Source organism: Bufo gargarizans, chromosome 3 (assembly GCF_014858855.1).
Source record: "Bufo gargarizans isolate SCDJY-AF-19 chromosome 3, ASM1485885v1, whole genome shotgun sequence".
Classification (NCBI taxonomy): Eukaryota; Metazoa; Chordata; class Amphibia; order Anura; family Bufonidae; genus Bufo; species Bufo gargarizans.
Genome location: NC_058082.1, coordinates 543,947,153 through 544,019,241, shown reverse-complemented (window position 1 = coordinate 544,019,241; position 72,089 = coordinate 543,947,153). Strand labels below are relative to the sequence as shown.

The 72,089-nt window shown below is 43.9% G+C and overlaps 1 pseudogene; it reads left to right on the top strand.

Annotated features, from left to right (window-relative positions):
• The first annotated feature begins 31,550 nt into the window (after positions 1–31,550).
• On the top strand, positions 31,551–58,267 carry LOC122931754 (annotated as a pseudogene).
• The last annotated feature ends 13,822 nt before the right edge of the window (positions 58,268–72,089 follow it).

The window sequence follows — 72,089 nt, the reverse complement described above, 5'->3', positions numbered from 1 at the left end:
GGCATGGCCAACCTGCGACTCTCCAGCTGTTGGGAAACTACAACTCCCACCATGCCCTGCTGTAGGCTGATAGCTGTAGACTGTCCGGGCATGATGGGAGTTGTAGTTTTGCAACATCTGGAGAGCCTCAGGTTGGCCATCCCTGCTCTTGAGCATCCACAGTCACAAGAAGATGACTGTGGGGAACAGCAAGTAGTGTTTAATGAGGTGGATGATGATGAGCTGCAGAGCAGCCAATCAACAAGCGTTTAACTCGTGTGCCCTTAGAAGCCATCACAGCCGTGCCTACTAATGGCATGGCTGTGATTGGCCAGTGCAGCATGTGACCCAGCCTCTATATAAGCTGGAGTCACGTAGTGCTGCACGTCACTCTGCTGTTACTAGTGTAGGGAGAGGATGCTGCTGCTGTAAGGGAGAGAATAGGAAAGAATATTTAATCTGAAGTGATTGTTAACTCAGCGATCTACATAGATTTTGTTTTGTGGGTACAGTGCACAATCTTTTTACCCTGCCCTAAACCCAGTGACACAGAAAAATTACTAAAATTTTATCCGTCTGTTAGTTAGGTGGGCATCGGCGGCCATTTTATGCAAATTCAGTGCACCAGAACAGCATTGAAATACTGCAATTATATTCTAGGTTAAAAATAAAATCACCCATTTTTGGCAATATCCTACATCTGGTGGCTTTGCAGCATTTGTCAGTGTGAAATACAAGCTTGAAATACTGCGATAATATTCTGGGTTTAAAAAAACACACATTTTTGGCAAAATACTAAATTTGGGGCCTATGCTGCATTTGTTAGTGTGAAATACAAGCTTGAAATACTTCAATAATATTTAAAAATAAAGTAAAAAAAAACACCCATTTTTAGCAATACCCTACATCTAGGGCCAATGCAGCATTTGTCAGTGTGAAATACAAGCTTGAAATACTGCAATAACTTTCTGGGTTTAAAAAAAACACACATTTTTGGCAAAATACTAAATTTGGGGCCTATGCTGCATTTGTTAGTGTGAAATACAAGATTGAAATACTTCAATAATATTCTTGGTTAAAAAAAACACCCATTTTGGCAAAATCCTACATGTCAGTCTATGCAATATTCTTCAACTGGCGCTTAAACACATTAAATACCGCTGCAGTGTAAGAGCAGTCCCGTTTCCTGCTATAAAAGACTTTATACAGACCAGCCGTATAAAACAATATAAATATAAAACAATGTAACACTGCGCGCTTACTCTGTATTATATCAGTAGCCAGCTAATCACCACCTTCCTATCTATCACACAGATATACAAGTAAGCGCTGCTATCTATATATGTCTCAGTCCTACCTTGACATAGGCGTCCGTGCTATATGTATGTATCGTGCGGTGGTTCTTGCTTCTCTGCTATATGTGATGTGCACAGGGAAAAGCAGGTCACAGGGAAGATGGCTCCAGCGTAGACTATTAAGTGATTTAAAGTTTGGGAGAACGCCCCGGCCGGTGGCGATATGCTCCCGTTACCTTTTGCTTGCGTTCACGTTCACGTCTGAGCGGGTGACGTCCCCGCAAGTGAACTACGGATGGCAGTGAGGGTCTAACTTCCTACGCGTTTCGAGTACATGCGGCACTCTTCGTCAGGGAATGTTACACTCACCTGTCTGTCCATCCCCCCTATGTTTCTCACTATTCAAAACCAAACATTTCTTTTTCAGAGTTCAAACCTCTTGGTAACAATGTATCTAGATTAAATATCCACTCAGTCTCCTTTTTAGATTGTTTCTTTATATTATCTCCACCACGGGCATCTTTTTCTACCTTTTCTATACCCATGAATGACAATCCTTCTAGTTGTCCTTTGTGCACCTCGGTAAAGTGTCTAGATAGGGGGTGTCCTATTGATTTTTACTTTATATTGTATATATGTTCGCTTATGCGTTTCTTTAGTTTTCTCTTTGTACGTCCAATATATAGCTTATTGCAGGGGCATCTAATAGCATAGATTACCCCTTCTGTATTACAAGAAATATGTCCCCTTATTTTCTGTTTAAAATTACCCTCATGATTTTTTATACTTTGTATTTTTACTGTATTTTTTGCTGTATTTTTACATGGTGCGCATCTTTTACATGGGAAAAAACCTTGTGTGAGGTTCCCTTTAGTGTGGTTTTTCTTTTTTGTTGTCAGTCCCGCTCCTTTGCTGGTTGAAGCAATCTTATTGCCTATGTTCGCTGCTTTTTTGTATATAAAAACGGGTACTGATGGTATAAGGTTGCCTACAATTCTGTCTTCCCTCAATATATCCCAATCTTTCTGAGAATATAAGTCTGTGTATTATATGGGACTATAATGGGTGGTATTTTATCTTTTGTTTCTACTTCCTTTTGTTTCTTGTTGTTTTCCCTATTTTGTATTATTAATTCTTCTCTCTCTATCATTTTAACTTCTTTCTTCTGCGTTTCTATTCCATCCCCATTATATCCCTTTGCTTAAATTTTTTTTCCTAATATTTCTGCTTCCTTCTCATATTCTTTTGTTTCAGTACAGTTTCTTCTTAGACGAAGAAATTGGCTCCTAGGTATATTATCTAACCATCTAGGTAGATGGCAGCTTTCTCTATTGTTATAGCTGTTTGAGTCTGGGGGCTTGGAATAGGTTTTTGTGCTGATACTGTCTTCTGTAGCATAAATGGTGACGTCTAAAAAGTTAATTTCATGTTTACTATAGGTTAAAGTAAAATCCAGATAAAATTCATTTTTACTAATCTCCTCTAAAAATAATTTTAATGCATGTTCCCCTTTATCCCCCCAAAAAAATGACGTTGTCTATGAAACGCCGCCAGAGGACGAGGCCCGCCCGGAGATCACCGTTGGGGTGTATGTAATCCTCCTCCCAAAGTCCAACGTATAGATTTACGAACCCCGGTGCGAACCTCGTCCCCATCGCGGCCCCCCATGTCTGTAAATAAAACTCATCTTTGTATCTAAAATAGTTCTTTTCTCTAAGTCCTTAAGGGCAGTGATGGACATCATTCGCTCCTATGGGGCTATATCATATTATAAGATAAACGACAGTAAGTCCCAGGCTCTATCGTTGGGGATCCCAGGAACAAGCTTGTCTCAGATGAAAGCAGAATTCTCCTTAGACTGGCAGGAATCCATGGTTCAGTACCTAGGTTTTAAAGTGACTGTTACCCCCCAGGGACTGTATAAAGCTAACTTCCCCCCCTGCTGCTTTCACTTCAACCGGAACTTGATAGTATGGCCAAAACAGAGCTATCTTGGTTAGGGCGTATTGCTGCGTTCCAACAACATATACTGCCAAAATTATTGTACTTATTCCGTACTATCCCTATTCCAGTTCCAATTTCCTTTTTCAATCTAGCTAACAAGATGTTAAACGCTTTTATTTGGAACAAAGCTAAACCTAGATTGGCGAGAAGTATCATGTGCAGGCATAAAAAATGTGGAGGCCTGGGTATGCCTAACTTGTTTGATTACTATCTAGCCTCGAGGATTAATCAGCTTAAAGACTGGTGGAGTGGAGGAGTAGGAAAACACTGGGTGCATATTGAGCAATCACAAATCCCAGGTCGGAATCTACGCGCTCTCCTCACGGCAGCGTTGCATGAAGGCTACTCAGGTCTCTACCCTGCTTTTTATGTCTATACATCAGTGGCTTTGTGGAAAAAATATCACGATTTAAGTCGAGCAGCCCCATCATCAGTGGCACACCTGACCCCTATTGATTCTCTTCAATATCTGGTTCCAGATTTAAACGTTAAGGTGTGGAAAGATAGTGGACTTACCACTGTGGCAGACCTGTTGTCGGTTTCAGTTTTTAAAACCTTTAAAGATATTGAGCAATCCTATAATATTCCTCCACAGGAAGTGTTTTCATATATCAAAATAAGACACATATTGTCGGGTAACCCGTCTTTTGTCCTCAAGAATCATACTCAATTGATGGCTCAATGGTCCATCCAAGGATCCGCTCACAAAGGGATTAAACCTTTGTATATGTTTCTGGGGGATAAGGATAGGTTTTCAAAAACCACTCCATTCCTAGCATGGGAGACTGATCTTAAAACAACTTTTTCCACAGCCCAATGGGCAGCAGCAAATAAAATTGCTATCTCCACCCTCAAATGCTCCTCACATCTAGAAACTTTTCTCAAGACAACCTTGAGATGGTACTACACCCCTGTTAGGTTACATACATTTTTTCCAAACACTAACATAAACTGTTGGAGGAATTGTGGACACAAAGGTACACTGTTGCATATACTTTGGCAATGTCCTAATATTTACTCTCTCTGGTCTCAAGTGTTTTCTAAGGTGTCTGGGATTGTGGGATATGTGATCCCTCCAGATCCAGCTCTAGCTTTGCTTTTGGTGGAGTTGGACAAAATTCCATTTAAGTATAGAACCATAGTATTACACCTACTAATAGCTACTAAATTAGCAATCACAAGGAATTGGAAAAACACTAATATCCCTGATCTTCGAGAGATCATTAGTGCGGTCAATACCACTAAATCATATGAATACATAATAGCTCATCGGACCTTTCAGGTTGGAAAACATGACCTGAAATGGGATGCCTGGAGGGATCACTGTCCAGAGACGCAGAATAATATAAATGGTGGGAAGTAAGTGGAAACGTACATGTAGTATATAATGTCTCGTAAGTAGATTGCAATTGTATAGTATGTTGAAGTGAAGACGTGGCACATCTTATTGTATGATTTACTGTATGACTATTATTTGATTATAAGTTTATTAGTTAAACTATTATGACATGATTTTGCTATGGAATACCTTTCTGTATGGCTTAATTTTGTACTTAAACAAAAAACAGGAGTACTGTGCTCAGTGACTCTTATTATTGCCTGTACTGTATATGCTGTTGTATTTTCGGCACGAGCCAACACTCTGATAATAAAAAACTATTGAAAGTAAAATAGTTCTTTTCTAATATAAATAAAATACATTCCTCTATATACTCTATTTGAGCGCTATTTAGTTCCCCTTTTTGATATAAAAAGTGTTTTGCTGCTGCACATCCTTTTTTATTTTCAATTATAGAATATAGAGATTTCACGTCTAGTGTTCCCATTATATATCCATCTTTCCAGTCTGTCTCCTTTAAAATCTGCAATACATGATTGGTATCTTTTATAAATGATGGTAAAGTCTGAGCACATGGTTGTAGGAACTGATCAATATATTTTGATAGTGTACTGGTCAGGCTCTCAATACCAGACACTATTGGTCTTCCTGGGGGTCTTTGCATATCTTTATGAATCTTTGGGTTCTGGTACAAGATCGCTTTTTGTGGATGTTTTATGTCTATATATATACTTTCATTCTTGTTTAGGATACCCTCCGTCTTTCCTTTTTGTATCAGTTGTTTTAGGTCTTTTTTATACACTTCTGTGGGATCCTTTTTGAGACGTTTATATGTTTTGTCATCACCCAAAATATTCATAATTTCTGTTTTATAATCTTCATTATTTAATATCACAATACCCCCCCCCCCCCCTTTGTCTGCTGGACAGATAACTATCTCATTATTTTGTTGCATTTTTTGTATTGCTTCTCTTTCTGCTTTTATTATATTACCTGTATAGTTTTTTCTATATTTATTAACCTCTCTAGTTTGTCTTATTTCTCTAGTCACTAAGTTTGAAAAGGTATTAATGGGTATGGAATATTCATTGAGTGGATCAAACCTAGATTTCATTTTTAAATTTGTATGCATATATGGGTTTCCATTATCATTTTAATTTTCCTTATATTCCATATTATTTTTTTCTTTTTTCTTATAATATCTTTTTAGGGCTAATTTTCTCCTGAATTTTCTTATTCCAATAAATGCTTCAAATTTATTAAAATAGGTGGTGGGGGCAAACTTTAAACCTTTTTTTAGTATATCATTATCTGCCTTTGTCAGGGTATATTTACTCAGATTATAAATGTTCTGCCCTAAATCCTCAGTGATTTTATCTTTGTTTCTTTCTCTATTGTTTGTTTTCTTTTTTTCTTTTTGGTGAGTTTACCGCCTCTGCATCCTCTTTTTGAATATCTTTTTTTATGTATATTCTGAAAAAATCCTGTTGTGTTGTCTTTTTTGTAGATTTTTTACTATTGTTTTTCATGCTTCTTGTATTACTGTTATGTCCCGTTGTTCTCTTTTCTTTGGGTCTCACTGCCCGATCTATTTGACTATTTTGTTCTCTTTCTCCCTGGTTTATATTATTTATATCTTCCCGATTCATATTACTTTCTAGTTCTTCACTGGTTTCTCTAGGTGATCTCTGTTTATTTTTTGATGATTGTTCATCATTCATTTCTATATCTAGTCTCTGTTCGTTTCTTAGTGTCCCAAACCTATTTTCTGTTTGTATTGTATATATTTCACTATTTTTATGTTCTACTCTGGAGTTATTATCTGTTTTTCTTCTCTCTTTCTCTGTCTCTGGAGTATGTTGGTTACTTTCCTCATCCACATGGATCGTAAAGGCCGATGGTAACTCTTCTGCCTCTTCCATTTCCTCTTCAATGCTACATTCATCTATTGTTCGAAAAGTATTACCCTGACTTTCTTCATCATCTATTTGGTATGGTATGTAGTCTCTATCAAACTTTCTTCTCTCTAGTTTCCCCTTCTCTATTATGAATGCGCCTTTTAATATTATCTACTATCCCTGCAATGTCAGGATGATCTTTCCACGGCCGCAGATCTTCAAATAATTGTTTTATGCTGTCATTTGTATTCATCAGTCTTTGTTTCCTCTTCCTAATAATGAATACTACTGCCTGCCGTGAAAAGGCATGTAGCATTTGTTTCCATTCCTCCATTATATTGTGATCTCCCATATCCCCTGATAATGCTTTTTCAATTTTCCGACCTTTTGGAATTGTATCATATTCTAGGTATTTTTCTAGGGATACTATTTCCATAGATCTCTCATCTCTAATAATAGCATATTCTCCAATTGTTTCAGAGTATTTTTAATATATAAAAGATTTGAATTTTTTGATGGTGTAGTATTGCGTCTTGAGACTCTATGCCAAACAGCGATTGTACCCTTTGTATACGCTCTTTTCGATCGCACCATTAACTTGCCATATTATTGATGTTGGTTTTTGTTAGATTATTATTAGGTTTTTATTATTTATTATTTATTACGTTTTTGATTCTAAACAAATACTGTAAAATGTGGAGGTTAGACCCTCACTGCCATCCGTAGTTCACTTGCGGTGACGTCACCCGCTCAGACGTGAACGCAAGCAAAAGGTAACGGGAGCATATTGCCACCGGCCGGGGCGTTCTCCCACACTTTAAATCACTTAATAGTCTACGCTGGAGCCATCTTCCCTGTGACCTGCTTTTCCCTGTGCACATCACATATAGCAGAGAAGCAAGAACCACCGCACGATACATAAATATAGCACGGACGCCTATGTCAAGGTAGGACTGAGACAGGGCCGGACTGGGACAAAAAATAGGCCGGGCATTTTTGACTGAGCAGCCCAATCACATGACCCACAACAGGCCCCACCCCCTTGTAGTCTAGGGGCGGGGCCAAAACCGGAAGCACAATTGAGAGGCAGGGCAGGGCCAACCATATAGTTAATGGGGCCGGTGGGCATTCTGTCTGCATCCAGCAGTGCCGGATCCAGTGAATTCTCAGCTGGAACAGCCGCCAGGATCACTATCGCAGATGTGACAGTAGCCTCATACAGCGCCCCATACCTCTTACATCCAGTGCCGTCTCCTCTGATGTAGATGTTCTCTTTCTTCATCTTCTCCATTCAGACCAGACCACCGTGATAATTTATTTCAGCCATCTCACGTCTCTGCAGAGTTTGACAGACATCTTAGTTTCCTACTTTTCCATCATCCTCCATTTAACATCCCATCATGCACCCCCAATACTGAGAAGCTGTGCTCCCCAAAACTATGCTGCAAAAAGAACTGTGCTAAACTGATGCTGTGCCAGGTGCCCCCAAAGTAATGGTGCTTCCAAAGTCAGTAATGTGTCCCACAAGTAATAATGCTCCCATAGTCCCCCAGTTGTAATAAAGCCCACCATAATGCCCCGATAGTAATAATTATCTTTATAATGTGTGACAGTAGAACCCCCCCCCCCTTATAATGTGCACCAGTACAAAAAATGCTCAGTCGTGTGGCAGCAAAAAAAGAAACCCCTCCTCTTAGTGCCCCTAGTAGAGCCAATGTCCCCAGAGTGCCCTCATGTGTTCCAATGACCTGCACTGTGTGCCACTACAAAAAACACTTAGTGCCCAGTTGAGCTTAGGTGCCCATAGTGACCTAATAATTTGTGCCAGTATAAAATACTCCTATATAGTCCCCCCAGAAGATGCCCCCATAGTGCTCCTTCCCCGTCTCCATAGTGCCCTCCATAATGTGGCACTATAAAATGCCCCACATAGATACCCCCATAATGCTCCTTTCCTCCCTTCCCCATAGTCATACACACACTCTCCACATACATGGATGCACTCATACACGCACTCTCCACATACATGGACGCAGTCATACACGCACTCTCCACATACATGGACGCAGTCATACACACACTCTCCACATACATGTATGCAGTCATACACACACTCTCCACATACATGGACGCACTCATACACACACTATCCACATACATGGACACAGTCATACACGCACTCTCCACATACATGGACGCAGTCATACACGCACTCTCCACATACATGGACGCAGTCATACACACACTCTCCACATACATGGACGCACTCATACACGCACTCTCCACATACATGGACGCAGTCATACACGCACTCTCCACATACAAGGACGCAGTCATACACGCACTCTCCACATACATGGACGCACTCTCCACATACATGGTCGCACTCATACACGCACTCTCCACATACAAGGACGCAGTCATACACGCACTCTCCACATACATGGACACACTCATACACGCACTCTCCACATACATGGACGCAGTGTCCACATACAAAGACGCAGTCATACACGCACTCTCCGCATACATGGACGCACTCTCCACATACATGGACGCACTCTCCACATACATGGACGCACTCATACACGCACTCTCCACATACATGGACGCAGTCATACACGCACTCTCCACATACACGGACGCAGTCATACACACACTCTCCACATACATGGACGCACTCATACACACACTCTCCACATACATGGTTGCACTCATACACACGATCTCCACATACATGGACGCAGTCATACACGCACTCTCCACATACATGGACGCAGTCATACACGCACTCTCCACATACATGGACGCAGTCATACACACACTCTCCACATACAAGGACGCAGTCATACACGCACTCTCCACTTACAAGGATGCAGTCATACACGCACTCTCCACATACATGGACGCACTCTCCACATACATGGTCGCACTCATACACGCACTCTCCACATACATGGATGCACTCATACACGCACTCTCCACATACACGGACGCAGTCATACACGCACACTCCACATACATGTATGCAGTCATACACACACTCTCCACATACATGTATGCAGTCATACACACACTCTCCACATACATGTATGCAGTCATACACACACTCTCCACACATACATAGACACACTCATACACACACTCTCCACATACATGGACGCACACATATACCATACACATATATAGACACCCAGCTTTCCTGCTGTGCCTCTCCCCCATACTCTAATGCCTCTGCACTTGTGCCATGCAGGATAGCAGGGAAGCTGGATGACATTTCATGATATAATTCACCCAGCTTTCCTACTGTACTGCAGGTCACATGTGCACAGTCTGGGAAAGCTGAATATAATAAATCACAGAAGAAATGCTCCAAACGGATATGCCACTGACTATACTGGCTAGTCATAAATGCAGATATTAAAAGCTGAGACTTTTGCCAATATATTCCTGTCAGGAAGATATCGGAGCCCACATGCACCACGTCACGGCTCTCAGCATGGCAAGGGGTCCTACCACTACGCTACCTATGGTGTGAACAAGGTCTGAAGGTGATGTAATCCAGCTCACAGCCAAGCTTCCACACAACTGCCTAGCAGGACAACTAGTGCAATGTGAACAAAGCCAGACTGTGAGCCACACCCATATCAGACCATGTGATGGAGGCTACCAGGTGCAAAGGAGAGTGTTTGAATGCCAGGTGAAGGCACATACACTACATATAAAACAAGACAAAAACACAGAAATATAGTGGCAAATCTGGGGGAGCTGCTCAACCCCTGAATATAACCCCAGTTCCCCTGCCACTCACATCACTGGTGCAGTTGTGGCAATCCAACTGGTGTTCAGCATGGTGGGCAGGGAATGTTCAGGCTGCAGGAATCGCTTTGCGGGTAGAAAGGGGCGGGGCTATGATAGCTCCGCCCACATCGGGCCGAACTGAGGAGTTGGAGAGGCGGAGCAATGTCACTGATGTCAGGTCAGTGACAGAGTGCAAGTGCAGGAGAAGTCAGCTGCTCTGACAGGGGCCCGGGGTGACGAAGTACAGCGACTGCTCTCGGGCCCCGAAGCAGCTGCTTCCCTGATAGGTACGCGGCCGCCACTGGGAAGCGCTCATCTCCACTCCTGCCCGGCTGCTGCCTGCCACATTAATAAAATATTTAAAAAAAAGGCTGATTGTGTTCGGCCCGGCCCAACGGGCAAATGCCCGGTCTGCCCTATGGCCAGTCCGGCCCTGGACTGAGACATATATAGATAGCAGCGCTGACTTGTATATCTGTGTGATAGATAGGAAGGTGGTGATTAGCTGGCTACTGATATAATATAGAGTAAGCGCGCAGTGTTACATTGTTTTAAAATCCTACATCTGGGGCCTTTGTAGCATTTGTCAGTGTGAAATACAAGCTTGAAATATTGCAATAATTTTAAGGATTAAAAAAAACACACATTTTTAGCAATACCCTACATCTGGAGACTTTCACTGACACGTATAGGACATGTTTTATTTATTTTGTGGGGCCGTAGAACGGAAGAAAAGATGTGGACAGCAGACAATGTTTTGGGGCCTTATAGAAGTAAATGGGTCTGTGTCTTATGTGCAAAATTACAGATCAGATGCGGAAAGCAACATGTGTCCTTCTGAATGAGCCCTAACGAGCATATTTTTAAAGACTTTACCTGTTTCCCAAATGCATTGTTAATGATATTAATTCTTCTCAACCTTAACCCCTTAAGGACACAGGGCGTACAGGTACGCCCTTGTGCCCTGGTACTTAAGGACACAGGGCGTACATGTACGCCCTGTGCATTTTCGATCACTGCCGTGCGGCTGGCAGTGATCGGAACCCGGTGCCTGCTCAAATCATTGAGCAGGCACCTAGGCTAAATGCGCGGGGGGGTCCCGTGACCCCCCCATGTCGGCGATCGCGGCAAACCGCAGGTCAATTCAGACCTGCGGTTTGCTGCGATTTCTGCAGTTTCTGATCCCCGCGGTCCCTGACCGCGGGGATCAGAAACTTTTGCATTTGTAAAATATAAATGTATCCCTCCCCCCTGCACCCCTTAGTGATTTTTGCCTGGTGGGAGGTGCAGGGGGAGGGTTGCGGGCGGTGCGGGAGGCGGGCGGTGCGGTAGGCGGGATCGCGATCCCCCGCCCGCCTCCCATTGCGTAATCGTTGGCGTCTAGTGGGTTATACCAGGGTGCCAGCACATTGCTGGCACCCTGGTATAAACGGCTGACATCGGTGATGCGATGTCAGCCGTTTAACCCTTTCCATACAGCGGTCCGTACGGACCGCTGTATGGAAAAGGTTAACAGTAAGAGGGAGCTCCCTCCCTCTCCGATCGGGGGCTGCTGTGCCTTTGCAGTCCCCCGAATGGAGAGGGAGAGAGCTCCCAGGCAGCCCCCCCAGAGCCCCGTCCTTACCCTTCCCCGTCTGCGCAGTTCTGGCCACTACTGAGCAGACGGGGAAGGTTCCCATGGCAACAGGACGCCTGCTCAGGCGTCCTGCTGTCCATGGTGCTGAACAGATCTGTGCTGAAAGCATAGATCTGTTCAGTGTAAGTAAAATATAGTACAGTGCAATATATATTGTACTGTACTGTATTATGCAGACATCAGACCCACTGGATCTTCAAGAACCAAGTGGGTCTGGGTCAAAAAAAAAGTGAAAAAAGTGAAAAATAAAGTAAAAATCAAAAAACACTTATCACTGATTAAAAATGAAAAAAATAAAATTCCCTACACATGTTTGGTATCGTCGCGTCCGTAACGACCTGATCTATAAAACGGTCATGTTACTTTACCCGAACGGTGAACGCCATAAAAATAAAAAAATAAAAACTATGATGAAATTGGAATTTTGCCCACCTTACTTCCCAAAAAAGGTATTAAAAGTGATCAAAAAAGTCGCATCTACGCCAAAATTGTAACAATCAAACTGTTATCTCATCCCGCAAAAATCATACCCTACCCAAGATAATCGCCCAAAAACTGAAAAAGTTATGGCTCTTAGACTATGGAAACACTAAAGCATGATTTATTTTGTTTCAAAAATGAAATCATTGTGTAAAACTTACATAAAAAAAAAGTATACATATTAGGTATCGCCGCGTCCGTATTGAACGGCTCTATAAAAATATCACATGAACTAACCCCTCAGATGACCACCGTAAAAAAATTAAAATAAAAACGGTGTAAAAAAAGCCATTTTTTGTCATCTTCCGTCACAAAAAGTGTAATAGCAAGCAATCAAAAAGTCATGTGCACCCCAAAATAGAGCCAATCAAACCGTCATCTCATCCCACAAAAAATGAGACCCTACTTAAGTCAATCGCCCAAAAATTTAAAAAACTATGGCTCTTAGACTATGGAGACACTAAAACATTTTTTTTGTTTTAAAAATGAAATTATTGTGTAAAACGTACATAAATAAAAAAAATTGTATACATATTGGGTATCACCGCGTCCGTGACAACCTGCTCTTTAAAATTACGTCATGATCTAACCTGTCAGATGAATGGTGTAAATAACAAAAAAAAAAAACGGTGCCAAAAAAGCAATTTCTTGTTACCTTGCCGCACAAAAAGTGTAATATAGAGCAACCAAAAATCATATGTACCCTAAACTTGTACCAACAAAACTGCCACCCTATCCCGTAGTTTCTAAAATGGGGTCACTTTTTTGGAGTTTCTACTCTAGGGGTGCATCAGGGGGCTTCAAATGGGACATGGTGTCAAAAAAACCAGTCCAGCAAAATCTGCCTTCCAAAAAACGTATGGCATTCCTTTCCTTCTGCGCCCTGCCGTGTGCCCGTACAGCGGTTTACGACCACATATGGGGTGTTTCTGTAAACTACCGAATCAGGGCCATAAATAATGAGTTTTGTTTGGCTGTTAACCCTTGCTTTGTAACTGGAAAAAAAATATTAAAATGGAAAATCTGCCAAAAAAGTGAAATTTTGAAATTGTATCTCTATTTTCCATTAAATCTTGTGCAACACCTAAAGGGTTAACAAAGTTTGTAAAATCAGTTTTGTATACCTTGAGGGGTGTAGTTTCTTAGATGGGGTCACTTTTATGGAGTTTCTACTCTAGGGGTGCATCAGGGGGCTTCAAATGGGACATGGTGTCAAAAAAACTGTCCAGCAAAACATGCCTTCCAAAAACCAAACGGCGCACCTTTCACTCTACGCCCCGCTGTGTGGCCGTACAGTAGTTTACGGCCACATATGGCGTGTTTCTGTAAACGGCAGAGTCAGGGCAATAAAGATACAGTCTTGTTTGGCTGTTAACCCTTGCTTTGTTAGTGGAAAAAATGGGTTAAAATGGAAAATTAGGCAAAAAAATGAAATTCTCAAATTTCATCCCCATTTGCCAATAACTCTTGTGCAACACCTAAAGGGTTAACAAAGTTTGTAAAATCAGTTTTGAATACCTTGAGGGGTGTAGTTTCTTAGATGGGGTCACTTTTATGGAGTTTCTACTCTAGGGGTGCATCAGCGGGCTTCAAATGGGACATGGTGTCAAAAAACCAGTCCAGCAAAACCTGCCTTCCAAAAACCAAACGGCGCACCTTTCACTCTACGCCCCGCTGTGTGGCCGTACAGTAGTTTACGGCCACATATGGGGTGTTTCTGTAAACGGCAGAGTCAGGGCAATAAAGATACAGTCTTGTTTGGCTGTTAACCCTTGCTTTGTTAGTGGAAAAAATTGGTTAAAATGGAAAATTAGGCAATAAAATGAAATTCTCAAATTTCATCCCCATTTGCCAATGACTCTTGTGCAACACCTAAAGGGTTAACAAAGTTTGTAAAATCAGTTTTGAATACCTTGAGGGGTGTAGTTTATAGAATGGGGTCATTTTTGGGTGGTTTCTATTATGTAAGCCTCGCAAAGTGACTTCAGAGCTGTAGTGGTCCCTAAAAATTGGGTTTTTGTAAATTTCTGAAAAATTTCAAGATTTGCTTCTAAACTTCTAAGCCTTGTAACATCCCCAAAAATAAAATATCATTCCCAAAATAATTCAAACATGAAGTAGACATATGGGGAATGTAAAGTCATCACAATTTTTAAGGGTATTACTATGTATTACAGAAGTAGAGAAACTGAAACTTTGAAATTTGCTAATTTTTCCCAATTTTTGGTAAATTTGACATTTTTTTATGCAAAAAAAAATATTTTTTTTAACTTTATTTTACCAGTGTCATGAAGTACAATATGTGACGAAAAAACAATCTCAGAATGGCCTGGATAAGTCAAAGCGTTTTAAAGTTATCATCACTTAAAGTGACACTGGTCAGATTTTCAAAAAATGGCCTGGTCCTAAGGTGTAAAAAGGCTGTGTCCCTAAGGGGTTAAAGGGGTATTCCATCTTCAGTTTTAATTCTTACCTTCGTCCAGCGCGACGTCCACTTCCTGGATTCGGCTGGGCTTGAGTGACGTCTTCTCCTGGCCAGGCCGCACTTGAGCAGAAGACTGAAGTTTTTCTCCTGGCTGGGTCGCGCAATGTCCTGAGCGTGCAGGCATGCCGCGCATGCGCCATTGGTGACTTATTCCTGGCCTGTATAGGACAGAGCCGGCGTGTGCGTTCGGAGCTCTGTACTATACGGCCAGGAAGAAGTCATCATGGCGCATGCGCAGCGGCGTGCGCATTCAGGACATTGCCCGGCCAGGAGAGAATCTTCAGTCTTCTGTGCAAGTGCAGCGCGGCAGGATTCGACAGGAGAGGTGGCTGTAACCAGGGGAGACGACAGACAACATCAGGTAAGAGGGGACTTATTTTCTCAAAAAGGGTGGGAATTGGGTAATAAATGTATTTAGATCACTAACAGAGTTAACAGTGATCATTCAGATGGGAATACCCCTTTATGAACTGACTATAAGGGATTGATCTTTTGACACCGTGAATAAGAAAGCTATTAAAATGACGCAAAGAATTTGTAGCAGTTGGTTTTCTATAGCCTTCTGTAATAATGTCACCATCTTCTATAGCCACCGGGACAAATCCATCTTCAGTGTCAAATTTACACGTGAACTTCATATTCATCTCATTAATGTTATTTAAATAAGTAACAAAATCTAGAAACTGCACTTCCTCCTCTGAATATATGATGAACACTTAATGGATGTATCTAAAAGAAGCTTTGATCTAAAAATATATACGCCAAGGCAGCGGTCCCAAACCACCGGGCCGCGGCCCAGGACTAGGCCCTGGAAGATTGTTTGCCGGGCTACGGCAATACAGAGGAGGGGAGACGCCAGGTGCATGCGCGCCCGACACGCACATCACACACAACAAGCGGCCGTACAGTGGGAAGGAAGGAGAGCGTTCCTTCCTTCTCACTGTGATGCCGGCCAGCCACTGCGACCAATGAAAATGCTTGAAAAGGGCTAGTGAGGCAGGGATTGGTTAGGTCTCACTGCCACACCAATGGAAATAAACATGACAGCCGGAGGGGGAGGGGGGTTGTGGGCATCCAGTTTCAGCTAGTATCTGAGGGAGTGAGCGGGAGGATGACCTGCAGATCCTCTTTCATGTCACCTTGAAAATATTAGGAGTGTAGCAGAGCCCTGTTATATAGTGTTATATATTTTAATAGCCACCTTGTGTTTTGTTATGCACGTGAATCGGGCAGCGCCGACCAGCACCCCCTAAGCCCTGCCCCAGAACCCCCCCACCCCACCCAGTCCCTGGGAAAATTGTCTTGCATTAAACTGGTCCTTGGTGCAAAAAAGATTGGGGACCACTGAGCCAAGGTGCATAGGACAGGAGTGTCCATCATCATAGCAATTTCTGACACCAGAAAAACCAAAGCATTACGAGACCAAACAAAAAATAATGTCACACTCTGGATTGTTGTTTTACTCTGTTATGTCTTTGTCTTCTGTATTTGGTTTTAATGTGTCTCAGAAAATCCATAGATCGGCCAAGAGCAAATGTTTTGTTCTTAAATTGATCAATTGTTATGATGTAAAATATAGGTGAAACTCTAAAAATTAGAATATCATGCAAAAATTCATTTATTTCAGTAATGCAACTTAAAATTAGAATTTTGTGAAAAGGTTCAATATTCTAGGCTCAAAGTGTCACACTCTAGTCAGCTAATGAATCCATACCCCCTGAGCAAAGGGTACCTCAAAATTGTGGCTTAGGGGTTTCATAAGCTGTAAGCCATAATCATCCAAATTATAACAACTAAAGGCTTGAAATATCTCGCTTTGCATGTAATGAGTCTCATATGTTAGTTTCACCTTTTAAGTTGCATTACTGAAATAAATGAACTTTGCACAATTTTTCAAGTTTCACCTGTAGACTGAATTTGATGGAGAGTCATGTGGTTATATGTCTGGATGGAATGTATCTCATCAGGATGTAAAATGCTCATTGTTTACACTGATTCTCATATGAAAAGGTCTCGGAGTCTCCCAGGAATCTCTCACAGATGCTAAATAGGAGTGTGAACAATAGGTCTCTACAATGCAAATACTATGTGTAAATGAAGGACCATCTCAGGAGGCCAGAAAATGCTAAACTGTTTGATGAGGAGAAGGCACCATTATTCTTCCAATGTATATTGTAATGAGGGAAGTCATATCTGATGATCCTAAGTTTCACTGATTATAAAAGGTGGGACTAGGCGTCTCCTGGGGGAGGAGGAGGAGCAGATAGCTATAGCCACCAAAGGGGTATAAAAGACCCAAGCATGTCTCAGAAAGCTAGAATTCACCAAGGTAATTTACTTGGATCACTGACTTGCTGAGGAGAAGACACTGACTGGAGATCAAGTCCTGAGTGTGTGGAGGGTCCATGTCTGGTAAGTGTCACTGAACTGACTGTAAGTGGATGGAATTATAAGATATTGTAATCTGTGCTGTGTATACGGACAATGTGTCTCTGTAATGTCTCCTGTGTATGTCTCCATGTAGATCTCCATATAACTCCCATCATAACTGGACACGGATTTTCCACCTTTTACAATACACATTTTCTACACTTCTTCTTGTATTTCATTTCTTGCCCTGAACCTTAGAATCAGACCCAGTAAGAGGAAGGGAATTCTTACAATGGGAATAACTCTTTCCTGGAGGTTCAGTGATGGCAGCAGTGACTGGTGATTGTCCGCACAGTAGTGTGCAAGTGATTGTACACGCAGTGTCCATACATGTGATAGTACATACCTGTAACTGTGTCGGGAACACGGACAATCACAGATTCTGACTACCATCACTGGACCGCTCCAAAGCATCAATAATAGGAGGAAAGAAGATTACTGACAGGGGAATCTTTAATTGGTGTCTGATTTGTCAATACGTTATTTTCCCCGTAGACACTTTTATTTCCAGCACCTCTATAGATATCTGTACATAGTAATATAATAAAGGTCTCTATACAGAAAGCAGTCAGTACAGTATATAGTAAATATCACCCCAAAGTCATCTATTACACACAAGGTAAGAAGTGTCATAAAGCCGTCCAGAATGTCTTTTTAAGTTTTTTTGTGCCCTTATGACTTAAATAAATGTATCATTAAGAACATGAGCGACTGGAGGACAATCTGCTACTATTTATACTTCATTTAGATTTCATCATATTCCAGGCACTAGACCAATCTGATATAAAATGTGTATAAAATGCCGTACAGAAACAATGTCAATCAGAAAACAGATTCTAGTGATTTTACCATAAGAAATATGTGTCAAAGCCTCACTTCTCCACCTGGGTCCATGTGCCAGTCTCTAGGGGCTGTTGGGATCCATGTACCAATCTGTAACTCCTCATCTCCCACAATTAATTAAATAAAATGGTAGAGAATACTGAAATATTACTTTATTATAAATGCATTACCAGATTCCTCTCATTATTTATATTATTATTTATAATGGTAGTGTCATGGTGTGGCTCACTGTGACACGGGTTGCCATGTTTCCTCACATTGGTTGCTCTCGCATACTGGCTACAATGGATGGTTGCCATAGGCCACCTTGTCTAGATCCATGTGTTTTGTGCAGATCTGCCTGTTCTCCCATGAACTAACTCTGAATGGGGAACAGGCATCTGCTAGTCTGGTTCTTTGCCTTTGTGCAGAGGCCTCCTGGGTTCTCCAGAGGCAGGATATATAGTCTATGTATGCAGCTCTGCCTGTGACCACCATGCATCCGTTCCATATGGGGTGCAGGCATTTGTCTTGTTTTCTGGTTCCTACTATGACTTGTCTAAACATTGTCCTGAGTTTGTTTTAGTTCCTGTTTGTGTGCCTGGCTTGCAGTCCGTCCTGTGTCTGTCTGGTATGCTGGTGATTGCACCAACATCTGTCTCTGCTTCTAAGTGGCCAAGTGTACCGGGACTATCCTGGAGGTGCGACCTGTAAGCCCTTGGCTAAGTTCGTCCCCACCATCAGAGGCTTTGTGAAAAACAGGGATCTGGCCCAAAGTCAGACCAGTGCACTTGGGTCCCGTGATATTACCTGACACTCTACCCTTACCTGCTGGTCCAGCTTACTGTCATGTCCTGATCCCTGTTATTAAAGTTTTTATTATGGACCTTGTCTGTCTGCTTGCTTTGGTGTGTTATGCCTAATAGTTGTTCTAGGGGTCCATATGACCCTCACAAGAACATGACAGGCAGTCTGTGTGCCGCCGTCCTCTCTGCACTTCTCTCATCTCTTCATGAGCTCCGTTATTACAGAGACTCAGCTAAGATCTCACCAGTTGTATGGAGGATGGTGATCACTGACAATAGAGCAGAGAGGAGGCTGGGGCAGGTCTGTAGATCCCTGTTCTGAGATAACTGGAGATGAGCGGATTTCATATTTCGTTTGGTGGTGAAAGGTGAATTGCGTTATGGATTCCGTTACCACAGACCATAACATAATTCTATGACGGAATGCATTTGGAGGCATTCCGTTATTCATTCTGTCATAATAGAAGACTATGGACCGCAAAATGGATCCGTCCTGTTTCCGTTATGTAGAGGAGTCCTGTCGTCATAGAACTGCGTTATAGTCTGTGGTAACGGAATCCATAATGCAATTCACCTTTTACCACTAAACGAAGTTTGAACAAATTTCATAAGCTAAAATTCCCTCATCTCTAGAAATAACCCATCCTGCTGTGTGATTAGGACCGGTTTTCTTTGTACTTGTAGGATTGTGGCCATTTTATTTCAGACTGATGATTACCCTGTAAATAAGACAAGCCATTATAAATAACAAAATGTTTGATAAATTTATAGAAAAGTGATATTTTTGTATAATAATGTTATTCCCACAGTGGGACAAATAAAAAAAAAATAGAGAAAAAAGTTTTTTTAATTACTGTGTGCTGTCCGCATCCGCATTTCCAGAGCGCGCCCCCAATCTTCCGGTCCGTGGATCCATAAAAAAATAGAACATGTCCTATTCTTGTTGTGGACAAGAATAAGCAGTTCTATGGGGGTGCCAGCCGGGTGCATTGCGGATCCGCGATACACTACGGACGTGTTGATGAACCCTTTATATGACTTTAGTGATCAATGCCAATGATGCTCTTGTGTGTTTCAAACAGAATTTGGTGACAGATGTATTTTATTTAATACATTTCATGTCTTATTAGCAGTTAGTATTTAGAACATTGGTACATTTTTATCTGCATGCTAATTACATTTCATATTTTAACTGTTTGTGTGTAATTAGGAAAAAAAGAACCTTTTATCTTATAAAATTTTTCTTTCTCCAGGTGAAGACTGGATAAAAGGCTCCCAAGGTCATCTAATTCCATCTCCTTCTATATAGAAATAGAAGGTAATCAATCCAAAATTGCCAATAATAGCACTGGACATAATCTGGCTGAGATGTCTTCAAATTTTGAATATGGGATAGATTTTGAAAATAATGCTAATCTTTCTGTGCACAAAGAAATTCAGAAAGATGAAAGGTCATGTTCTGAAAGAGAGAAAACTTTTAATGTGATATCAAGTGTTGCTGAAAATAAGAGAAATAACACAGGAGAGAAGCCATATTCACATTCAGAATGTGGGAACTGTTTTTGTCCGAAATCACATCTTGCTGATCATCAGAAAACTTACACAGGAGAGAAGCCATTTTTATGTACAGAATGTGGGAAATGTTATAGTGATAAATCAAGTCTTGTGCAACATCAGAGAATTCACACAGGGGAGCGGCCATTTCCATGTCCGGAATGTGGGAAATGTTTTAGTAAGAAATCAATTCTTGTAAAACATCAGAAAATTCACAGCGGGGAGAAGCCATTTGCATGTCCTGAATGTGAGAAATGTTTTAATCAAAAACCACATCTTGATACACATCTGAGAACTCACACAGGAGAGAAGCCATATTCATGTACTGAATGTGAGAAATGTTTTACTGATAAATCAAGTCTTATTAGACATCAAAAAATTCACACTGGAGAGAAGCCATTTCCATGTCCTGAATGTGAGAAATGTTTTACTGATAAATCAAGTCTTATTAAACATCAAATAATTCACACTGGAGAAAAGCCATTTCCATGTCCTGAATGCAGGATGTCATTTAAACGTAAAGATCAGTATGAGATTCATCTGAAAATTCACACAGGAGAGAAGCCATTTTCATGTTCTGAATGTGAGAAGTGTTTTAGTCAGAAATCAAATCTTGTGCAACATCAGAGAATTCACACAGGAAATAAGGGATTTTCATGTTCGGAATGTGAGAAGTGTTTTAGTCAGAAATCAAATCTTGTGCAACATCAGAGAATTCACACAGGAGAGAATCCATTTCCATGTCCTGAATGCAGGATGTCATTTAAACGTAAAGATCAGTATGAGATTCATCAGAGAATTCACACAGGAGAGAAGCCATTTTCATGTTCTGAATGTGAGAAGTGTTTTAGTCAGAAATCAAATCTTGTGCAACATCAGAGAATTCACACAGGAAATAAGGGATTTTCATGTCCAGAATGTGAGAAGTGTTTTAGTAATAAATCAAATCTTGTTCGACATCAGAAAACTCACACAGGAGAGAAGCCATTTTCATGCTCAGAATGTGGGAGGTGGTTTAGTGAGAAATCAAGTTTTGTGAGACACCTGAGAATTCACACAGGAGAGAAGCCTATTTAATATACAGAATGTGGGAAATGCTTTGGATGTAAATAAAAGGGGTTGTGCGGGCTTTTAACCCCTTCATGTATTATGACGTAACTGTATGTCATAATTAGAGATGAGCGAATGAACTTCAAATTAAAATCCAAATACACTGTATTGGCTCAGATGAGCCGAAGTTATTACTTAAATAGTATCGGACCGGCACTCAAACATATGGGTTCAAGCAAAGAAACCATAAAGTAAAGTAGTGCAATTTATTAGAACATAAAAATCATACATACACATAATAGTGGGATAAATGAGATAATGGGTGGACTATCTCATGTATAAAGTCCATACAATGCAGGTTATTGAAGAAAATGAATAATATCCCATACTTATGCATATAATACCTACAGATGTAGCAACGCTATCGTTCCCTTCACAATCGCAAAAGCAAAGAACGATAACGTAAGTAAAAATAGTAACTAAAAAATCAGAAAGCAATTCATCTTTATAACCAGCAGATGGCGCATAGAACATTCTAAAATTTTAACATATTTACAGATATTTTACAATGATTATATTAACAATTTAACTAATTTTAAATCTATCATTATAAGATTTTATGAACTAATAATTAAATTATATAGTTTTTGTTAACTTTCAATTTATAATTATTTTATTTAAGTTATGTCTGCTTAAATGCCTATTTATAAAAAAAGCACACAGGCTATATACCAAAAGCCAGGTATAATGCAAGCCAGCACCTATTTATAAAAACAGGTTAGGCCTCATGCACACGACAGTATTTTTTCACGGCCCGCAAAAACGGGGTCCGTAGGTCCGTGATCCGTGACCGTTTTTTCGTCCGTGGGTCTTCCTTGATTTTTGGAGGATCCACGGACATAAAAAAAAAAGTAGTTTTGGTGTCCGCCTGGCCGTGCGGAGCCTAACGGATCTGTCCTGAATTACAATGCAAGTCAATGGGGACGGATCCGTTTGACGCTGACACAATATGGTGCCATTTCAAACGGATCCGTCCCCATTGACTTTCAATGTAAAGTCTGGAGTTCTTTTATACCATCGGATTGGAGTTTTCTCCAATCCGATGGTATATTTTAACTTGAAGCGTCCCCATCACCATGGGAACGCCGCTATGTTAGAATATACTGTCGGAAATGAGCTACATCGTGAAACTCAGACCCGACAGTATATTCTAACACAGAGGCGTTCCCATGGTGATGGGGACGCTTCAGGTTAGAATATACTGAAAAACTGTGTACATGACTGCCCCCTGCTGCCTGGCAGGTGCTGCCAGGCAGCAGGGGGCAGACCCCCCCTGTTTTTAACTCATTGGTGGCCAGTGCGGCCGCCCCCCCTCCCTCCCTTGTAGTCAACTCATTGGTGGCCAGTGCGGCCGCCCCCCCTCCCTCCCCTGTAGTTAACTCATTGGTGTCCAGTGGGCCACCCTCTCTCCCTCCCCTGTAGTTAACTCATTGGTGTCCAGTGGGCCCCCCCTCCCTCCCCTGTAGTTAACTCGTTGGTGGCCAGTGGGCCCTCTCCCCTCCCTCCCCCTCCGAATTAAAATCACCCCTCCCATCATTGGTGGCAGTGGAGAGTACCGATCGGAGTCCCAGTGTAATCGCTGGGGCTCCGATCGGTAACCATGGCAACCGGGACGCTACTGCAGTCCCGGTTGCCATGGTTGCTTAGCAATTTATAGAAGCTTCATACTTACCTGAAGAGCTGCGATGTCTGTGACCGGCCTCCTACTGGTAAGTGAAAGGTCTGTGCGGCGCATTGCCTATAGCACAGACCTTTCACTTACCAGTAGGAGGAGCTCCCGGCTGGTCACAGACATCGCAGCTCTTTAGGTAAGTATGAAGCTTCAACAAATTGCTAAGCAACCACTGGCCTTCAATGAGTTAACTACAGGGGACGGAGGGGGGGGGGCGGCCGCACTGGCCACTAATGAGTTAAAAACAGGGGGGGAGGGTCTGCCCCCTGCTGCCTGGCAGCACCTGCCAGGCAGCAGGGGGCAGTCATGTACACAGTTTTTCAGTATATTCTAACCTGAAGCATTCCCATCTCCATGGGAACGCCTCTGTGTTAGAATATACTGTTGGATATGAGTTTTCACAAAGTGAAAACTCACCTCTGAAAAAGCTTTTATGCAGACGGATCTTCGGATCCGTCTGTATGAAAGCAACCTACGGCCACGGATCACGGACACGGATGCCAATCTTGTGTGCATCCGTGTTCTTTCACAGACCCATTGACTTGAATGGGTCCATGAACCATTGTCCGTCAAAAAAATAGGACAGGTCATATTTTTTTTGACGGATAGGAAACACGGATCACGGTCTCAGCTGCAAAATGGTGCATTTTCCGATTTTTCCACTGACCCATTGAAAGTCAATGGGTCCGCAAAAAAAAAACTGAAAACGGCACAACGGCTACGGATGCACACAACGGTCGTGTGCATGAGGCCTAACTGGGATAGCGTACAACGGCAGCCTGGTGCATTATGAGATCTTTAAAACCAACCGTCATCTAACTGAGAGTCAGTAAATCTCAAAATATGTCTTTGAGCTCTTGGATACCTTGGGGGACCATGCACCTAAATCTTTATCATTAGGGTGACAAAATTATATATATTTTTTTAATTTTTTGTTTTATTTTATTTTTTATTGTTAGCTAATTCTTCTCTAACTGTTTAGGAAGGCTGAATAAAAATTTACGGCTTTCTAATTGTTCTAATATATATTTAATAACTCATCCTTGCTGTTTTGTTATGTACACTAATTTGCTCCATTCACACAATTTGCTCCATAAATATGCATATTAGCCTACTTTCCATTATGAACAGCGCCGTCTATTGGATACATAGTCTTATGTCCTACAGTCTGCAGACTATTATCAATTTTCACGTGGACAGAGCCATCTATTGGATATATAGTCTTATGTCCTACAGTCTGCAGACTATTATCAATTTCCTCATGGACAGCGCCATCTATTGGATATATAGTCTTATTGCCTGTAGAGACGGGAACTTCGGATCTTCGATTCATGAATCGAATCTTCGGCTCATTCGCTGAGCTAAGGGCTCTTTCACACTTGCGTTCTTTTCTTCCGGCATAGAGTTCCGTCGTCGGGGCTCTATGCTGGAAAAATCCCGATCAGTTTTATCCTAATGCATTCTGAATGGAGAGAAATCCATTCAGGATGCATCAGGATGTCTTCAGTTCCGGACCGGAACGTTTTTTAGCCGGAGAAAATACTGCAGCATGCTGAGCTTTTTGCTCCGGCCAAAAATCCTGAACACTTGCCGCAAGGACGGATCCGGAATGAATGCCCATTGAAAGGCATTAATCCGGATCCGGCCTTAAGCTAAATGTCGTTTTGGCGCATTGCCGGATCCGACGTTTAGCTTTTTCTGAATGGTTACCATGGCTGCCGGGACGCTAAAGTCCTGGAAGTGTAGTGGGAGCAGTATACTTGCCGTCCGGGGCACTTCAGAGTGACGTCAGGGCGCCCCACGCGCATGGATGACGTGATCGCATGCACATGTCATCCATGCGCATGGGGCGCTCTGACGTCACTCTGGAGCGCCCCTGGAGCCGCACAGACGGAAAGTATACTGCTCCACCGCTCCCCACTACTACTATGGCAACCAGGACTTAAATAGCGTCTTGGCTGCCATAGTAACACTGAACGCATTTTGAAGACGGATCCGTCTTCAAATGCTTTCAGTTCACTTGCGTTTTTCCAGATCCGGCGTGTAATTCCGGCAAATGGAGTACACTCCGGGTCCGGACAACGCAAGTGTGAAAGAGCCCTAACAAGAAGCAAGTGAACCGAAGCTTAGGTTGCGCAATTCGCATGCGCGGAAGCTTCGATCCACTTGCTGACTCGGCTCTTGGTCTGAGTCAGGAAGTTTATTCTTTAAAACCCTGTGTGTAAGTGTCCATTCACACGTCCGTGGTGTGTTGCGGACCTGAAAATTGCAGGGTCCGCAAACACACCCGGCCGGCACCCGCTATAGAAATGCCTATTCTTGTCCGCAGTTATCTTTTGCCAAGCTGCGGACCGGAAGTTCGGGGCCGCGCTCCGCAAATGCGGAAGCAGAGAGCACATCATGTGCTCTCCGCTTCACGTCCGGGCCCATAGAGAATGAATGGGTCCGCACCCGTTCCGCAAAATTGAGGAACGGCTGCGGACCCTTTTGCGGACGTGTGAATGGAGCCTAAATGTGCAATTGTCTACCCCACTGTAGGGGGAAAAAAAAAAAGCATCCAGGGGGGTGAATTTAACACTGGGGTAAATATAATCAAAATACATCTCTTTCAATAGTTATATAGCTACTGAATGAAACAGAAGAGGCCGCGGCCCTGGGCGCGTAGAAACTGTGCCTGCTGCCAGAGCACAAGAAAAACAATCATCCACCATACCTAGCTTCATGTCCCAGTTTGCTGGGCGGCGCAGGACACCACTCTTGAAGTCAGACCAGTGTGACCAGGTGGTCGGTTGGATTGCAGCAGACAATGCTTCCAGTCGGTTAAGCACCACCCTGACTTCCACCAAGTCCAGTGAGTCCAGGAGTCTGGTCAACACAATCCTCACCCTGATCCTCCTTCCTCCCACCATGGAGAGTGTGGCCAAACAAGTGATCCCACACTCAGATATTCCTAAGACCTCTTTTCATAGCCATTACTTGATTTGGCCCTCTCGCCATGCACGCTTGAAGAGGGACATGAGATCTTGTGCCCTGATTCCCAACCTCTTGAGCATCCACAGTCACAAGAAGATGACGGTGGGGAACAGCAAGTTGTGTTTAATGAGGTGGATGATGATGAGATACAGTTGCCAATAAGTCAACCGGAATTACTGTTTCAAGAGGTTGATGAAGAGGATGAGACACAGTTGTCCCGCGTTACGCAGTCCCTAGCCGCCACTATTTTTCAAGTCGTGCCGTGCCTGCCTTACACCAACATGTGTCCCGAAACATTACACGTGCCCTAACCAACGCAGTTATTGGAAAGGTCGACTTAACTACGGACACATGGACAAGTGCTTTCGGCCAGGGACGCAACATTTCCCTGATGGCACACTAGGTGAACGTTGTGGAGGCTGGGATCGAGTCGTACCCTGGGATTGCACAGGTGCTACCGACGCCGAGGATTGCGGGCCCTACGTCGATCAGGGTTTCCACCAGCACCTACGCTAGTGGCTCCAACCCCCACTTCTCCACCTCCTCCTCCACTTCCACCTCTAAATTATCCGTGTGCAGCACCAGTTAGCCATCAGCTGGTAGCTGGAAGAAGGGTAGCACTGCTGTGGGGAAGTGTCAACAGGCCGTGCAGAAGCTGATATGCTTAGGGGACAAACAGCACACCGCCGCAGAGCTGTGGCAGGGGATAAGAGACCAGGCTGAGCTGTGGCTATCGCCACTCAACCTACAACCAGGCATGGTTGTGTCTGATAATGGCCGTAACTTGGTGGCGGCTTTGGAGCTCGGCAAGCTCACACACATCCCATGCCTAGCCCATGTCTTTAACTTGGTGGTTTAGTGGTTTCTCAAAACCTGCCCCAATTTGCTTGAGCTACTAGTGAAGGTGCGCCGCGTGTGTGCACATTTCCGCAAGTCATCGTCAGCTTCAGCTGGTCTGTCAACGCTGCAGCAATGTCTGAAATTGCCATCTCACCGGCTGTTTTTTTTTGTATCAAATCTTTATTTTTTCCATTTTCGGCAATAATAGTACAGATGAAGAATAATAAGTAAGAACAATAACTGCTCCATGAAAAACAATTCTAGTCACATGATTCATATCACAAGTTACATGTAAGGATACGTTACAATAGGCAAATATACAAAACGTAAGAATAGTCACCTACACGTTAGAATTAAATTTGTCCTTGGTACATGGCCTGGTATATGTTACTAAAGTTGTACTTTCTACCTATTACACATAAGAATCCTTAATCCCTAATTCCCCATCCCGAAACCTCCAGGATGTTGAGCCAGATTCTAACATAACAAAGGCACATATTAAAATCTTCCCTCTACTCTCCATTAGAGACAGATTTATACCACTCCTTCCATTTTCCCCAAGTCAAAAGGAACTTATCATGGGACAACGACTCCCAGCTAGTCAATTCCACCAGTTCGCATAACTCCTGGACCTTGCACTTCCACTCTTGCAAGCTAGGTGTTTCTTTAGCCAACCAATACTTTGGTATCAACAATTTAGCTGCTGAAATCAAATGTGCCGGTAAGGAGTGTGCTGCTAATTTATAATTGCTATCCGGCATTTTTAGAATAGCTACCATTGGTGTGATAGGTACCCCAATCTTGCGGTCTGGCGTCCGGACTAGATTCCAAAATTTTATTATACAATCGGGAGATTGCGCCTTTACTACACACTGACTGACTCCAAATTGCATCATACCAGGTGGGGGTGTAATTGCCAGATGTGTTGTCTAGATACTGCTTATATATTTTGTTAAATTGCGAGAGATGTGACATGGTCCATGGCACCCTACCAAATGAGTCCTTTAAAGATGACAAAATGGGAATCTGACGGTTTACCAGCAGGTCACCCACTGCCACATCCCCCAAGGCCTCCCATAATCCCATGTCATCCCTGAATCCGACATTAAATAAGTAAGTCAATAATCTAATGGGGGTCAGAGGGGATACGAAGCTGGTGGGGTGTAGGAATGTGGATAATTTGAACCAAGAGTCAACAACACCCTTTAGTGTAATGGGTATATTTTCTTTATATGGAAGTTTTCCGCTAATATCTCTTAACAAAGCTAGCCCTTTGGGCCCTAACTGTCTCCTCGATATCTGACAGCCCAGCCTATCATTCTTAAGGTTTATTATTTCTGAATGGAGCCTCACTTGAATCGTCCTGTAATATCCATTTACATCTACATCTGACGGGGCAATGCTACTGGCAATGTCTGCATCAGATACAACAGTTTGGGTAAAACGTAGGTTTTAATTAAATTTTTCCCCCCCAACCATGTTAAAAAAGGGTATCTTAGATCTTTCAGTTGCTGTTTAATATCGTCTGGCAGTTTAGGATAGTTCTGGGAGAAAAGCTGGTCTGGATTCTTTGTTATCTGGACTCCAAGGTAGGTAATATTATCTGTCTTCCATTGGAAGAGGTAGTTTGCCTTGAGATGAGCTATGGTCGATTGCGGGGTATTAACACCTAGTGCTACACATTTGGTTAAAATTATTTAAAAATTAGACAATGACCCAAAGCACTCTAGCTGACTGAGAAGCGCAGGAAAGGCTACCTTAGGGTTGGAAAGTAGTAATAGCATATCATCAGCGAATGCCGCTACTGTATGCATTTGAGAACCAATAGTGAGTCCCTGAATGGCTTCATCCTATGTAATAGCTTGCAGAAAAGTTTCTAGGCATAAAATAAACAGAGTGGGAGCTATCGGACAGCCCTGCCGGGTCCCATTTCTAATATCAAAGGGGGTGGTGAGATTGCCATTAATGCAAATTTTCACTGTGGGAGAGGAGTACAGGGACAGCACAGCAGTCACAAATTGAGGAGGAAAACCAAACTTGCGAAGAGTGGCTGCCATGAACTGCCAGTCCACTCTATCAAACGCTTTTTCAGCGTTAGTACTTAAAAAGGTAATATTTTTTCCGTGGGACAAAGCGTATTGTTGAGCCAGTATAACCCAGAATGTGCTATCCCTGCACTCCCTACCCCCCACAAAGCCAGATTGTTCCTGGGACATCAAACCTTTAAGAAGGGAGGAGGTTCTGTGAGCCAAAACCTTTGCCCATAGCTTGACATCAGTGTTGAGTAAAGAAATTGGTCTGTAGCTGGAAGGTAGGTTTGGGTCTTTGCCAGGCTTCGGGAGTATCGTGATGTGAGCCTCTAAAGACTGCTTGGGAAGCGGGGTGCCGCTCAATAGGGAATTAAAGAGAGAAACAATTTGTGGGCCCAGTATTGGAAGACATTTCTTATAATAAGCTATAGTCAGACCATCGGGTCCCGGGCTTTTCCCATTGGGGATTGACTTCAGAACCTTCCGAACTTCCTCTAGGGATATTGGGACGACCAAGCTCTCCTTCCCTACAGCTGATAGTACCGGCAGCTTTAGTTCCTGCAAGTAAGAGGATATCCTTTCTTGTCTAATCCGCATCGCCTCACTAGTTTCGTCTTTTCGCAAGTTATATAAATCGTGATAATATGCAGTAAATACACTGGAAATCTCTGAGGTATCTGTGGTAATCTGACCTTCAGGAGTCATCATTTGCTTAATAAAGGTTTGCTCTACTCGCTTTTTGATCATAGCAGATAAGACTTTGCTGCCTCTATTTCCATGAATATAATGCTTATGCTTCACTCTCAGAAACGCTTTAGCAGCCTTAATATTAAGCAAAGACTTAAGTTCCTGCCTAAGTATCACTAACTGCTCATGGTCCTTAAGTGCTAGGGATTTTTTGTGTGCTCTTTCAAGCAGGGAAATACGGGTCAGTAACTCCTGCAGCTGTTTCGTTCTTTCCCTCTTAACGTGTGAGCCCAAGGCTATAAATTCTCCCCGAATGACCGCTTTATGCGCCTCCCACATAATGACAGGTGTAGTTGCAGTATTTACATTAACATCGACGTACTCCTGCAATTTCTGAGAAATCGCGTCTACCTGCGATTGAGTGTCCAGTAACGTATGATTTAATCTCCATGACCACTCCTTCTCTCTCAGACTAGAAAACTGTATAGCGCAGCGAACCATCGCGTGGTCGGACACCGTTATGCAATCTATAGTAGCAGACTGCACTAGAGTGAGACAATTCTCCTGAATCATAAGGTAGTCCAATCTCTGATAAGATCTGTGAGGATTTGAATAAAAAGTGTAATCTCTCTTATCTCCATGTACCGACCGCCATATATCTACAACATGGACATCCCTAAGACGTGTCTGCAGTGCCTTCAGTGCCCTGAACGAGATAGCTGACCTCCCAGAGGAAGAATCCAGTAGAGGGTTTAGAGTTAAATTGAAATCTCCTCCAATTAACAACCAGCCAAAGGCAAATGCAGCTATCTTGTCCAGGGATTCAAGCAGCCAGTGGACCGTTTTTACATTTGGAGCGTATAAATTACACAAAGTGATTTTGGTATAATCTATTTCACAGTTCACCATGAGATACCTGCCTTCTGGGTCAACCAGTTGTGATTGAAATGTGAACGGGACACTCTTCTTTAATCCAATACTGACCCCTTTAGCCGCAGATGTATCTGTACAGGAATGGTACCAGTAATGAAAAGCTGAGTTACCTAGATTTGGTACATGGTGAACTGCAAAATGTGTCTCTTGCAGCATAATGATATCTATGGCCTCTTTTTTATTAGACCTAAAAATGCGGCTCCTCTTGACAGGGCCATTACAGCCATGTACATTGTAGGAAGCAACATTAAGTATTAACGGCGCCATTAATGTGCCATAATATGATATAGCATCCTTGCAAATAAAAGTGTGACCAAAAGGTGGAGCATAAACTTATAACAATAAAACTATGCATAAATGGGGTATTACCAGAATCCCCCATGAAATTCTTCTTACGGGGGGGGGGAATCGATTTCCATCAGTATTCCCTGATCGGCCTAGATTCCTACTACAGCCCAGTGAACATTTAACCCTGCTAATTAACTACCCATCACTACGCATTATCAATTATTGATTATTAATCCCTCCAGACTGTGCAGATACTGTTTACCATAAAACAAAAAACAACTATGGGATCCTCACTGTTTGAGTGAACAGTGAATTAGGTAAGCGCGGGAGGGGTTAATAACGAACATAAAGGTACACTGTAGGTTGAACGACTACTAGAGCAACATGACCGTAAGCATCCGAGTTTCGGCAAAAGTCTCAGGTGTCTATCCCTCTACTTGCCGCTCTCTTGCTACGTCCGTTTCTCGGCTGCCTCGGTTTCAGCCATGATGAGGCTTGCGGCAAAGGTGGTAAGTCCTCCTCTGAAGGGACTGGAAGCCAGGATGGAACTTCAACTGGTGCAATGTCCAGCATTTCCCAAACGGGTGGTAAGTCGGCAGGCGATCGGACTATGAACCTACGGTTCCCCGCTGTTATCAGGAAGCCAAAAGGGAATAACCACCTGTTGTATGGTATCTTAGAAGACCGAAGGAGATCTGTCAGCAGTTTAAGCAATCTTCTTTTTTGAAGTGTAGATGCCGCTATATCTTGATATATTTGCACGCTTCTCCCCAGTAGGTGAATCTCTCCTTTCTCCCTTGCTTTCTATAGAACTTCTTCTGTGTCCCTGTAGCTTAATATGCCACAGATAATGTCCCTGGGATTTTCATAGGAGCTAGGCTTAGGCCGTAATGCTCTGTGCACTCTCTCCACAGTAATACCTTTAGCCCGTTCTGGGACTAGTAGAGAGGTGAAAAGTAAACTCATAATATTCATCAGGTCTTCTTTCTCCTCTGCTTCTGGAAGCCCTCTGATACGTATATTTCGCCGTCGGCTTCTATTCTCTTGATCCTTCATCTGTAGGAGTAGGCTATTCATGGCCCTGGTATGAGCCCCCAACGAGTCTTTGACCACTGTGTTAAAAGTCAGCATGGCGTCTTGTACGTTTTCTAGGGATTCAACTCTATCCCCAATATGGCGGACATCCGCTTTGATAGTGGCTAGGTCTGCCACGATCGGGGCCAGCGCTTTGTGGAGTGTCTTCTCTAAGGCTGTAGTATAATCTAGTAGCGGGAGCTCCGCTCTCAGGCAGCCGCCATCAAGCTCGGTCAGGTCACGCCCCAGCTCACCGTCTGTTGTGCGACGTGAGCACGTGCTGGAACTTTGCGTTCCACAAGTTGGCCAGGCTTTGTGAGCAGCAGAGGGCAGTAGTGTTATACCAGCTGCAACATGGTCATCGCCTTTCCAGTCAGCTTCCGCTCTTCAGAAGTGAGGAGTGGGCATGGATGTCTGACCTCTGTGAGGTTTTAAGAAACTTTGACGAATCCACACAGATGGTGAGCGGCGATAACGCTATTATCAGCGTTACCATCCCACTTCTGTGTCTACTCAAACACTCACTGCTCACAATTAAGGCTGATGCTTTGCATGTGGAAGAGGGGGAAATGGGGGAAGAAGACATTACACAGGGTGATAGCCAGAGCACCCTCAGTTTGTCTTTTCAGCGCGAATTGGACGATGAAGAGGGGGAGGAGCAGGAGACAGTTGCCTCGGCTAAAGAGGGTAGTACCCATGGAAGTTTAATTCCATCGGTTCAGCGTGGGTGGGGAGAAGAGGAGGAAGAGGATGAGGAGTTTAAGAGTCATCCTCCTGATTACGACAGCAAAGTCTTGCCTGTTGGTAGCCTGGCACATATGACAGAATTCATGCTAGGTTGCCCGCCCCGCGCGTTATATGCATTTTAGACAACACGGATTACTGGGTGTTCACTTGGGTTGAGCGAACCCGAACTGTAAAGTTTGGGTTCGTACCAAACTTTAGGATTTTTGGACCTTGGACCCGGACTTTTCAGTAAAGTTTGGGTTCAGGTTTGGTGCTCGGCAAGTTAATGGCGCTTTTTGAAAGGCTGCAGAGCAGCTAATCAACAAGCGTTTAACTCGTGTGCCCTTAGAAGCCATCACAGCCGTGCCTACTAATGGCATGGCCAGTGCAGCATGTTACCCAGCCTCTATATAAGCTGGAGTCACGTAGCACCGCACATCACTCTGCTGTTACTAGTGTAGGGAGAGGATGCTGCTGCTGTAAGGGAGAGAATAGGAAAGAATATTTAATCTGAAGTGTTTGTTAACTCAGCGATCTACATAGATTTTGTTGTGTGGGTGCAGTGCACAATCTTTTTGCCCTGCCCTGAGCCCAGTGACACAGAAAAGTTACTTTTATCCGTCTGTTAGTTAGGTGGGCATCGGCGGCCATTTTATGCAAATTCAGTGCACCAGAACAGCATATGAATACTGCAATTATATTCTAGGTTAAAAAAAAAACACCCATTCTTTGCAAGACCCTACATCTGGGGCCTTTGCAGCATTTGTCAGTGTGAAATACAAGCTTGAAATACTGCAATAATTTTCTGGGTTTAAAAAAAACACATTTTTGCCAAAATACTAAATTTGGGGCTTATGCTGCATTTGTTAGTGTGAAATACAAGCTTGAAATACTTCAATAATATTCTTGATTAAAAAAATACCAATTTTGGCAAAATCCTACATGTGGTGCCTTTGTAGCATTTGTCAGTGTGAAATACAAGCTTGAAATACTGCAATAATTTTCAGGATTTAAAAAAAAACACACATTTTTAGCAATACCCTACATCTGGAGACTTTCACTGACACGTATAGGACATGTTTTATTTATTTTGTGGGGCCGTAGAACGGAAGAAAAGATGTTTTGGGGCCTTATAGAAGTAAATGGGTCTGTGTCTTATGTGCAAAATTACGGATCAGATGCGGAAAGCAACATGTGTCCTTCTGAATGAGCCCTAACAAGCATATTTTTAAAGACTTTAGCTGTTTCCCAAATGCATTGTTAATGATATTAATTCTACTCAACCTTAAAGGGGTATTCCCATCTTCAGTTTTAATACTTACCTTCGTCCAGCGCGACGTCCACTTCCTGGATTCGGCTGGGCTTGAGTGACGTCTTCTCCCGGCCAGGCCGCACTTGCGCAGGACACTGAAGTTTTTCTCCCGGCCGGGTCGCGCAATGTCCTGAACGTGCAGGCATGCCGCGCATGCGCCATTGGTGACTTATTCCTGGCCTGCATAGGACAGAGCCGGCGTGCGCGTTCACAGCTCTGTACTATACTGCCAGGAAGAAGTCATCATGGCGCATGCGCAGCGGCGTGCGTGTTCAGGACATTGCCCGGCCTTGAGAGAATCTTCAGTCTTCTGTGCAAGCGCAGCCCGGCAGGATTCGACAGGAAAGGTGGCTGTAACCAGGAGAGACAACAGACAACATCAGGTAAGAGGGGACTATTTTTCTCCAAAAAGGGTCGGAATTGGGTAAAAAAATGTATTTAGATCACTAACAGAGTTAACAGTGATCATTCAGATGGGAATACCCCTTTATGAACTGACTATTATGGATTGATCTTTTGACACCGTGAATATGAAAGCTATTAAAATGATGTAAAGAATTTGTAGCAGTTGTTTTTTTATAGCCTTCTGTAATAATGTCACCATCTTCTATAGCCACCGGGACAAATCCATCTTCAGTGTCAAATTTACACGTGAACTTCATATTCATCTCATTGATGTTATTTAAATAAGTAACAAAATCTAGAAACTGCACTTCCTCCTCTGAATATATGATGAACACTTAATGGATGTATCTAAAAGAAGATTTGATCTACTGTACATAAGGATTTTGTACTGTTAACTCATAAGAGTCTTCAAAAACTGGTAAAAATATATACGCCAAGGCATCGGTCCCCAACCACCGGGCCTCGGCCCAGGACTGGGCCCTGGAAGATTGTTTGCCGGGCTACGGCAATACAGAGGAGGGGAGACGCCAGGTGCATGCAAGCCCGACACGCACATCACACACAACAAGCGGCCGTACAGTGGGAAGGAAGGAGAGCGTTCCTTCCTTCTCACTGTGATGCCGGCCAGCCACTGCGATCAATGAAAATGCTTGAAAAGGGCTAGTGAGGCAGGGATTGGTTAGGTCCCGTTGCCCCACCAATGAAAATGCTGAAAAGAGCTTGTGAGGGGAGGGATTGGTTAGGTCTCACTGTCACACCAATGGAAATAAACATGACAGCCCGAGGGGGGGAGGGGGGTTGTCGGCATCCAGTTTCAGCTAGTATCTGAGGGAGTGAGCTGGAGGATGACCTGCAGAACCTCTTCCATGTCACCTTGAAAATATCAGGAGTGTAGCAGAGCCCTGTGTAGTAGAGCCCTGTTATATATTTTAATAGCCACCTTGTGTTTTGTTATGCACGTGAATCAGGCAGCGCCGACCAGCACCCCCTAAGACCTGCCCTGCCCCAGAACCCCCCCACCCCACCCAGTCCCTGGGAAAATTGTCTTGCATTAAACTGCTCCTTGGTGCAAAAAAGATTGGGGACCACTGAGCCAAGGTACATAGGACAGGAGTGTCCATCATCATAGCAATTTCTGACACCAGAAAAACCAAAGCATTACGAGACCAAACAAAAAATAATGTCACACTCTGGATTTTTGTTTTACTCTGTTATGTCTTTGTCTTCTATATTTGGTTTTAATGTGTCTCAGAAACTCCATAGATCGGCCAAGAGCAAATGTTTTGTTCTTAAATTGATCAATTGTTATGATGTAAAATATAGGTGAAACTCTAAAAATTTGAATATCATGCAAAAATTCATTTATTTCACTAATGCAACTTAAAATTTGAATTTTGTGAAAAGGTTCAATATTCTAGGCTCAAAGTGTCACACTCTAGTCAGCTAATGAATCCATACCCCTTGAGCAAAGGTTACCTCAAAATTGTGACTTAGGGGTTTCATAAGCTGTAAGCCATAATCATCTAAATTATAACAAATAAAGGCTTGAAATATCTCGCTTTGCATGTAATGAGTCTCATGTTAGTTTCACCTTTTAAGTTGCATTACTGAAATAAATGAACTTTGCACAATATTCTAATTTTTCAAGTTTCACCTGTAGACTGAATTATAGATGGAGAGTCATGTGGTTGTAGGTCTGGATGGAATGTATCTCATCAGGATGTAAAATGCTCATTGTTTACACTGATTCTCATATGAAAAGGTCTCGGAGTATCCCAGGAATCTCTTACAGATGCTAAATAGGAGTGTGAACAATAGGTCTCTACCCTCAAATACAATGTGTAAATGAAGGACCATCTCAGGAGGCTAGAAAATGCTAAACTGTTAGATGAGGAGGAGGCACAATTATGCTTCTATTGTATATGGTAATGAGGGTGAATAATGAAGGTGGGACTGGGCGTCTCCTGGGGGAAGAGGAGGAGCAGATGGCTATAGCCACCAAAGGGGTATAAAAGACCCAAGCATGGCTCAGAAAGCTGGAATTCACCAAGGGAATTTACTTGGCTCACTGACTTACTGAGAAGAAGACACTGACTGGAGATCAAGTCCTGAGTGTGTGGAGGGTCTATGTCTGGTAAGTGTCACTGAACTGACTGTAAGTGGATGGAATTATAAGATATTGTAATCTGTGCTGTGTATAAGGACAATGTGTCTCTGTCTGTCATGTCTCTTGTGTTTGTCTCCATGTAAATCTCAATATAAATCCCATCATAACTGGACACGGATTTTCCACCTTTTACAATACACATTTTCTACACTTCTTCTTGTATTCCATTTCTTGCTCTGAACCTTAGAATCAGACCCAGTAAGAGGAAGGGAATTCTTACAATGGGAATAACTCTTTCCTGGAGGTTCAGTGATGGCAGCAGTGACTGGTGATTGTCCGCACAGTAGTGTGTAAGTGATTGTACACGCAGTGTCCATACATGTGATAGTACATACCTGTAACTCTGCCGGGAACATGGACAATCACCGATCCTGACTGCCATCACTGGACCACACCAAAGCATCATTAACAGCAGGAAAGAAGATTACTGACAGGGGGAATCTTTAATTGGTGTCTGATTTGTCAATACGTTATTTTCCCCGTAGACACTTTTATTTCCAGCACCTCTATAGATATCTGTACATAGTAATATAATAAAGGTCTCTATACAGAAAGCAGTCAGTACAGTATATAGTAAATATCACCCCAAAGTCATCTATTACACACAAGCTTAGAAGTGTCATAAAGCCGTCCAGAATGTATTTTTAAGGTTTTTTGTGCCCTTATGACTTAAATAAATTTATCATTAAGAACTTGAGCGACTGGAGGACAATCTGCTATTATTTATACTTCATTTAGATTCCATCATTTTCCTGGCACTAGACCAATCTGATATAAAATGTGTATAAAATGCTGTACAGAAACAATGTCAATCAGAAAACAGATTCTAGTGATTTTACCATAAGAAATATGTGTCAAAGCCTCACTTCTCCACCTGGGTCCATGTGCCAGTCTCTAGGGGCTGTTGGGATCCATGTACCAATCTGTAACTCCTCATCTCCCACAATTAATGAAATAAAATGGTAGAGAATACTGAAATATTACTTTATTATAAATGCATTACCAGATTCCTCATTATTTATAATGGTAGTGTCATGGTGTGGCTCACTGTGACACGGGTTGCCATGTTTACTCACATTGGTTGCTCTCGCATACTGGCTACAATGGATGCCGTGTAGGCTGGTTGCCATAGGCAACAGGTATTTTTACGGCGGCCTGTGTGTATATACTGTTCTCCTTGTATTTTCTTTCTCCTCTCCCTGTTGTCTGGTTCTTGGGAGGTTAATGTCTTGGTCTGGCTGTGGTTACTAGGTGCTATACTGTATATTCCTGTTAGCTGTGGCCCCGGAGGTCAGTCTGTCTCCAGCTCTGCTGGGTGCAGGAACTATGAACCCGACCTGGGGTTCTTCTATCTGTCCTGTCTGTGTGGTCACCTACTGAGACATAAAAGGTTACCTTGTCCAGTTCCATGTGTTTTGTGCAGATCTGCCTGTTCTCCCATGAACTAACTCTGAATAGGGAACAGGCATCTGCTAGTCTGGTTCTTTGCCTTTGTGCAGAGGCCTCCTGGGTTCTCCAGAGGCCGGATATATAGTCTATGTATGCAGCCCTGCCTGTGACCACCATGCATCCGTTCTATATGGGGTGCAGGCATTTGTCTTGTTTTCTGGTTCCTATTATGACTTGTCTAAACAGTGTCCTGAGTTTGTTTGGGTTCCTGTTTGTGTGCCTGGCTTGCAGTCCGTCCTGTGTCTGTCTGGTATGCTGGTGATTGCACCAACATCTGTCTCTGCTTCTAAGTGGCCAAGTGTACAGGGACTATCCTGGAGGATGTTCTCTCTGCACTTCTCTCATCTCTTCATGAGCTCCGTTATTACAGAGACTCAGCTAAGATCTCATCAGTTGTATGGAGGATGGTGATTACTGACAATAGAAAATAATCACCAAAAAATGAAGCTGACTTTCGTGTATATGAAAATCCAAAAAGCTTTATTGTAAATATATATGAACAGTACTTACATGTATTATAAAACAGGCAGCACAAGGCGGGACACACAAATGAGGAGCAGGACCCAAGGAGAGGCCGGGAGATCAGTGCACGAAAATACAGGGAAAAAGAATACTAGCTGAAAGAGCATACCTCAGAGCCTCATGGCAGCAACGCCCCAAACACAATGCAAAAGAGGCAATTGTAGAGACTGAGGTTAAGATGGAAGGAACACAAAGGAACACAATTAAACATGCCCTGAATGGTGCAAAGATCTCTCGGCCAACTCCTGACCCAACGCCGTTTTGCCAGCAAATCTGGCTTCTTCTGGGGATAAGGAAACACATAAAAACATCTCCCCTATATAGTGCCCACACAGGTGTGTGGAAGATAATTAAGATTGCAGGACCTGAATGACGTCAGCACCAATGGAATTGGAGCCCCAGTACTTAAGAGCCAATAATAGAACCAAAAGCACCTAATGGGGGCAGGACTAAGCTGACAGAGCGATCATGTGAGCAAGCACATGGCCACAGTGTCAGAGGTGCATCATAAGACACGCCCTGACCATGCCAGTTAAGCCAATCAGTGGCCCATGTAGTCATATGGAGAAGGAACTGGGGGCAGTGCAGTAGGTGCGGCCAAACGTCTGAGTGACAGCGGCACCAACAAAACATGAGGCCTCAAACTCCAAGGGGCGGAGGGATAGTGATGCGGCGATCACGTGACACAGCACGCGACCGCGATGTCACGGGCGCCGCCAAGGTAACACCCCCACTGCAAAAGCACAAGCAGTGGTGAACGCCCCACCCCAGCAACGCAGGCAAGCCTTAGTGACGGAGCGGCCACGTGATGCAGCACACGACCGCGGCGGCACACTTAGGCTAGTGTCTGCGCTCGGGTGTCTGCCTGCCGAACGGAACGGAGGCCAAGCGGTGCCATCCCGATGCACTCCAAGCGGAAGCGCATCCACTCAGAATGCATCGGGGCTCTACAGATCCGTTCGGGTCCGCTTGTGAGAGCCTTTAAACAGAACTCACAAGCGGAACCCCGAACGCCAGTGTGAAAGCAGCCCAATGCAGATACACATACCAGGCCACAGACACCTCTAAATATGGGCAGATGATCAAAGTGCATGGAAACTTATTAAGTATAGGTCAGGGTAAAAGTTACCAGGCCAGTGACTGGGAGCTGGACATGACGTAAGATGACATAGTATACGAAAGCACACAGTTAACCGCTCATTATCCAAATGGACGGCAGATAACTACATGGTGTATTGTTTACTGTTGGCAAATGGATTGCTAAAGGAAGTGGTCCTGTCGACATTGGGGCATGCCACGCACCTCCCGCATGGGGTACATCCCCATTTGGAACCTTTTGAGTCTGTATTCAATTTGGTCTGATGACCTGGATGGTAACTGTTTACCAACAGATCCTTTAGATTTTTGGTGCGTCTGTACGTGATGGAAGGGCAGTTAGGTAAGATTTTTGCCAACATGGGGTCTAATTGTAGGACCTCCCAGTACTTGGCTAGAGCAGAGAGGAGGCTGAGGCAGGTCTGGTATTCGTTTGGTGGTGAAAGGTGAATTGCGTTATGGATTCCGTTACCACAGACCATAACGTAATTCTATGACGGAATGCATTTGGAGGCATTCCGTTATTCATTCTGTCATAATAGAAGACTATGGACCGCAAAATGGATCCGTCCTGTTTCCGTTATGTAGGGGAGTCCTCTCGTCATAGAATTGCGTTATAGTCTGTGGTAACGGAATCCATAATGCAATTCACCTTTTACCACTAAACGAAGTGTGAACAAATGTCATAAGCTAAAATTCCCTCGTCTCTAGAAATAACCCATCCTGCTGTGTGATTTGGACCGGTTTTCTTTGTACTTGTAGGATTGTGGCCATTTTATTTCAGACTGATGATTGCCCTGTAAATAAGACAAGCCATTATAAATAACAAAATGTTTGATACATTTATAGAAAGGTGATATTTCTGTATAATAATGTTATTCCCACAGTGGGACAAATAAAATACAAAAATGGGAAAAAAGTTTTTTTTTATAACTGTGTGCTATCCACATTTCCAGAGCGCACCCCCAATCTTCCGGTCCGTGGATCCATAAAAAAATAGAACATGTCCTATTCTTGTTGTGGACAAGAATAAGCAGTTCTATGGGGGTGCCAGCCGGGTGCATTGCGGATCCGCAATACACTGCGGACGTGTTGATGAACCCTTAATATGACTTTAGTGATCAATGCCAATGATGCTCTTGTGTGTGTCAAACAGAATTTGGTGACAGATTTATTTTATTTAATACATTTCATGTCTTATTAGCAGTTAGTATTTAGAACATTGGTATATTTTTATATACCGCGGATTGCTGATCTGAGCCGCCTAAGTACATTTATTATGTGAGTAGACTATAATAAGACTGACAAATAATTAATTTGGAAATTAACGCTGTTACTTTGAACTGTGCGAACATATTTGAATTCAGGACTATTAGTCTCTGCAAAAGATCCCAGGATATCGGATCGACTATTTCATTCGTCCTTTTTGTATATGGCACACTTCTGATATTGGACTGAACATTCGGATAGTTTTGGATTGTTCTCATCCTCCATATATGCGAATTATTGGTCACATCCGATTTTTTTTATATATATCAAATAGGTCCTTTTACCATTGTGTTACAGTGATTATATATATTTTAGATATTATTATCGATGTGTATGAATGTGTGTTAGAATATGTGTTTTTAATAATATAATAATTGATTTTATTCAATAAAGTACCACGGCTACTAGATATAGTGAGTGCCCAGCCCTTTCTATTGTATAATTTTTTGCTTGTTAGATTGGGTGAATCTGCGGGCTGTGAGCACCCATCCAGGTTTCCCCATACAGTAGTGCGACCCATCATCTGTGAATTAACCCATATTTTTATCTGCATGCTAATTACATTTTATATTTTAACTGTTTGTGTGTAATTAGGAAAAAGAGAACCTTTTATCTTATAAAATTTTTCTTTCTCCAGGTGAAGACTGGATAAAAGACTCCCAAGGTCATCTAATTCTATCTCCTTCTATATAGAAATAGAAGGTAATCAATCCAAAATTACCAATAATAGAACTGGACATAATCTGGGTGAGATGTCTTCAAATTCTGAATATGGGAAAGATTTTGAAAATAATGCTAATCTTTCTGTGCACAAAGAAATTCATAAAAATGAACGGTCATGTTCTGAAAGAGAGAAAACTTTTAATGTGATATCAAGTGTTGCTGAAAATAAGAGAAATAACACAGGAGAGAAGCCATATTCACATTCAGAATGTGGGAACTGTTTTTGTCGGAAATCACATCTTGTTGAACATCAGAAAACTCACACAGGAGAGAAGCCATTTTCATGTACGGAATGTGGGAAATGTTATAGTGGTAAATCAAGTCTTGTGCGACATGAGAGAATTCACACAGGAGAGAAGCCATTTTCATGTACGGAATGTGGGAAATGTTATAATGATAAATCAAGTCTTGTGCGACATCAGAGAATTTACACAGGAGAAAAGCCATTTTCATGTACGGAATGTGGGAAATGTTATAGTGATAAATCAAGTCTTGTGCAACATCAGAGAATTCACACAGGGGAGCGGTCATTTCCATGTCCGGAATGTGGGAAATATTTTAGTAAGAAATCAATTCTTGAGGTACATCAGAGAATTCATACCGGGGTTAAGCCATTTTCATGCCCTGAATGTGGGAAATATTTTATTGGGAAATCAAATCTTGTAATACATCTGAAAATTCACAGCGGGGAGAAGCCATTTGCATGTCCTGAATGTGAGAAATGTTTTAATCAAAAATCAAGTCTTATTAAACATCAAATAATTCACACAGGAGAGAAGCCATATTCATGTCCTGAATGTGAGAAATGTTTTAATCTAAAATCAAGTCTTTTTAAACATCAAATAATTCACACAGGAGAGAAGCCATATTCATGTCCTGAATGTGAGAAATGTTTTACTCAAAAATCAAGTCTTATTAAACATCAAATAATTCACACAGGAGAGAAGCCATATTCATGTCCTGAATGTGAGAAATGTTTTAATCTAAAATCAAGTCTTTTTAAACATCAAATAATTCACACAGGAGAGAAGCCATATTCATGTCCTGAATGTGAGAAATGTTTTACTCAAAAATCAAGTCTTATTAAACATCAAAGAATTCACACTGGAGAGAAGCCATTTCCATGTCCTGAATGCAGGATGTCATTTAAACGTAAAGATCAGTTTGAGATTCATCTGAAAATTCACACAGGAGAGAAGCCATTTTCATGTTCTGAATGTGAGAAGTGTTTTAGTATGAAATCAAATCTTGTGCGACATCAGAAAACTCACACAGGAGAGAAGGGATTTTCATGTTCTGAATGTGAGAAGTGTTTTAGTGAGAGATCAAATCTTGTGCAACATCAGAGAATTCACACAGGAGAGAAGCCATTTCAATGTCCTGATTGCAGGACGTCATTTAAAAGTAAACAGTATCTTGAGTGTCATCAGAGAATTCACACAGGAGAAAAGCCATTTTCATGTCCAGAATGTGAGAAGTGTTTTCGTATGAAATCACATCTTGTTCAACATCAGAAAACTCACAAAGGATAGAAGCCATTTTCATGCGCTGAATGTGGAGAGTGTTTTAATGAGAATTAAAGTTTGAGACACCTGAGAATTCACACAGGAGAGAAGCCTATTTAATATACAGAATGTGGGAAATGCTTTGGCTGTAAATTAACCACCTCCCGACCGCCTAACGCGCCGATGCGTCCGGGAGGTGGTTGATTTATTCCTCCTGGACGCATCGGCGCGTCATCTCGCGAGACGCGAGATTTCCTGTGAACGCGCGCACGCAGGCGCGCGCGCTCACAGGAACAGAAGGTAAGCGAGTGGATCTCCAGCCTGCCAGCGGCGATCGCTCGCTGGCAGGCTGGAGATCCGAATTTTTTAACCCCTAACAGGTATATTAGACGCTGTTTTCATAACAGTGTCTAATATACCTCCTACCTGGTCCTCTGGTGGTCCCTTTTGTTAGGATCGACCACCAGAGGACACAGGTAGATCAGTACAGTCCCACCAAACACCACACTACACTACACTACACCCCCCACCCCCCCCGTCACTTATTAACCCCTTATAAACCCCTGATCACCCCATATAAACTCCCTGATCACCCCCCTGTCATTGATCACCGCCCTGTCATTGATCACCCCCCTGTCAGGCTCCATTCAGACGTCCGCATGATTTTTACGGATCCGATCCATGTATCCATGGATCCGTAAAAATCATGCGGACGTCTGAATGGAGCCTTACAGGGGGGTGATCAATGACAGGCGGGTGATCACCCATATACACTCCCTGATCACCCCCTGTCATTGATCACCCCCCTGTCATTGATCACCCCCCTGTAAGGCTCCATTCAGACGTCCGCATGATTTTTACGGATCCATGTATCCATGGATCCGTAAAAATCATGCGGACGTCTGAATGGAGCCTTACAGGGGGGTGATCAATGACAGGCGGGTGATCACCCATATACACTCCCTGATCACCCCCTGTCATTGATCACCCCCCTGTAAGGCTCCATTCAGACGTCCGCATGATTTTTACGGATCCGATCCATGTATCCATGGATCCGTAAAAATCATGCGAACGTCTGAATGGAGCCTTACAGGGGGGGTGATCAGTGACAGGGGGGTGATCACCCTGATTACCCTGATCACCCCCTGTCATTGATAACCCCCCTGTAAGGCTCCATTCAGACGTCCGCATGCGTTCTGTGGATCCAATCCATGTATCCATGGATCCTTAAAAAATCATGCGGATGTCTGAATGGAGCCTTACAGGGGGGGTGATCAGTGACAGGGGGGTGATCACCCTGATTACCCTGATCACCCCCTGTCATTGATAACCCCCCTGTAAGGCTCCATTCAGACGTCCGCATGCGTTCTGTGGATCCGATCCATGTATCCATGGATCCGTAAAAAGTCATTCGGATGTCTGAATGGAGCCTTACAGGGGGGGTGATCAGTGACAGGGGGGTGATCACCCTGATTACCCTGATCACCCCCTGTCATTGATAACCCCCCTGTAAGGCTCCATTCAGACGTCCGCATGCGTTCTGTGGATCCGATCCATGTATCCATGGATCCGTAAAAAATCATGCGGATGTCTGAATGGAGCCTAACAGGGGGGGTGATCAGTGACAGGGGGGTGATTACCCTGATTACCCTGATCACCCCCTGTCATTTATAACCCCCCTGTAAGGCTCCATTCAGACGTCCGCATGCGTTTTGTGGATCCGATCCATGGATCCATGGATCCGTAAAAAATCATGCGGATGTCTGAATGGAGCCTTACAGGGGGGGTGATCAGTGACAGGGGGGTGATTACCCTGATCACCCCCTGTCATTGATAACCCCCCTGTAAGGCTCCATTCAGACGTCCGCATGCGTTTTGTGGATCCGATCCATGGATCCATGGATCCGTAAAAAATCATGCGGATGTCTGAATGGAGCCTTACAGGGGGGGTGATCAGTGACAGGGGGTGATCACCCTGATTACCCTGATCACCCCTGTCATTGATAACCCCCCTGTAAGGCTCCATTCAGACGTCCGCATGCATTTTGTGGATCCGATCCATGTATCCATGGATCCGTAAAAAATCATGCGGATGTCTGAATGGAGCCTTACAGGGGGGGTGATCAGTGACCCTCAGTCACCCTGATTACCCTGATCACCCCCTGTCATTGATAACCCCCCTGTAAGGCTCCATTCAGACGTCCGCATGCGTTCTGTGGATCCGATCCATGTATCCATGGATCCGTAAAAATCATGCGGACGTCTGAATGGAGCCTTACAGGGGGGGTGATCAATGACAGGGGGGTGATCAGGGAGTCTATATGGGTGATCACCCCCCTGTCATTGATCACCCCCCTGTCATTGATCACCCCCCTGTCATTGATCACTCCCCCCCTGGTAAGGCTCCATTCAGCCATTTTTTTTGGCACAAGTTAGCGGACATTTTTTGTTTGTTTTTGTTTTTTCTTACAAAGTCTCATATTCCACTAACTTGTGTCAAAAAATAAAATCTCACATGGACGCACCATACCCCTCACGGAATCCAAATGCGTAAACATTTTTAGACATTTATATTCCAGACTTCTCACGCTTTAGGGCCCCTAAAAAGCCAGGGCAGTATAAATACCCCACATGTGACCCCATTTCGGCAAGAAGACACCCCAAGGTATTCCGTGAGGGGCATATTGAGTCCATGAAAGATTGAAATTTTTGTCCTAAGTTAGCGGAAAGTGAGACTTTGTGAGAAAAAAAACAAAAAAAATCAATATCCGCTAACTTATGCAAAAAAAAAAAATTCTAGGTACTCGCCATGCCCCTCATTGAATACCTTGGGGTGTCTTCTTTCCAAAGTGGGGTCACATGTGGGGTAGTTATACTGCCCTGGCTTTTTAGGGGCCCGAAAGTGTGAGAAGAAGTCTGGGATCCAAATGTCTAAAAATGCCCTCCTAAAAGGAATGTGGGCACCTTTGCGCATCTAGGCTGCAAAAAAGTGTCACACATGTGGTATCGCCGTACTCAGGAGAAGTTGGGGAATGTGTTTTGGGGTGTCTTTTTACATATACCCATGCTGGGTGAGAAAAATATCTTGGTCAAATGCCAACTTTGTATAAAAAAATGGGAAAAGTTGTCTTTTGCCAAGATATTTCTCTCACCCAGCATGGGTATATGTAAAATGACACCCCAAAACACATTCCCCAACTTCTCCTGAGTACGGCGATACCAGATGTGTCACACTTTTTTGCAGCCAAGGTGGGCAAAGGGGCACCTTTCGGATTTCGCAGGCCATTTTTTACACATTTTGATTTCAAGGTACTTCTTACACATTTGGGCCCCTAAATTGCCAGGGCAGTATAACTACGCCACAAGTGACCCCATTTTGGAAAGAAGACACCCCAAGGTGTCGGCGAGTTCCTAGAATTGAGGGGCACGGCGAGTTCCTAGAATTTTTTATTTTTTGTCGCAAGTTAGTGGAAAATGATGATTTTTCTTTTTTTTTCTTTTTTCCTTACAAAGTCTCATATTCCACTAACTTGCGACAAAAAATAAAAAATTCTAGGAACTCGCCATGCCCCTCACGGAATACCTTGGGGTGTCTTCTTTCCAAAATGGGGTCACTTGTGGCGTAGTTATACTGCCCTGGCAATTTAGGGGCCCAAATGTGTGAGAAGAACTTTGCAATCAAAATGTGTAAAAAATGCCCTGCAAAATCCGAAAGGTGCACTTTGGAATATGTGCCCCTTTGCCCACCTTGGCAGCAAAAAAGTGTGACACATCTGGTATCGCCGTACTCAGGAGAAGTTGGGCAATGTGTTTTGGGGTGTCATTTTACATATACCCATGCTGGGTGAGAAAAATATCTTGGTCAAATGCCAACTTTGTATAAAAAAATTTGAAAATCAAAATCTGTAAAAAATGACCGGTGAAATCCGAAAGGTGCACTTTGAAATATGAGTACGGCGATACCACATGTGTGACACTTTTTTGCTGCCAAGGTGGGCAAAGGGGCGCATATTCCAAAGTGCACCTTTCGGATTTCACCGGTCATTTCTTACACATTTTGATTGCAAAGTTCTTCTCACACATTTGGGCCCCTAAATTGCCAGGGCAGTATAACTACCCCACAAGTGACCCCATTTTGGAAAGAAGACACCCCAAGGTATTCTGTGAGGGGCATGGTGAGTTCCTAGAATTTTTTATTTTTTGTCGCAAGTTAGTGGAATATGAGACTTTGTCAGAAAAAAAAAAAAAAAAAAGAAATCATCATCATTTTCCGCTAACTTGTGACAAAAAATAAAAAGTTCTATGAACTCACTATGCCCATCAGCGAATACCTTAGGGTGTCTACTTTCCGAAATGGGGTCATTTGTGGGGTTTTTCTACTGTTTGGGCATTGTAGAACCTCAGGAAACATGACAGGTGCTCAGAAAGTCAGAGCCGTTTCAAAAAGCGGAAATTCACATTTTTGTACCATAGTTTGTAAACGCTATAACTTTTACCCAAACCATTTTTTTTTTGCCCAAACATTTTTTTTTATCAAAGACATGTAGAACTATAAATTTAGCGAAAAATTTATATATGGATGTCGTTTTTTTTGCAAAATTTCACAGCTGAAAGTGAAAAATGTCATTTTTTTGCAAAAAAATCGTTACATTTTGATTAATAACAAAAAAAGTAAAAATGTCAGCAGCAATAAAATACCACCAAATGAAAGCTCCATTAGTGAGAAGAAAAGGAGGTAAAATTCATTTGGGTGGTAAGTTGCATGACCGAGCGATAAACGGTGAAAGTAGTGTAGTGCCGAAGTGTAAAAAGTGGCCTGGTCATGAAGGGGGTTTCACCTAGCGGGGCTGAAGTGGTTAAAGGGGTTGTCCGGGCTTTTAATCCCTTCATGTATTATGACTTAATTGTATGTCATAATTAGAGATGAGCGAATCAACTTCAAATTAAAATCCAAAGTCAATTTGAATTTAACTTCGGTCCAATACTGTATGGAGCGAGCGCTCCGTACCGTATTAGTCTGTATTGGCTCAGATGAGCCGAAGTTGTTACTTAAATAGTATTGGACCGGCACGCAATCATATGGGTTCACGCAAAGAACCCATAAAGTAAAGTAGTGCAAATTATTAGAACATAAAAAACATACATACATGTAATAGTGGGATAAATGAGACAATGGGTGGACTATCTCATGTATAAAGTCCATACAATGCAGGTTATTGGAGAAAATGAATAATGTCCCGTACTTATGCAAATAATACCTATTAGGCAAAATCGATAGCAAACAGTCTCATAGTGTGATGAGTATAATATTCACTATTTACTGCGCAACTCAGTGGTGTCCCACATGTTAGAGCGCTTACCTGGGTGTCGATTCAATCCAATGCAAACAGCAGAGTGTAGTTGCTTACTGACGTTATAAAATCGGATCTCCGTAAGATCCCTTCAATTATCGTGAGATGAGCTATTACTTTTTCTTTCTCTTTCGTATAATACAGACTCTTCAATCGCTGCTAAAAATCGTAGTGAAGCTTCGATCTTGTGATCATGGATTGTTATCAGTAGCCAGCCGTTAATAAAGTCGACCACCAGTCGGTTTGCTTTCGTTCGTTTCAGAAGATGATTTCCTTGGTGTCTTTCAATGTTGCATGGCCATGCTCAAAATTTCTGACTTTTTATGAACATCCCATCGATCCCATTTTTGGACATTGGCACCTATCCGTGTATATAGAGAGTGAGCCGTCCCATTACTATTCATTTACTTGAACTTATTACTTAGCAAAGTCTCGCGTGACTTTGCGTAATAACTTAATAGATTCATTTTTATTGCAAAAAAACATTTCCCGAACTTGCTTTCCGTTCCAAGGTACCAATTGGAACCGAACCCGAGTTGGGGGAAATGGGTTTTTCACATTATAAATGAATCTATGAAGTTATTACGCAAAGTCACAAGAGACTTCGCTAAGTAATAACTTCAGGTCATCTGGGCCAGTACAGACTAATACTGTACGGAGCGCTCGCTCCATACAGTATTGGACCGAAGTTTTATGCAAATCGACTTCAGATGTTTTATCCAAAGTCGATTTGCTCATCTCTAGTCATAATGCCTGAGGGAAGGTATCTGACCTGACAGGGAGCGGAGATTGCGTCGCACCCTTCATTTAACCCCTGCGGTGCCTGTGAATGAAGGCAGAGGGATGCTGCTTCCTCTGGGTGCTGGCACACAGTGCAGTTCTGACTTGCATTTAGGATGCAGTTTTTTTTATTGTAGCTAGCTGGAATTACTTAAATCATTCCCACTATGCAGAACACCAGGGGTTAACAAAACTGCATCTTGAAGGCATGTCAGAACTGCACTGTGTGCCAGTACCCTCTGCTTTATGATCGGTTGCCATGGCAGCCCGCAAGCTGCTTAAGTGATCCAGGCCTGCAATGGCGTTCTCCATACTGAGCTATGCACGAGGCACAGCTCAGAATGGAGAGAGTAAAAATCCTATTCACCCTAAGGGCTCATGCACACAAACGTATTTTCTTTCCGTGTCTGTTACATTTTTTTTTTGTTGACCATATGCAGAACTATTCAGTTCAATGGGTCCGTAAAAAATGGAAGTGTGTATTCCGTTTCCATATGCCCGCTCCTTAAAAAAATAGAACATGTCCTATTATTGTCTGCATTACCAACAAAGATAGGACCGTTCTTATAGGGGCCAGAATGCACACGGACGTCATCCATGCTTTTTGTGTATCAGTTGTTTTTTTTCGCACCTCAAATTACATACGGTCATGTGCATGAGCCCTGATAGAGATCTATTAGTGTGAATTGGAGACGGGATCAAGAGATCCCATGTACTAAGGGACATATTGGTGTTAAATTTATTTTTTTAATAAAATAAAAAAAAAATATATAACTATAAATCCCCCCTTTCCCAATTTTACATATAAAAATATATAAACAACAAAAAAATAAACATATTTTGTATCGCTGTGTGAAAATCTCTAAACTATAAAAAAATCCTGTACAGTGAACGCCGTACATACTGCAAAAATGGTACCAATAAGAAATAGTTAGTTACAAAAAACAAGCCCTCCTACAGCTTTGTAGACCGAAAGATAAAAAAAGTTATATGGCAATGCAAGGAAAATGTATATATTTTTTTCAAATGTTTTTATGTTGATTAAAGTAGTAAAACAAAAAAACCTATACAATTTGGTTTTGCTGCATTTGTATGGAGCCACAGAATAAGGATGTTAGGACCTTTTTAGAGCACAATGAACGATGTTATATCAAAACCCAAAAAACCTTGACAGAATTCATTATTTTTTATTTTTCACACAAATAATTTTCTTCCCATTTTCCAATGCAAGAAATTGTAAATTAAATGATGACATTAGAAAATGCACCATATCCTGCAAAAAATCAGCCCTCCTATAGCTATGTGAACGGAAAATATAAATGTTATGGTTATTGGAACGTGGGAAGGAAAAATCCAAAATGCAAAAATGAAATTAGGCCTCAACCTCAAAGGGTTAATATTGATAACCTATCCTCAGAATAGGTCATCAATATCAGATCAGTAGGGGTCTGACACCCGGATCCCCCACTGATCATCTGTACGAGCAGACGGCTCGCGCAGTGTACACACGTGCCTTCTCCCTCTCTCTTCCTGCTCTCCGCTGTATGTCTATGGGACAGTAGCGGTGAACATAAAGAAAGAAGGGAGACGGTACATGCACACTGCGCGAGCCGTCTCCTCAAACAGATCATCAGCGAGGGTGCCGGGTGTCGGACCCCCGCCAATCTGATATTGATGACCTATCCTGTAATCAATAGTGTATAAGTAATCCCAGGAGGCGTTTCTCTGTTCAGCACAGTGTATTCTTTATTGTAGCATATAAATCAAAGTTTTTCAGGATGCGTTTCGGTCTGTCCAGCCGTCCTCAGCTGATGGATATGCTACAATAAAAAAAAAAACGTGCTGAACAGAGAAACGCCTGCTGGGATTACTTATACACTGTTTGTGGGGATTGCCCCTTCCCGTGCAGCGCGGACCACGGATCGAGTGCCGTGGGATTTCCTATAAGACTATTCTGAGGATAGGTCATCAATGTAGGAGATCCCGGACAACATCTTTAAGTCTAGTGAGACATCTGAATATTCATATGAGGGAGAATCCATACGTGCTTAGAGTCTAGGAGGGATCCATTGTAATGTTCAGAGTGTAGAAAATGTGGAAGGTGTGGAGCTTAGTTTTAGGACCTGCTGCTTCACCATGATTTCTGATCTATAACATAAAGGTGTTTCCAGGATTAGAAGAAGAACTTCTTTACTCCAAAACATCTCCTCTCCTGTCCAAGGGTTGAGCGCAGCATTGTAATTTTGCCATATTAACTTTAATAGAGCCATACTGCAATACCAGACATAACCTATGGACAGATGTGGAGCTGTTTATCTAAGAAAGCAGCCACAAGTTCTAATCCTGTACAACCTCTACAAATATCTGAATATAATGCAGAAAACTATTATTACTACAACTATAGATCAGCAAATCTTTTAAGGTTAGTTGGAGATCTATTTGTCCAAAGTGACCTTGTGATTCAATTAGGGTGGAATCAGTTCTGTTGTATTTGCATGTAATTATAATGTAATATGGCCGCTGAGTTATTTAATAAAATGTACCTGAATAGCGCCACCTGCTGTTTGTTGTTTTCCTTATTTCTCTATCCACCTAAGTAACATTGCTGAGGAGGACGCACATGCTCACTTCTATCCGTCATTGGTCACCAGCTTTTTTCATGGTTAGAAGCCATCACAGGTGCCGGCAGGAATAACATGGACAGGACGAGAGCTGCGACAGAAAGGACATGCTCTGTGAGAAAGGACATGCACCTGAGCTGCCAGCTTGAAATCAATCTAGAAGAGAAATTGAAGAAATGAATGGGAACATCATTGGATCCACATGATCTACAGGCTGGTTTTATCTTTGTTAGAAAGAGACTATTGTGTATTGTGTGAAGTCCAATTTTCATTTTTTAATAATTATTAGATAATTCATTTAATTGTAGAGTAAGAATAGTTAAATGTGAGTTGATGGAAGCAGTGTCAGAAGTGGAGCAAAAGTATATAAAGAATCATCATAAAGTAAAATATTAAAATGGAAGACCGTTACAGAATAAATGACTGAGTAGGTTACCCCGGAAAACTTCTGGCTGAGTTAGTTTATAAAAGTAAATCGTTTATAAATGATCTGATAGGAACTATGAAGGAATTTGCAAAATTGCTTGGGACAGACAAGGCAGAAGGTGTGTGTGCGCTGTTTAGGAGGATGGTTGTAGTAGTAGTAGTAGTAGTAGTAGTAGTAGTGGTGGCAGCTAAGTAGCAGGTAACGGAAGTGGCAGTAGGGGAAATATCAGCAGAAACATGATAGTAGGAAGGCAGACAGTGGCATGATGGTGGCAGCAGCTGTACAGCACACAACATGGTGGTAGGCAGGTAGACAGGAGCAGTGGCATAATAGGGCACCCTCTGAGCAGATCTAATCCTCGGCCTCAGCAGGAGGATTGTGAAAAAATCTGCATGGATCCATGCCTCATTCTTTTGACAAAAGCTTGGTTTTCTTGGGTGTTATGCATTCTGCCATGCTGAAAATCCTCTCTGAGATGACACTGGAGGCTGGGCAAGAGAGAACAGACAGCGCACACTGGGCGAGTTCAGGCCACTGTTCCAGTCATCCTGTTGGCAAACAAGGGTGGCCACCAGCATCCGCAACAAGAGTTTCTTCCTTCTCCTGGTCTCTCTTGTGGCAGCTTGGAGACATCCACAGGTTCTACAGTGTCACATTTTCGTCATTACTTTCTGCTTCTTCTGCTCAGATTCCTCCTTTGTCGTCAGCCATCGAAAAATGGAATGCATGGCCATTCGTGTTGATCGAGCATGCTCGGCCGAACACCAGTTCAGTTTGAGCATCTCGATGCTCGGCACATGGCGGTACTCGCAGCCAATAAATGTGTAGGTAAGTACTGCCCAAACTGTGATGACAATAGCCATGTTGGCTACTGGCATTACAGTGATTGGCTGGCCAAAACATGTCATCGGATGCTATAAAGCACCCGATGACACGTGCTCGGCTCAGTATTAGTCAGGGAGAGCTGTGCAAAGGAAGGGACAGAGAGTGTAGGGATTAAAATTATTTTTGTACAAAAACGTTTCAGAGACCCAAAAGTCCTTGTAAGGACTATTCTGTGTGACAGTAGCAATATACGTTTATAGCGCAACCTTAATTGCTCAGTGTTAGGGAGAGCTCTGCATAGGAAGGGATAGACAGTGTAGGGAGTGTAATTGGAAGATTTTTATGCAAAAAATTTTCAGAGACCTAAAAGTCCTTTTAAAGACTATTGTGTGTGACACAATAGCGCATTCTGCGCTAAATACCGTGTAATATGTCGCTGCGGACAGTTAAGTTATTCGCGCCACATCTCTTGTGTAAAGTGTGCGCATCCCTAAAATATCAGTGACATCCAGTGCATTTTTCCCGTAGACGGTGTCCGCTGAGGACAATGACATTAGCTGCACCATATCTGCAGTGTAACGTGTGCGCTGAAAAAATGTATCTGTGACATAGTGTACTTTTTCAATAGACGATGTCGGCTTCTGAGAGTGACATTACCAGGCCTACATCTAAAGGGTAAGGCTACTTTCACACTTGCGTTAGGAGCGGATCCGTCTGGTGTCTGCACAGACGGACCCGCTCCTATAATGCAAACGCTTGCATCCGTTCAGAACGGATCCATTTGCATAACTGTTTATTTCAGATCAGATTTTTCACTTCGGAAAACTCAGATCCGACAGTATATTCTAAACACAGAAGCGTTCCCATTGTGATGGGGACGCTTCAAGTTAGAATATACTGAGAACTGTGTACATGACTGCCCCCTGCTGCCTGGCAGATGCTGCCAGGCAGCAGGGGGCAGACCCTCCCCTCCTGTATTTAATTTATTGGTGGCCAGTGCAGCCCCCCCCCCAGTATTAATTGTAACCAGTGCGGCCCCCCTCCCTCTATATTCATCGGTGGCCAGTGCTGAATTCCCAGTATTAAATATGACCAGTGCGGCCCCCCTCCCTCTATATTCATTGGTGGCCGGCCAGTGCGGATTCCAAGTATTGTGACCAGTGCGGCCTCCCCTCCCTCCCCCTTAATTAAAATCCCCCCCCCCCATCATTAGTGGCCGCGGAAAGTACCGGTCGGAGTCCCAGTTTAAATCGCTGGGGCTCCGATCGGTTACCATGGCAGCCAAGACGCTATTGCAGTCTTGGCTGTCATGGTTACTTGGCAATAAATACAAGCATTATACTTACCTTAAGAGCTGCGATGTCTGTGTCCGGCCGGGAGCTCCTCCTACTGGTAAGTGAAAGGTCTGTGCGGCGCATTGCCTATAGCACAGACCTGTCACTTACCAGTAGGAGGAGCGCCCGGCCGGTCAGACATCACAGCTCTTCAGGTAAGTATAATGCTTGTATTTATTGCCAAGTAACCATGGCAGCCAAGACTGCAATAGCGTCTTGGCTGCCATGGTAACCGATCGGAGCCCCAGCGATTTAAACTGGGACTCCAATCGGTACTCTCCGCTGCCACCAATGATGGGGGGGGGTTTAATTAGGGGGGGGAGGCCGCACTGGTCACAATACTTGGAATCCGCACCGGCCGGCCACCAATGAATATAGAGGGAGGGGGGCCGCACTGGTCATATTTAATACTGGGGAGGGAGGGAGAGGCCGCATATATATTTAGAATCTCTCTCAGTGTAACACACAACTTAATTATTTCTTTCCTTGAGGTTTTCTTGAATGGAGAAATGTGGACACAGGTGATCATGAACAAACCCTGTCGCTTCCAAGAACAATGAATTGAGATAGCCCTGTTTATCTTGATTTAATTAGGTCTGGTCAAAAGATTTAAGGATAAACCAGGTGGTTGACGAAGTAAAAAAGCCATTGTCTATTCAATATCTTCTCAATGTTTTGTCTGAAACCTTAGATAACATTTATTGCTAGTATATTAGATAAGAGAAATAAGCGAGTGGTTTGATTTTTGTATGGAATACTAGTGCCATCTAGTGTTAGGGTAAAATACTAGAGGGAGGTTATATTGATTATAAAGTGAGGTCACTAGTTAATGATAAAACTTGGCCAAGCCCTTTCTAAGATAGGATAAAAAGATGGTATGGGCTGACAGAAAGGATCGATCTCTAGAGCTCCCTAGCTCTCTCTCTGAACATCATCAAAAGACCAGATCCAGCCCTGACCACCTTTTCAGTAATTGGAGGCAGCCATCTTAGAACCATTGAAACTGATTTCTGCTAGCTGACATTTTGGTATAGTATAACCTTACCTATATTTTATAGGATAATTAATTAATATAATACATATCTATATACATATATATATATATATATACATATATATTCAATTAACCATACTTTGTGTATAGTATCTGTTTTGGAATAAGATTGGGGTGTACCTGCAGCATCATCCTGAAAATTAATCCAATACAGGGATATTGAAAATATACTAGTGAAAGCACGGTATTATCTCCAAGGAACTGAATTCAGTTCTAGACCAGTATGGTTGATAATATATATATATTTATATAGATAAAAGATAAACCAGATTTGGGTTTAAACAAACATTTGTCGGCTGAGAGAAATCAAGTACTAAATTGATTTTAAATATAATTGAGGGGCATTATTATAAGAAGGCATAGACTGTCAATCGGAGACAGCATAAATATTCCGACAGAGTCAGTTTAAAGATCTTCAGGAACCAGAAGCCATAATTGTTGCTCCTACCAGAGAGCTGATCAATCAGATTTACCTAGATGCTTGGAAATTTGCATACGGAACTGTCGTTCGTCCAGTTGTAATCTATGGAGGAACACAAACGTCTAATTCACTGCGCCAGATATTTCAAGGCTGCAACATCCTTTGTGCGACACCTGGGAGGTTACTGGATGTTATTAACAAGGAGAAGATTGGGTTGAGCCAAGTGAAATACCTTGTTCTGTATGAAGCTGATCGTATGCTGGACATGGGTTTTATGGAAGATGTAAGAAAATTGTTGTCAAGTCAAGGAATGCCAAAAAGAGAAGAAAGGCAAACTTTAATGTTCAGTGCCACGTTCCCTACGCCCATACAAAATCTTGCTAGAGAGATTTTGAAGCCAGATTATCTGTTCGTGGTTGTCGGACCAGTTGGTGGCGCGTGCATGTCGAACAGCAGATAATTGAAGTGGAAGAGTATTGAAAGAGGGCTATGTCACGGATGATCCGCGAGAATATTGAACCGTCCTCCCAATATTATCAATATTACTCTCCCTTATTGTAGTGTCCCACTAGGTAGGGGTGGGCACTACACAAGGGTCAATTGGTGTGCGCGTTACTCCTACTGAGAAGACAGAGGTTAGAAAGCCTCCTCCTGACATGCAGCTTGATAGCCCCGGCTGCTAGCTATGACCAGGAGGCTAGTGAGGAGACCTAGCCTGCCTGAAGCCAAGGGAGCCTTAGTTAGCTCTGAAGTCACCCCAGTAGCAGGACAGAACCTCCTGGGAGAAACCCACAGTCCTTCAACAGACAAGTAAGGAAATCCCAGGGAAAGATAAGTAACCCTGATGGGCAGATGCATTAGAAAATAAAGCAAGAATCTAATACCTGAGGAAGATATATTTTACCAAGGATTTAAGCCACCATTTAGGCATCCGGGCCTTGGGATAGAAAGCCAGACAGGAGTTCTAGAAAGAACAGTGTACGCTATTTCTGAGGAAAGGTACAACCTGTTTCTGAGTGCATTGTGAATTTACCCTCTGCGTACAACCAAGACCTAGAATCTGTTACGGTTTTGTGACGTATTGTGGCCGCGGCGGTCGCAGTTCGTCACAGGCTAAACTGCTGGAACTTTTACAACTCATAGGCCATGAGCGCACAATGGTTTTTGTGAAAACCAAAAAGATGGCGGATTTAATTGCAACATTTCTTTGTCAAGAAAAAATCCCCTGCACAAGCATTCACGGGGACAGAGAGCAAAGAGAGCGGGAGAAAGCTCTGGGCGACTTCCGCTCTGGACAGTGTCCTGTGATTGTTGCCACGTCTGTTGCTGCCAGAGGATTAGATATCGAGAACGTCCTTCATGTGATAAATTTTGACATCCCTGGCGATGTTGACGAATATGTTCACAGGATCGGCCGAACCGGACGCTGCGGCAACACTGGAAAAGCCATTTCTTTTTTAATAAGATTGGTGATGACGAGCAAAAAATTGTCCGTGGACTAGTGAAAGTTTTAACCGATGCTCACCAGGAGGTACCTTGTGCCGGCATACATACATAATTCCTCTGGGTAGCCATCTTATATGCTTCTGGCATATGTAAAAAAACAGTGAACTCTCATCTTCCTGAAGCCTGAAGCCTGGGTCACCTATGATATAGATGGACACTTTTATTACCACTACTCTGTGATGCCGGCTATAAAAGGTCATAAAGGCCATACCAGGCCCAGCTCATCCCGTCCTTTAAGATATACCCCGGTCACGTGAGGTCTCTGTGTGTGCGCAGACTCCGTCACAGACCACTAGGTCACAGCTGTGGGATCCGGAGCAATCCGATCCTTAGTTCGTGACAGTACCTGCTTGGCTTGAAGAGATGGCGTTCAGTGCCCATGGCATGCCAACCTTTAGTTCACAGCCAAGCAAATTTGCTTCAGTGGATAGCAGGAAGAGAGGTGACTTCCAGGATGACAACGGTTACAGCAATGCTGGCATTTCACAACCTGCAGCGCGGGCGGCAGCGGAGGAGGACGAAGATTGGGGCTAGTCGGACGTGGTTAAGCAGATGAGACATTCTTACAGATTCAGTTTTACATGAAACAATATGTTGTATGTTTGTAAAAATGAGAATTTTGTTTATCGCACTCCAGTATTTAAGGTAATAAATTTGCCGTTAGGAAATTTACTTATTTTGGTTCATTGTAAATGGCTGCTCTGAAAACTTTAGAGCACTAAATTAAAGTTTTCTTTACTTTCAAAAAAAAGAAGACCGCAATTTATAATAGAAAATTATTGTTTAACGCACATTAATTAACCTTTGTGTAAACACACTATTACCTTTCAAATGTATTATTGAACAAAACTTTAGATTACAAAATACAAATCTTCATTCAAAATGTATAATAAATATATATAGAGTATCAACCAAATTTTAACAAAAAATAAATTTATACTTTTGAAAAAGTATCTTTATATTAAAAAAAGTATTAAATTATCCATACTGTGATCCAAATTTCAACCTCAATAATACAATATTGCATAGTAAAATTGTCTTCAGTTATATTAGTTCCATTATTTAAAAAAAATTGAAACATCAAATGTGTCTGAAAAAAAAAAAAAAAAAAAAACAATTGATGAGTCAGCAAAGAAATAACTAGCATGATTCTGATATAGTGTCTGTTTGTTAAACTGGACATGTTGGAGCATAGCTTCCTCAAAAAAGACATCAACATGAAAGACATCAACATGTGATGCAATGAGTAGAATCACTCACAAAATGGTGACATGGCTTCAAGATTATTATTCTGTCAGCAGGTAATTTTGAAAGATTAAAGTCTATTATTATATTAAACTAGCATGTGAAAATAATCATTATATAATTGTCAAGAAGTAAGATTACATTTAAATGTATATATCTATATATACATGTGGCAATAACGCTCAATTACCAAAACCGGATTACCACACGGATGAGTATAACGCCAGTAACACCCAACCATGTAGAGAGGTCAACACGGAAGCCAGGCATCCTTTCCAGGACAACCGACAACACCATGTTAGAACCTAAGTCCGTATTAAAATAATAAATAAAACAAAAAACTTTCATTAGGTTTATCAATCAGTCTTGTACAATGTTAAGTGCACAAAACCTTTTGAAAATGGAAGGCCACATGTGGTCCCCACCTTGCTAAAGTAAGAACCACAACATGGACGCCAACAACCCAATTAAAGCAAAATTACAATTTTTAAAATAAAATAAAACAAAATAAATTATTTTGGTGAATGAAGCGTAAAACCGCATGAATGTATTAAACGAAAACATTTTTATTCTCTCTATATTCCAATCAAATTCTTGACAATATACGATGAATAGTGCACATTCACAAATATTAAACATGAACACCATTTTATGAAAATAATAATACTCAATACTTGTCATATTACAAGGGCTAATATGTGGTCCATGCTGGTTCTCCTTTGCATGATCTTGAAAAAAAAAAATCCACAGTTAGATTTTAATAATTTAGTATATTTCAGACACATTACTTGGCAGCATTAGGCCAGACAGTAGCAGTAAAATAGTAACGCAACAGTAGAAGGCATACAAATCAAAGGGCCAAACAATTAAGGATAACTACTGAAACTACCATTAAAACAGAAAAATCTGTTATCTAAAGGCCACACATAGCTAAACTAAACTCTGCAGGAACAGGGCAGACAAAAGCAGGTAAATGTAAACACCATAGTAAAAGGTCTACACCAAGTTCGCCTAACCCTGCAGGATAGGCAGCATCATAATTTAATGTTAAAATTGGAGAATAAAGAGTAATTAGAAATACATGTTCAGGACAGACAGATGCAGCATCAACTAGATGGAATTTTGAAATGGTTGAGCATAAGGTCTACACATAACTTGGCACAACTCAGTAGGAAATGCATAATCAACATTTAAATATAATGATGTAGTGTAAGGACTAAACAAAAATCAGCCTGATCAGCAAATTCAATAGCAGCATCAACAGGATGGAAGATGGAAAATGTCTAGTAAAAGGCCTAAACATTGCTCCGAATAACATATCAGGACAGTCAGCAGCACGTTCAAAGTTGGCAGCAGCAATGAGTACTGCTGAATGGGAAACCAACAGGCCATGGGAAGCCCATAAATTAAATATGACATGTCAGTCAGCAGCACGTTCAAAGTTGGCAGCAGCAATTTGTAATGCCGAATGGCAAACCAACAGGCCATGGGAAGCCCATAAATGAAATATGACATGTCAGTCAGCAGCACGTTCAAAGTTGACAGCAGCAATGTGTACTGCTGAATGGGAAACCAACAGGCCATGGTAAGCCCATAACTTAAAAAAAATGCAACTCTGACAGCAGCAGGTATTCAGTGTGCTGAGGAAATTTGATGACATGCATGATAATAAAAAAATTTGGCATTCTAGAATGATTATTTTGATTATATTAAGATTTTGCTTCATAAATAAAAATTTATAATATATAAATAAGTAAATATATAAATAAATATTAAAAAAATAAATAAAAAACAACGTAGTTTTGGAGGGAGAGACAAGGAGAGGGATGGACAAGGGACCCTTCAACGGCCTGAACCGACAGCGGGGGCCAAGAAGTCACTGCCGATCCAGGACTCGTTCATTTTAATGAATGTAAGTCTGTCCACTGAGTCTGTGGACAGACGGGTCCGCTTGTCCGTGACCACCCCACCTGCCGCGCTAAATGTCCGCTCAGACAGTATGCTGGAGGGGGGGCAAGATAGTAACTCCAGCGCATACAGAGCGAGCTCGCAGCAGGTGTCCAGCCTGGCAACCCAGTACTCTATGGGGTCATCGGTGCTCATGCTGTCGGAAGCACCAACGGACCCCATGTAGTCTGCCACCATGCGGGCCAGCCGCTGGTGGTGACTGCTGCTGCTTCTGCTGCTACTGGGTCGCGCAGACTGGTAGAACGACCGCATCTCACCCATAAGGTCACCTGCTCGGCTGGTGCTGCTGGGGCCAGCCACCTGCTGGGTGAGATGGGCGGGGAGAACTAGAGCGTGAGGCCGAGGGTTGGCCTGCTCCAGACGCTTGATCAGACAGGCCCGCAGTTGATACATACGGGCCTGTCTACGGCTGGCTGGGATGAACTGCTCCAGTTTCCCCTTGCAGCGAGGGTCTAAAAGGGTGGCCAACCAATAATCTTCCCTCTCCTTTATTCTCTTGATCCGGGGGTCCCTCCGGAGGCATCGCAGCATGTGGGCAGCCATAGGGAAGAGGACAGCCCGCTGTGACTGTTTATGGCTGCCCAGGACCATGACTTCTTGGTCCTCCTGCTGCTGTTGCTGCTGCTCCCGTTCGGAGCTGCCCCACCCCCGGACTAACGGTGCCCCCAACACCGTCTCTCCCTCCTGACCAGGCCCAGACTGCTGGACGTCTACAAATTCTTCCTCCTCCTCCTCCTCGTCTTGGGCCTGGTCTTGTTGGAGCATTGCTGCCTCCTCTTGCTCCAACAAGGCACTCTCCCCAGCCTCGAGCAGGCGATCTAGTGTCCTGTCCAGCAGGAACACTAAGGGGAGCACGTCGTTGAGGCCGACATGCTCCCCGCTGACCATCTTGGTCGCACCGCGTCACACTGTCCACAATCAGCCTGTGAGGTGGCAGGCTGTTGTCCTGCTGTAGTTTGGACAGGGACGCGGCAGCAGTTGGGGAGCATCTAAAGTGGCTGGCAATCCTCCGTACCCATGGCACAATGTCACTCAACCCTTCGTATGTTCGGAAGAATTTCTGCACAACTAGGTTGAGGACATGTGCCATGCAGGGCACGTGTGTCAGACTGCCAGCTTGGAGGGCGGCGAGGAGGTTGCTGCCGTTGTCACAGACAACCATACCTGCCTGGAGCCTTCGGGGTGTCAGCAACTTCTGGACCTGATCCTGTAGTGTGGCCAGAACGTCAGGTCCAGTGTGTCTCCATTCAACTAAGCTCACAAGCTGGAGCACGGTCTGGCAGCGGACGTGCACCACACTCGCGTAGCTACGGGGACGCTTGATGGGGGGCTCAGCAGCGGTGGAGACAGTGGCTTGTGGGGGGAGAGCAGCAGTTCTCCCCTGGACACCCCGAGGCGGCACCACAAACTCAGATACCGCCGTTCCCTCCCCGGCGCCTCGGAGGGAAACCCAATGGGCAGTAAAAATGATATAGCGTCCCTGTCCATGCCTGCTGGTCCAAGCATCCATTGTCAGATGCACCCTGTCACTGACAGCATGATCCAGCGACAGGGATACCTTCTGCACAATGTGCTGGTGTAGGGCAGGGACGCCAGTCCTGGCAAAGAAATGGCGGCTGGGGACACGCCATCTGGGTTGTGCCTGCTCCAACATCTGCCGGAATGGATTGCTGTCCACAAGATTGAAGGGCAGCAGATGTTGGGCGATAACCCTTGCCAGGAGCCCATTGAGTGAACACACTTGTCGGTCCCCGGGGGCATAGGGCACGGTGCGTTCGAAAAGGTCAGCAACCGTGGGCTGGCGCCGGACGGCAGTGGAGGACATAGAGGAGGGTGCGGTGGAGGCAGAGGTCTGGCTGCCGGTACCAGTACCTCTAGGAGAGGGAGCGGGGGAGTGGGAACGCCTTGTTGGAAGTGGTTGGGGTGGCTGCAGAACAGTGGCAGGAGCTGCTGTCCCCTGCACACTGCTGGTGGCGCCACTGCTATGACCACCCCGCATCTGTTCCCACTCCCGCCAGTGGTTGACTCGTAAGTGCTGGGTGAGGGCAGTGGTACCCAGCCGAGCCGCAGACCTCCCTCTCCTCACCCTGGCATGGCACAGATTACAAATGCCAATTGTGGCATCATCTACTGCCAGGGTGAAGTAAGCCCAAACAGGCGACTTACGTACCACCCTCCTGTCAGATGGGGCGGTGCTGACTTGCGCCTGCTCGGGCTCGATGCGGACAGGTGGATCTGGCTGCTGCTGCCTCCTCCTACTGCCATTACCAGTGGAGCCCCTGACGCTGGGCTCACTGGCAACCTGTCGCACCATTTGCCTCTGGTGCCTACCTTCCTCCTCATCAGTGCTGCTGATTCCTGACAAGGGAGGTGGCACCCATTCTCTGTCACCCTCCTCTTCGTCTCCCGATATGTCAGACACAGGGCCAACCAGTGGTGGACTGAGGGGAACAGCAGAAGTGGGGCCCCTGACCTGGCTCCTCTGTCCCCTCGCTGACGCCTGGGTCTGACTAGGTGTAGGGTTTCGCTGGCTGAAACCGCCCGCACCTGTTGGAAGGGATGTCACTGGGGTACATACAGGTGGTACCCCCTTCATCTCCTCCTCCATCCCTTCCATAAGGTCCTGACCCTCAGGACTGAAGTGCAAATCAGCCTCCTGCATTACCTCCCCCAAGGTGTCCCTCTCACTGTCGCTGTCAAACAGGAGCAGGGACGATTCTTGGGGGCTGGGGGTTGGTCCTACAGGAGACGAAGTGCAGCTGCTGCTCGGAGCCGGGGCAGAGGACTCTGTGGTAGAGTTGAGCGAACACCTGGATGTTCGGGTTCGAGAAGTTCGGCCGAACATCCCGGAAATGTTCGGGTTCGGGATCCGAACCCGATCCGAACTTCGTCCCGAACCCGAACCCCATTGAAGTCAATGGGGACCCGAACTTTTCGGCACTAAAACGGCTGTAAAACAGCCCAGGAAAGGGCTAGAGGGCTGCAAAAGGCAGCAACATGTAGGTAAATCCCCTGCAAACAAATGTGGATAGGGAAATTAATTAAAATAAAAATTAAATAAATAAAAATTAACCAAAATCAATTGGAGAGAGGTTCCATAGCAGAGAATCTGGCTTCCCGTCACCCACCACTGGAACAGTCCATTCTCAGATATTTTGGCCCCGGCACCCAGGCAGAGGAGAGAGGTCCCGTAACAGACAATCTGGCTTCATGTCAGCAGAGAATCAGTCTTCATGTCATAGCAGAGAATCAGGCTTCACGTCACCCACCACTGTAAGAGTCCATTTTCATAAATTTAGGCCCAGCACCCAGGCAGAGGAGAGAGGTCCCGTAACAGAGGATCTGGCTTCATGTCAGCAGAGAATCAGTCTGCATGTCATAGCAGAGAATCTGGCTTCACGTCAGCCACCACTGCAACAGTCCATTGTCATAAATTTAGGCCCAGCACCCAGGCAGAGGAGAGAGGTCCCGTAACAGAGGATCTGGCTTCATGTCAGCAGAGAATCAGTCTGCATGTCATAGCAGAGAATCAGGCTTCACGTCAGCCACCACTGCAACAGTCCATTGTCATAAATTTAGGCCCAGCACCCAGGCAGAGGAGAGAGGTCCCGTAACAGACAATCTGGCTTCATGTCAGCAGAGAATTAGTCTGCATGTCATAGCAGAGAATGAGGCTTCACGTCAGCCACCACTGCAACAGTCCATTGGCATATATTTAGGCCCAGCACACAGGCAGAGGAGAGAGGTCCCGTAACAGACAATCTGGCTTCATGTCAGCAGAGAATCAGTCTGCATGTCATAGCAGAGAATGAGGCTTCACGTCACCCACCACTGCAACAGTCCATTGGCATATATTTAGGCCTAGCACACAGGCAGAGCAGAGAGGTCCCGTAACAGACAATCTGGCTTCATGACAGCAGAGAATCAGTCTGCATGTCATAGCAGAGAATGAGGCTTCACGTCACCCACCACTGCAACAGTCCATTGGCATATATTTAGGCCTAGCACACAGGCAGAGCAGAGAGGTCCCGTAACAGCCAATCTGGCTTCATGACAGCAGAGAATCAGTCTGCATGTCATAGCAGAGAATGAGGCTTCACGTCACCCACCACTGCAACAGTCCATTGGCATATATTTAGGCCTAGCACACAGGCAGAGCAGAGAGGTCCCGTAACAGACAATCTGGCTTCATGACAGCAGAGAATCAGTCTGCATGTCATAGCAGAGAATGAGGCTTCACGTCACCCACCACTGCAACAGTCCATTGGCATATATTTAGGCCTAGCACACAGGCAGAGCAGAGAGGTCCCGTAACAGACAATCTGGCTTCATGTCAGCAGAGAATCAGTCTGCATGTCATAGCAGAGAATGAGGCTTCACGTCACCCACCACTGCAACAGTCCATTGGCATATATTTAGGCCTAGCACACAGGCAGAGCAGAGAGGTCCCGTAACAGACGATCTGGCTTCATGTCAGCAGAGAATCAGTCTGCATGTCATAGCAGAGAATGAGGCTTCACGTCACCCACCACTGCAACAGTCCATTGGCATATATTTAGGCCTAGCACACAGGCAGAGCAGAGAGGTCCCGTAACAGACAATCTGGCTTCATGTCAGCAGAGAATCAGTCTGCATGTCATAGCAGAGAATGAGGCTTCACGTCACCCACCACTGCAACAGTCCATTGGCATATATTTAGGCTTAGCACACAGGCAGAGCAGAGAGGTCCCGTAACAGACAATCTGGCTTCATGTCAGCAGAGAATCAGTCTGCATGTCATAGCAGAGAATGAGGCTTCACGTCACCCACCACTGCAACAGTCCATTGGCATATATTTAGGCCTAGCACACAGGCAGAGCAGAGAGGTCCCGTAACAGACGATCTGGCTTCATGTCAGCAGAGAATCAGTCTGCATGTCATAGCAGAGAATGAGGCTTCACGTCACCCACCACTGCAACAGTCCATTGGCATATATTTAGGCCTAGCACACAGGCAGAGCAGAGAGGTCCCGTAACAGACGATCTGGCTTCATGTCAGCAGAGAATCAGTCTGCATGTCATAGCAGAGAATGAGGCTTCACGTCACCCACCACTGCAACAGTCCATTTTCATAAATTTAGGCCCAGCACCCAGGCAGAGGAGAGAGGTCCCGTAACAGAGGATCTGGCTTCATGTCAGCAGAGAATCAGTCTGCATGTCATAGCAGAGAATCAGGCTTCACGTCAGCCACCACTGCAACAGTCCATTGTCATAAATTTAGGCCCAGCACCCAGGCAGAGGAGAGAGGTCCCGTAACAGACAATCTGGCTTCATGTCAGCAGAGAATTAGTCTGCATGTCATAGCAGAGAATCAGGCTTCATGTCAGCCACCACTGCAACAGTCCATTGGCATATATTTAGGCCTAGCACACAGGCAGAGGAGAGGTTCATTCAACTTTGGGTAGCCTCGCAATATAATGGTAAAATGAAAATAAAAATAGGATTGAATGAGGAAGTGCCCTGGAGTCCAATAATATATGGTTATGGGGAGGTAGTTAATGTCTAATCTGGACAAGGGACGGACAGGTCCTGTGGGATCCATGCCTGGTTCATTTTTATGAACGTCAGCTTGTCCACATTGGCTGTAGACAGGCGGCTGCGTTTGTCTGTAATGACGCCCCCTGCCGTGCTGAATACACGTTCAGACAAAACGCTGGCTGCCGGGCAGGCCAGCACCTCCAAGGCATAAAAGGCTAGCTCTGGCCACGTGGACAATTTAGAGACCCAGAAGTTGAATGGGGCCGAACCATCAGTCAGTACGTGGAGGGGTGTGCACACGTACTGTTCCACCATGTTAGTGAAATGTTGCCTCCTGCTAACACGTTGCGTATCAGGTGGTGGTGCAGTTAGCTGTGGCGTGTTGACAAAAGTTTTCCACATCTCTGCCATGCTAACCCTGCCCTCAGAGGAGCTGGCCGTGACACAGCTGCCTTGGCGACCTCTTGCTCCTCCTCTGCCTTGGCCTTGGGCTTCCACTTGTTCCCCTGTGACATTTGGGAATGCTCTCAGTAGCGCGTCTACCAACGTGCGCTTGTACTCGCGCATCTTCCTATCACGCTCCAGTGCAGGAAGTAAGGTGGGCACATTGTCTTTGTAGCGTGGATCCAGCAGGGTGGCAACCCAGTAGTCCGCACAGGTTAAAATGTGGGCAACTCTGCTGTCGTTGCGCAGGCACTGCAGCATGTAGTCGCTCATGTGTGCCAGGCTGCCCAGGGGTAAGGACAAGCTGTCCTCTGTGGGAGGCGTATCGTCATCGTCCTGCCTTTCCCCCCAGCCACGCACCAGTGATGGACCCGAGCTGCGTTGGGTGCCACCCCGCTGTGACCATGCTTCATCCTCATCCTCCTCCACCTCCTCCTCATCCTCGTCCTCCTCGTCCTCCAGTAGTGGGCCCTGGCTGGCCACATTTGTACCTGGCCTCTGCTGTTGCCAAAAACCTCCCTCTGAGTCACTTCGAAGAGACTGGCCTGAAAGTGCTAAAAATGACCCCTCTTCCTCCTCCTCCTCCTCCTCCTCCTCCTGGGCCACCTCCTCTTCCATCATCGCCCTAAGTGTTTTCTCAAGGAGACATAGAAGTGGTATTGTAACGCTGATAACGGTGTCATCGCCACTGGCCATGTTGGTGGAGTACTCGAAACAGCGCAACAGGGCACACAGGTCTCGCATGGAGGCCCAGTCATTGGTGGTGAAGTGGTGCTGTTCTGTAGTGCGACTGACCCGTGCGTGCTGCAGCTGAAACTCCACTATGGCCTGCTGCTGCTCGCACAGTCTGTCCAGCATGTGCAAGGTGGAGTTCCACCTGGTGGGCACGTCGCATATGAGGCGGTGAGCGGGAAGGCCGAAGTTACGCTGTAGCGCAGACAGGCGAGCAGCAGCAGGATGTGAACGCCGGAAGCGCGAACAGACGGCCCGCACTTTATGCAGCAGCTCTGACATGTCGGGGTAGTTGTGAATGAACTTCTGCACCACCAAATTCAGCACATGCGCCAAGCAAGGGATGTGCGTCAAATTGGCTAGTCCCAGAGCTGCAACGAGATTTCGCCCATTATCACACACCACCAGGCCGGGCTTGAGGCTCACCGGCAGCAACCACTCGTCGGTCTGTTGTTCAATACCCCGCCACAACTCCTGTGCGGTGTGGGGCCTGTCCCCCAAACATATGAGTTTCAGAATGGCCTGCTGACGTTTACCCCGGGCTGTGCTGAAGTTGGTGGTGAAGGTGTGTGGCTGACTGGATGAGCAGGTGGAAGAAGAGGAGGAGGAAGCCGAGAAGGAGGAGGTGGCAACAGGAGGCAAAGAATGTTGCCCTGCGATCCTTGGCGGCGGAAGGACGTGCGCCAAACAGCTCTCCGCCTGGGGCCCAGCTGCCACTACATTTACCCAGTGTGCAGTTAGGGAGATATAGCGTCCCTGGCCGTGCTTACTGGTCCACGTATCTGTGGTTAGGTGGACCTTGCTACAGATGGCGTTGCGCAGTGCACACTTGATTTTATCGGATACTTGGTTGTGCAGGGAAGGCACGGCTCTCTTGGAGAAGTAGTGCCGGCTGGGAACAACATACTGTGGGACAGCAAGCGACATGAGCTGTTTGAAGCTGTCTGTGTCCACCAGCCTAAATGACAGCATTTCATAGGCCAGTAGTTTAGAAATGCTGGCATTCAGGGCCAGGGATCGAGGGTGGCTAGGTGGGAATTTACGCTTTCTATCAAATGTTTGTGAGATGGAGAGCTGAACGCTGGCGTGTGACATGGTTGAGACGCTTGGTGACGGAGGTGGTGGTGGTGGTGTTGGTGGTACATCCCCTGTTTGCTGGGCGGCAGGTGCCAACGTTCCTCCAGAGGCGGAGGAAGAGGCCGAGGCGGCAGCAGCAGAATAGGCCGAGGCGGCAGCAGCAGAAGAGGTAGCAGGGGGAGCCTGAGTGACTTCCTTGGTTTTAAGGTGTTTACTCCACTGCAGTTCATGCTTTGCATGCAGGTGCCTGGTCATGCAGGTTGTGCTCAGGTTCAGAACGTTAATGCCTCGCTTCAGGCTCTGATGGCACAGCGTGCAAACCACTCGGGTCTTGTCGTCAGCACATTGTTTGAAGAAGTGCCATGCCAGGGAACTCCTTGAAGCTGCCTTTGGGGTGCTCGGTCCCAGATGGCGGCGGTCAGTAGCAGGCGGAGTCTCTTGGCGGCGGGTGTTCTGCTTTTGCCCACTGCTCCCTCTTTTGCTACGCTGTTGGCTCGGTCTCACCACTGCCTCTTCCTCCGAACTGTGAAAGTCAGTGGCACGACCTTCATTCCATGTGGGGTCTAGGACCTCATCGTCCCCTGCATCGTCTTCCACCCAGTCTTGATCCCTGACCTCCTGTTCAGTCTGCACACTGCAGAAAGACGCAGCAGTTGGCACCTGTGTTTCGTCATCATCAGAGACATGCTGAGGTGGTATTCCCATGTCCTCATCATCAGGAAACATAAGTGGTTGTGCGTCAGTGCATTCTATGTCTTTCACCGCTGGGGAAGGGCTAGGTGGATGCCCTTGGGAAACCCTGCCAGCGGAGTCTTCAAACAGCATAAGAGACTGCTGCATAACTTGAGGCTGAGACAGTTTCCCTGGTATGCATGGGGGTGATGTGACAGACTGATGGGGTTGGTTTTCAGGCGCCATCTGTGCGCTTTCTGCAGAAGACTGGGTGGGAGATAATGTGAACGTGCTGGATCCACTGTCGGCCACCCAATTGACTAATGCCTGTACCTGCTCAGGCCTTACCATCCTTAGAACGGCATTGGGCCCCACCATATATCGCTGTAAATTCTGGCGGCTACTGGGACCTGAGGTAGTTGGTACACTAGGACGTGTGGATGTGGCAGAACGGCCACGTCCTCTCCCAGCACCAGAGGGTCCACTAACACCACCACGACCATGTCCACGTCCGCGTCCCTTACTAGATGTTTTTCTCATTGTTATGGTTCACCACAACAACAAATATATTATTTGGCCCAATGTATTGTATTCAAATTCAGCGGGATATAAATTTGAGGCCTAGTATTTAGGCGCTGGGTGACCGGTATGGATTTAGTGACAGAATTAGACTTGGAAATGCACAGAAGCGTGTGTGTGTGAAGTTATTCTGAATGACCCTATGTGCACCTTGAATATTATATACCCTTTTAGGGATAGATTTCAAATAGCTCTGATATAGCAGAAACCACTAAATTATGAAATTGCTAAATTGGGAATTGTATTTCAACCCAGAACAAAAAATGTGCTTTGACGGACACTAAATAACTTTCCCAGCCACAACAGGACAGCGGTAACGAGAGATTTAGCAGGATATAAATTTGAGGCCTAGTATTTAGGCGCTGGGTGACAGGTATGGGTTTAGTGACAGAATTAGACTTGGAAATACACAGTAGCGGGTGTGTGTGAAGTTATTCTGAATGACCCAATGTGCACCTTGAATATTATATACCCTTTTAGGGATAGATTTCAAATAGCTCTGATATAGCAGAAACCACTAAATTATGAAATTGTTAAATTGGGAATTGTATTTAAACCCAGAACAAAAAATGTGCTTTGACGGACACTAAATAACTTTCCCAGCCACAACAGGACAGCGTTAACGAGAGATTTAGCAGGATATAAATTTGAGGCCTAGTATTTAGGCGCTGGGTGACAGGTATGGGTTTAGTGACAGAATTAGACTTGGAAATACACAGTAGCGGGTGTGTGTGAAGTTATTCTGAATGACCCAATGTGCACCTTGAATATTATATACCCTTTTAGGGATAGATTTCAAATAGCTCTGATATAGCAGGAACCACTAAATTATGAAATTGCTAAATTGGGAATTGTATTTCAACCCAGAACAAAAAATGTGCTTTGACGGACACTAAATAACTTTCCCAGCCACAACAGGACAGCGTTAACGAGAGATTTAGCAGGATATAAATTTGAGGCCTAGTATTTAGGCGCTGGGTGACAGGTATGGGTTTAGTGACAGAATTAGACTTAGAAATACACAGTAGCGGGTGTGTGTGAAGTTATTCTGAATGACCCTATGTGCACCTTGAATATTATATACCCTTTTAGGGATAGATTTCAAATAGCTCTGATATAGCAGAAACCACTAAATTATGAAATTGCTAAATTGGGAATTGTATTTCAACCCAGAACAAAAAATGTGCTTTGACGGACACTAAATAACTTTCCCAGCCACAACAGGACAGCGGTAACGAGAGATTTAGCAGGATATAAATTTGAGGCCTAGTATTTAGGCGCTGGGTGACAGGTATGGGTTTAGTGACAGAATTAGACTTGGAAATACACAGTAGCGGGTGTGTGTGAAGTTATTCTGAATGACCCAATGTGCACCTTGAATATTATATACCCTTTTAGGGATAGATTTCAAATAGCTCTGATATAGCAGGAACCACTAAATTATGAAATTGCTAAATTGGGAATTGTATTTCAACCCAGAACAAAAAATGTGCTTTGACGGACACTAAATAACTTTCCCAGCCACAACAGGACAGCGTTAACGAGAGATTTAGCAGGATATAAATTTGAGGCCTAGTATTTAGGCGCTGGGTGACAGGTATGGGTTTAGTGACAGAATTAGACTTGGAAATACACAGTAGCGGGTGTGTGTGAAGTTATTCTGAATGACCCAATGTGCACCTTGAATATTATATACCCTTTTAGGGATAGATTTCAAATAGCTCTGATATAGCAGGAACCACTAAATTATGAAATTGCTAAATTGGGAATTGTATTTCAACCCAGAACAAAAAATGTGCTTTGACGGACACTAAATAACTTTCCCAGCCACAACAGGACAGCGTTAACGAGAGATTTAGCGGGATATAAATTTGAGGCCTAGTATTTAGGCGCTGGGTGACAGGTATGGGTTTAGTGACAGAATTAGACTTAGAAATACACAGTAGCGGGTGTGTGTGAAGTTATTCTGAATGACCCAATGTGCACCTTGAATATTATATACCCTTTTAGGGATAGATTTCAAATAGCTCTGATATAGCAGAAACCACTAAATTATGAAATTGCTAAATTGGGAATTGTATTTCAACCCAGAACAAAAAATGTGCTTTGACGGACACTAAATAACTTTCCCAGCCACAACAGGACAGCGGTAACGAGAGATTTAGCAGGATATAAATTTGAGGCCTAGTATTTAGGCGCTGGGTGACAGGTATGGGTTTAGTGACAGA